A 72,089-nucleotide genomic window follows, 5' to 3' on the forward strand; every position below is an offset into this window, starting at 1 on the left:
CCAAGTCCAAAGTGCAGCCCTCCTCAGGCCAATGGTCATGCAGCTCTTAAAAGGGTGAGACCGGCGAGACAGGAAACCAACAGCAGGTGTCCTCGATGAACCCATCAGAGAACAATTAGCTGAGAGGCGGAGCAGTCACACAAGGATGACACGCATAACACATGGGTCGTCACACCCCACCCCTTAAGACAGGGGTCTATTAAGAATCCCTATAATAAAGAAAACAAAAATTAACGAAAATAGTTAACTGCACTTCAATTACCCAGAGGAGCACGCGACAGTGCATCAGCAACGATATTTTCAGATCCTCTAATATGTCGAATATCAAGGGAGTAAGCCTGTAAGAACAGAGACCAACGGATGAGCCTTTGATTTGGGCAATGAAAAGAATTCAAAAACGTCAACGGGTTGTGGTCCGTATAAACAACAACGGGTTGACCCAAACCAACATAAACATCAAAGTGTTGTAACGCCCAAATCAAAGCTAAAGCTTCCTTTTCCACCACAGAATAATTCAGTTGATACGAGTTAAACTTGCGAGAGAAAAAACTGACAGGGCGAACCACGCCTTCCTCATCGCCCTGCTGAAGGACAGCCCCTGCACCAACTTGGCTTGCATCCACCTGTAATGAAAAAAAAGACCTCTCAAAGCAAGGAACAGCAAGGACAGCTGAAGAACACAATAAAGATTTGACATTGTCAAACGCCAATGCACAATTCACAGACCAAACAAATTTTGCCTTGGCCTTTAAAAGATCAGTAAGTGGTGCGACAACTGAAGAGATATTACGGCAGAAGGAACGGTAATAACCGACCAACCCTAAGAAATGCATAAGCTCCTTTTTTGTTATAGGAACAGGATAATCACAAATTGCCTGAACTTTGGCGCTTAATGGCCGTACCTCTCCATTCCCCACCACTTTGCCAAGGTAAGTTATAGTAGCCTGAGCAAAACTACATTTTGCCAGGTTTACCGTCAATTTGGCCTCTGACAAACGCCTCAAGACCGAACGCAAACGTTTTAAATGTGAATCCCAACTATCACTGAACACTACAAGGTCTACAACTTAGTAACTTAGTAATATGCATTGCTAAGAACTTCATTTGAACAACTTTAAAGGAGATTTTCTCAATATTTAGATTTTTTTGCTCCCTCAGATTCCAGATTTTCAAATAGTTGTATCTCGGCCAAATATTGTCCTATCATAACAAACCATACATCAATGGAAAGATTATTTATTCAGCTTTGTTTGTATAAATGATGTGTAAATCTCAATTTAGAAAAACTGACACTTATGACTGGTTTTGTGGTCCAGGGTCACAAATTATTATAATCTTTTGTTTTGCATTAGTTATTTTGGGTCAGCTGTGTGGGTGGGCAACTGTTCTTATTGTAAGCCATCTGTGAAAGAGTGACTGTGACTGTTCAAGTGTATAACCTGATTTCTGCTTGTTACAGGAGCTGAGTGCCTAAGGCAGGGGTGGATTCCTGCTGTTGGTGTTTCTTTCACAGGTGCTGGCTGGAGTGGTCGGGTGAGTGTGTGTGTGTGTGTGTGTGTGTGTGTAAGTGTGTGTGTGTGTGTGTGTAAGTGTGTGTGTGTGTGTAAGTGTAGGGTGTTTTGCTGTGTAGACAGATTTTGCCCTTATGCCCTGCTGCCAACCTCGGTTCCTGTACCTTGATCCTTGGATTCCTTGATAAACCATGTCACCCATCGTTGTATTTTGTGAAGTGTTGAATTGAGTCAATTATATGTGAACTGTTGTGCTCTGCGATTACTCTTCTTCTTCCCTCTGTTTTTGTTACAAACCCGTTTTTTATTGTAATAAAAACTATCTTTTGTATATCTACATCTCCTGCCAATTTATCATGAGCTGACCTGTGTTGCCTCAAAATAAACTTTATTTATTATGGGTCTGGTGGCGTAATCGTGCTAAATCTCTAATCTCTCAACGTTCTGCCACACTTGTTTATATCTTAATAAAATATTTGAGCCTGTATTGATTCTCTTACAGTTTTTAAAGGTTCCTATAAATGTCCGTGACATCAGACATTAAAAATCAATTATTTATGGCTCCACACCCTCATTGTGTGTTCTAATCTGTGTACGGGATGAATTTAGATTCAGTTATTAACACTTGATCATTGTGGCCATATAGACCTGCATAACCATTGAATATTAAATCACTCAGAGCTATAAATCTGTGCAATAGGTAAGTGAGCACTTCTCTGTGATTAATATATTTTTATTTATTAAATACTATTATAACTACTAAAAATCTAGAATCAGTAGGCCTAATATAGTACAGTGATTCCTGGTTCTTTTTAAACAATTGAGCCACAAAACCAGTCATTTAATTTGTGCATATAGCCTATATATAAAAGTATAAATGAAAACGTCTCAGAGAAAATATATGAACATTTATTGCTTAAATACGCACAAAAGCACATTAATAATAATATTTGCTGTAGGTCGGATTTAATAACAGCTGTTTTAGTAAACAAAAACATTTAAAATAGGCCTATATGCAAAAAAAATATTGTTTTAGCAAGGTGAACTACAGTGAATTATCATCATATCCAAAGTTTATGCTTATCCATCGATCCTAAAATAAAGAATATAGGTTACATATAAATATACATAATACAAAACAGCATCATTTTTATCAACATCACCCAGCTAAAACACTGGGTCACAATCTAAGGTAAATAATAATAATAAATTAAAACAAACACTAGAGTACGGGTTGACATACTTGTCATGATCTGACTCAATACAACAATCCAGAATTATTAAACTGTATTGTCTAAATACTTTTTATAACAAAGACCAGATTCTCCTAGAGATTCATTATACAGTTTCTATATATAAAAAATTTAAAAAATTATCTAATTGAGCAAGTTGCTCAAAATGTGTTTGTTATAAATTATGACATTTCATTTAATAAATAAATGACATTCATTGAATTAACCTGAATGTCACTTGTATTAAATAGAATAATGTACTGGATTCCACAAACATAAAGAGACAGAGAATAGAAAAAAAGATTAAGTTAAACGTGCAGGAACAAGTGTAGAACTGTTATTGCAGTTGGAAAGAACCAGTTTAACCAGAGCTACGATGTGCATGTGAATCATGTCAGAACAGAAGTGTAATCACAGTAAATGTGTGGTTTCAAAGTCACTTTAAGGCGAGTCATGTCACTCGGCAGCAATCTTTGAAACGCCTCTCGGGCATCCAAGTGCAGCTCTTATCTCTTTGAATGGTGAAACATCAAATTCTCTTCTATTTGAAATCTGACAACAACTGTATCATAAATGCTCAAATTTTGCTCAAATCGTGTTTAAAAAAAGCTAATTTCTCAGGCTAGACCCACTAGTGCGCATGCACAGTGCTAGGCACACGTCTCAAAACGCCGACTGTTTCTATAGCAACCGGGATTTCTAATGGCAACTGCAGTGACGCGCTGACTTTACTGATTAGCGATTGGCTCTTTGGCTCAGAAGGAGGGGCTTCATTCGATAGAGCGGCCATATTGAGCGTTGCATTTTTTCCCATTGAAAACTATAAGAGTGCCATGTCTTGGGTATTCTATCAAGAATGAGAATGTGACGTAACGCCGCGTTGAGTCCTGGGAAACTGCTTTGTTTATCCGCCATACTTGCAGGATAGCGCTGCCTTTCCGCTATTGAGTTCAGGACAGTATTTGATTATTTTGTCATGATTGTGAAAAACATCACCATTGTATGTCATTCATGCTGCATCAAGAATTGCAATAGTAACTCAGATCATCGTTCTGAGAGAAAACTGGATAAAACAGTATGTTTTTTCACCTTATTTCTGTATAAAAACACCAAAGGAAGCAGGTCACGGAGAAGACGCCGAATAGTAAATCTCTTAGTCACTGATTAAACCCACTGCCTTTCACTCAATAAAAGAATCACATTTCTGTGTGTTTTTTGAAAGATTTGATTTTGTTGGTTTAATAATTAACGTTACCTTCTTTGCTAGTATGACTCTCACTAGACTTGTGAATTAGCATAACTTAAACAAGGGCCTTTCTAAAATGCTTAATATACCAAGACAGTGATAAAGACAAAATTGTAAAGCATACTATGTGCAGATACGCAGCTCAAAATGTGAACGCAACACGTTTATTTACGTTAAGCATTTTCCTCTCATAAGAACACACTTAATGCACCGAGACAGTGATAATAAAAGACCACATTCCGTACACACCTTTCTAATAAATCTGTCACGAATCCTGGCCATGCACTTCCACTCATTCACCACCAGAGGTCACCCGTTCACCACATGGACTTTTCACACTACACAACACATTGGACTCCATTTCCCACTATGCATTGCACAGATCAGCTGTCACCATTCACTCATCACACACACCTGATCACCATTTCACAATCACCATCACTCTATTTAAGCCTGGGATTGCTCTTGCTCAGGGCCGAGTATTGTTAGCTGTCTACCTTACGAAGCGTTTTCTAGTCCTAGTTTTCCGAGTCTTGCCTTGTTTATCTTGCCGTGTCTGACCCTGCCCGTGTTTATTGGATTATCTCTCTGCCTTGCCCTGTCTGGATATTGTACGCCGATCGTCGACCCTCGCTTGTTCCACGGATTGCTCTGTCTTGCCTCTGCCATACCTGTTTGCTGTCTCCTGACCCTGCCTGTCTTGACCATGTTTTATAATAAAGCCTTGCGAATGGATCCGCACGTCTCACGTCTCGTCAACCCCGTAACAGAATACTCGGCCACACAAGGATCCAGCGGCTTTTCAAGAGGACATTGGCCAGGTATGGACATGGCACGTATATTATTAACCCTCGAGCAGGGCTCGCGACTGCTCGAGGAGTATATACAAGAGTATTTAGACCTCGCCCATTTTTCTGATCTGCCGGACTATGTACTTATTGACTTTTTTTGTGAGGGCATTAATCAGCCGCTCCGGTCACAGTTAATCCGCGAGGGTCCCCGTTCATCTCTCAGTCAATTTATGGACTATGCCTTGCTGTGTGTGGGCTCTCCGTTCACTGTGGGTGTCGCGGAGGAATGCAACACCGCACTCACTCACAAAATGGCGGCAACAACAACACCCCTTCACGTCGTCGCTGCCAAGCCAGAGTCTGCTCACGTCATGCCTGCCAAGCCAGAGTCTGCTCACGTCATGCCTGCCAAGCCAGAGTCTGCTCACGTCATGCCTGCCAAGCCAGAGTCTGCTCACGTCATGCCTGCCAAGCCAGAGTCTGCTCACGTCATGCCTGCCAAGCCAGAGTCTGCTCACGTCATGCCTGCCAAGCCAGAGTCTGCTCACGTCATGCCTGCCAAGCCAGAGTCTGCTCACGTCATGCCTGCCAAGCCAGAGTCTGCTCACGTCATGCCTGCCAAGCCAGAGTCTGCTCACGTCATGCCTGCCAAGCCAGAGTCTGCTCACGTCGTCGCTGTCAAGCCAGAGTCTGCTCACGTCGTCGCTGTCAAGCCAGAGTCTGCTCACGTCATCGCTGTCAAGCCAGAGTCTGCTCACGTCGTCGCTGTCAAGCCAGAGTCTGCTCACGTCGTCGCTGTCAAGCCAGAGTCTGCTCACGTCGTCGCTGTCAAGCCAGAGTCTGCTCACGTCGTCGCTGTCAAGCCAGAGTCTGCTCACGTCGTCGCTGTCAAGCCAGAGTCTGTCACACCCAAGGATTTAAGGTCAGTCCTTCAAGTTCCCTGTCTGATATCCAGTGTGATGGACCCACCACTGATGTCAGTGCGAGTAGCTGGCATTCCCAGGGCCTCAACCCTGGCTGTTACAGAGACTGTTCCCCTGACCTCAGTGCTTCCCATTATGGCGGTTGCCATTTTGAGTGTATGGGCTGCACACTGTGCTCCTGAGGCCTCTCCTGTCCACGAGTCTGCTCCAGTGCCTCCAGAGGTGGCGGCTTCCGCTGCAGAACCTCCCGAAGTGGTGGCACCTGTTCCTGAACTCACGGTCTGCCCTGTCACGGCCACGGAGGCTGTTCCTGAATTCACTGTCTGCCCCGTCACGGCCACGGAGACCGTTCCTGAACTTACTGTCTGCCCTGTCACGGTCATGGAGACCGTTCCTGAACTCACTGTCTGCCCCGTCACGGCCACGGAGACCGTTCCTGAACTCCCTGTCTGCCCTGTCACGGTCATGGAGGCCATTCCCGAACTCCCTGTCTGCCCTGTCACGGCCACGGAGGCCGTTCCTGAACTCCCTGTCTGCCCTGTCACGGCCATGGAGGCCGTTCCTGAGCTCACGCCCTGTCCTGTCACGGCCAAAGAGGCCGTCTGTGAGCTCTCGCCCTGTTCTGTCACGGCTAAAGAGGCCGTCTGTGAGCTCTCGCCCTGTCCTGTCACGGCTAAAGAGGCCGTCTGTGAACCTTCGCCCTGTCCTGTCACGGCTAAAGAGGCCGTCTGTGAACCCTCGCCATGTCCTGCCATGCCCCCTGAGATCATGAATGCTCTCCCTGTATTGTCTGTCTCTGCTCTCCCTGTGTTGTCTTTCTCCGTTTACCCCAGATCTCAGACTCTGCCATGGTTTCCTGCCCAGTCTGCTTCCTGGCGAGGGTCTTCTGCTCAGGTCTGGTGGTCCTCTGCCCCGCCATGGTGGTCTTCTGCTCGGGTCTGGTGGTCGTCTGCTCCACCGTGGTGGTCTTCTACTCCGGTCTGGTGGGGTCCTGGTCCGTCTACTCCGCCCTGGTGGGCTCTAGCTCGGGTCTGGTGGTCGTCTGCTCCGCCATGGGGGTCTTCTGCCCGGGTCTGGTGGTCGTCTGCCCCACCGTGGTGGTCTTCTGCTCGGGTCTGGTGGTCATCTGCTCCGCCGTGGTGGTCCTCTGCTCTGGTCTGGTGGTCGTCTGCCCCGCCGTGGTGGTCTTCTGCTCGGGTCTGGTGGTCGTCTGCTCCGCCCTGGTGGGCTCCGGTCCTGTCTGCTCCGCCCTGGTGGGCCTCTGCGCTGCCGGTCCTGACCTGGCCTCTGGCTCCGCCCTGGTTTCCTGCTCTGCCGGTTCTTCCTCAGGGACCTGGCCCTCCGTCCCTCCCCCTGCTCCGCCTCCGCGCCACCGCCCTCATGGATTGTTTAGGAGCGTCTGGAAGCCGCTCCTTGGGGGGGGGCTATGTCACGAATCCTGGCCATGCACTTCCACTCATTCACCACCAGAGGTCACCCGTTCACCACATGGACTTTTCACACTACACAACACATTGGACTCCATTTCCCACTATGCATTGCACAGATCAGCTGTCACCATTCACTCATCACACACACCTGATCACCATTTCACAATCACCATCACTCTATTTAAGCCTGGGATTGCTCTTGCTCAGGGCCGAGTATTGTTAGCCCGTCTACCTTACGAAGCGTTTTCTAGTCCTAGTTTTCCGAGTCTTGCCTTGTTTATCTTGCCGTGTCTGACCCTGCCCGTGTTTATTGGATTATCTCTCTGCCTTGCCCTGTCTGGATATTGTACGCCGATCGTCGACCCTCGCTTGTTCCACGGATTGCTCTGTCTTGCCTCTGCCATACCTGTTTGCTGTCTCCTGACCCTGCCTGTCTTGACCATGTTTTATAATAAAGCCTTGCGAATGGATCCGCACGTCTCACGTCTCGTCAACCCCGTAACAAAATCATAATATGTGCAGAAAAACAGATGAGCCCAAAATATGAACATTAAATATCACTGTTTTAATCCATAAGCACTTTCTACTTTACTGTTTTGTAAATAGAGGAAAATGCTTTGTTTAAACGTGTCGCGGCTAACCTGCATGTCTTTTAGCATCACTGTCTTAGTACATTAAACCAGCTTTTAAGATACTCTACTGAATGTGTGTGAATATTCCATGCAGGCTGTATTATCAATATCTGATCAATACGCTTTATAAATTCAAATCAAATCACTCAGGCTTTATAAATCATGGACTTCTTCTTGCTAGATGCCGAGTATTATATTGCGTTTATCACTCTCATAGCAATAGCTACTCTATGGAGCCCAATTAATTAAGTAATACAGGTCCTTTTCAAAAAATTAGCATATTGTGATAAAGTTCATTATTTTCTGTAATGTACTGATAAACATTAGACTTTCATATATTTTAGATTCATTACAACACAACTGAAGTAGTTCAAGCCTTTTATTGTTTTAATATTGATGATTTTGGCATACAGCTCATGAAAACCCAAAATTCCTATCTCAAAAAATTTGCATATTTCATCCGACCAATAAAAGAAAAGTGTTTTTAATACAAAAAAAAAAGTCAACCTTCAAATAATTATGTTCATTTATGCACTCAATACTTGGTCGGGAATCCTTTTGCAGAAATGACTGCTTCAATGCGGCGTGGCATGGAGGCAATCAGCCTGTGGCACTGCTGAGGTGTTATGGAGGCCCAGGATGCTTCGATAGCGGCCTTAAGCTCATCCAGAGTGTTGGGTCTTGCGTCTCTCAACTTTCTCTTCACAATATCCCACAGATTCTCTATGGGGTTCAGGTCAGGAGAGTTGGCAGGCCAATTGAGCACAGTAATACCATGGTCAGTAAACCATTTACCAGTGGTTTTGGCACTGTGAGCAGGTGCCAGGTCGTGCTGAAAAATGAAATCTTCATCTCCATAAAGCTTTTCAGCAGATGGAAGCATGAAGTGCTCCAAAATCTCCTGATAGCTAGCTGCATTGACCCTGCCCTTGATAAAACACAGTGGTCCGACACCAGCAGCTGACATGGCACCCCAGACCATCACTGACTGTGGGTACTTGACACTGGACTTCAGGCATTTTGGCATTTCCCTCTCCCCAGTCTTCCTCCAGACTCTGGCACCTTGATTTCCGAATGACATGCAAAATTTGCTTTCATCTGAAAAAAGTACTTTGGACCACTGAGCAACAGTCCAGTGCTGCTTCTCTGTAGCCCAGGTCAGGCGCTTCTGCCGCTGTTTCTGGTTCAAAAGTGGCTTGACCTGGGGAATGCGGCACCTGTAGCCCATTTCCTGCACACGCCTGTACACGGTGGCTCTGGATGTTTCTACTCCAGATTCAGTCCACTGCTTCCGCAGGTCCCCCAAGGTCTGGAATCGGTCCTTCTCCACAATCTTCCTCAGGGTCCGGTCACCTCTTCTCGTTGTGCTGCGTTTTCTGCCACACTTTTTCCTTCCCACAGACTTCCCACTGAGGTGCCTTGATACAGCACTCTGGGAACAGCCTATTCGTTCAGAAATTTCTTTCTGTGTCTTACCCTCTTGCTTGAGGGTGTCAATGATGGCCTTCTGGACAGCAGTCAGGTCGGCAGTCTTACCCATGATTGCGGTTTTGAGTAATGAACCAGGCTGGGAGTTTTTAAAAGCCTCAGGAATCTTTTGCAGGTGTTTAGAGGTAATTAGTTGATTCAGATGATTAGGTTAATAGCTCGTTTAGAGAACCTTTTCATGATATGCTAATTTTTTGAGATAGGAATTTTGGGTTTTCATGAGCTGTATGCCAAAATCATCAATATTAAAACAATAAAAGGCTTGAACTACTTCAGTTGTGTTGTAATAAATCTAAAATATATGAAAGTCTAGTGTTTATCAGTACATTACAGAAAATAATGAACTTTATCACAATATGCTAATTTTTTGAAAAGGACCTGTATATATTTTTTTAAATGTTGCAGATTTATACAACTGATTATCACGTATAAAATACATTTTATTAAAAGCTAAAAGCAAAAATTTGTCCTTCAACAGCTTGCCACTGTGGGATTAGGTAGGTTGGCAGATGAGATACAGATCTTATAAAATATCTAAGAGCTTAAGAAACAGAAACCTAATTCATTGTTTGTGTTGGCTTTATGATTTCAGAGAAAAGGAAACTTATGGTTCTGTTGGAACAGGATGTTTCATGGTAGGTGCAGGAAATGCTAATGAACTGAACCAATTGTAATCCTTAAACTCATTGTAACAATACTGTGTGTGTGTGTGTGTGTGTATATACTGAACGTGTATATATATATATATATATATATATATACACGTACAGTATATACACATACACACATAAAATATACATATACATATACACAGTATATGTACAGTATATATACAGTGGAGTGAAAAAGTGTTGGTCCCCTTCCAGATTTTTTTTTTTTTTTTTTTTTTTGCATGTTTGTCACACAAAGTGAAGTAGACCAAAAGATCCTCAAAACCTACACATCATGTTGAGATCCAAAGAAATTCAGGAACAAATGAGAAAGAAAGTAATTGAGATCTATCAGTCTGGAAAAGGTTATAAAGCCATTTCTAAAGCTTTGGGACTCCAGCGAACCACAGTGAGAGCCATTATCCACAAATGAAGAAAACATGGAACAGTGGTGAACCTTCCCAGGAGTGGCTGGCCGACCAAAATTACTCCAAGAGCGCAGCGACGACTCGTCCAAGAGGTCACAAAAGACCCCACAACAACATCTAAAGAACTGCTGGCCTCACTTGCCTCAGTTAAGGTCAGTGTTCATGACTCCAAGACGAAAACTGCTGCTGAGCAAAAAGAACATAAAAGCTCGTCTCAGTTTGGTCAGAAAACATCTTGATGATCCCCAAGACTTTTTGGGGAAAATTCTGTGGACTGACGAGACAAAAGTTGAACTTTTTGGAAGGTGTGGGTCCCATTACATCTGGAGTAAAAGTAACACAGCATTTTAGAAAGAGAACATCATACCAGCAGTAAAATATGGTGGTGGTAGTGTGATGGTCTGGGGCTGTTTTGCTGCTTCAGGACCTGGAAGACTTGCTGTGATAAATGAACCATGAATTCAGCTGTCTACCAAAAAATCCTGAAGGACAATGTCCGGCCATCTGTTCGTGACCTCAAGCTGAAGCGAACTTGGGTTCTGCAGCAGGACAATGATCCAAAACACACCAGCAAATCCACCTCTGAATGGCTGAAGAAAAACAAAATGAAGACTTTGGAGTGGCCTAGTCAAAGTCCTGACCTGAATCCTATTGAGATGCTGTGACATGACCTTAAAAAGGCGGTTCAAAGTCTGGTTCAGCTCAGCTACCAAATCTGACCTCAGAAGACTACGGAGGGTAGTCCGGACTGCTGAGCGAATCATTGGTACAACCCTCCCCACTCTCCAAGAACTGTACTTATCCAGAGTGAGCAAAAGGGCTGGTAAAATCACTCTGGACCCCTCACATCCAGCACACTCCCTCTTTGAACTGTTACCGTCTGGTCGACGCTACAGAGCTCTGAGCACCAGAACGACCAGACACAGGAACAGTTTCTTCCCTCAGGCAATCATCTCATGAACACTCAACAATAAACGTGGAACACACAACTATAATACACTATCCATTCACCACACTCACTTATTTTATTTTTATTTTCTCATTTCTAATTTGCACATACTTGTACATACATAGTTGTCGATATTATATATTGTGGTTTTGCTGCTTTGTACATTGCCTATTTGGATATTTGTATATTATTCTTTTATTACCTGTGTCCTGTCCTGTTGCTGTCTTTCTGTTGCACTGTGGAGCTTCTGTCACTACAACAAATTCCTTGTATGTGTAAACATTGTTGGCCAATAAAGCTCATTCTGATTCTGATTCTAATTCATGTTCGAAAACCCTCCAATGTGGCTGAATTACAACAATTCTGCCAAGATGAGTGGCAAAATTCCTCCACAGCGCTGTAACAGACTCATTGCAAGTTATGGCAAACGCTTGATTGCAGTTGTTGCTGCTAAGGGTGGCCCAACCAGTTATTAGGTTTAGGGGGAAGTACTTTTTCACACAGGGCCATGCGGGTTTGGAGTTTGTTTTCTCTTCATAATAAAAAACTTAATTCAAAACCTGCATGTTGTGTTTACTTGTGTTATCTTTGATTAATATTTAAATTTGTTTGATGATCTGAAACATTAAAGTGTGACAAACATGCAAAAAAATAAAAAATCAGGAAGGGGGCCAACACTTTTTCACACCACTGTATATATATATATATATAGGTATATGTGTGTGTGTGTGAGAAAAGATCATAAAAACTAATATTGACCTACTCAAAGTATGTATGACTTACTTTCTACTGCAGAACATAAAAAGATGCTTTAAAGAATGTTGGTGCTCAAACAACATTGAACCCATATGGCTTTCACTTTATGGACAAAGGAAAAGCACACACACACAAAACACAGAGACACTAAATATCTTCCTTTGTGTTCCACAAAGGATAAGTCAAACAGGTTTGGAAATATCATGAGGATGCGCAATTAATAAGAGAATGTTCATTTTTAGGTTAACTGTCCCTTTAAGACGGTTGGACTTAAGTAGCCTTTTACAATCCTTGTAATTATTTAAGTTTAAACCTCCCTTTACTGGCAAGTAAATTATACAAGCTGAGGTTTCAATTTCTAGGCATGTCTTCTCTAACACTTTCGTTTCCTCATAAAGACCCTCCCCTTTGAAAAGCTACATATGGTGCTGAAAGAGGAACATTATTTCATTCACCTCCTGATCAAAGATGGATCTGCAAGTCACAGTTTTTCTTCTGTTCGTTCTGTTCACTGCAGGTACAAAGACAAATATTGATTGTAATGTTATTGAGTACAAATATGGATCATTAATGTCACTCTCTTAACTACTCTCTCTGTTTTATTACTAAAGGACACTCTCTCAGCTGTTATAAGTGTCTGGGTATGACCGGTTCTTGTGCAGATCAAACTGTAGAAACATGTCTCACTGGATCTTCCAAGTGCATGAGTATGACAACAATGACACAATCTGGTAAGTCCAATATGATGAATTGAATTTCACTGTTATATTTGACTGATGGGGGTGCTGGTGTTTTTTTCTTTACTGGTGCTGCTGTAAATGTAATTTCTCACAAAATTTATAATTGTAATCAAAGAATATTCTATTTAGATTTTGGCTATTTAATTTGTTTCTCTCAGATTGTTATGCTAACAGTATAATTTGTATTCAAATTTAATCAATATTTGAAATGAGAAAATGCCACATTTTGACATTTATAAATATATTTTCCATCAAAACAATGTGTTGAAGAGGTCTTTTCTTTATAATTCCTGTTCTTAGGTGGCATTACTGCTAAATCGAAGGTTAAAACCTGTGCTCCTGACTGTATAAATGGGTACATGAGCTTCAGCACTGGAAAGACATCTTTAGCGTGCTGCAACACAGACAAGTGTAACGCTGAGGATGCTCCAGGTATTGTGCTTAATTGACCAAATGCAAAAAAAAAAAAAGAAAAAATAATTAAGGTCAAGACACATTTTACTTCCAAAGGACATCAGGAAATACAATACAGTGTGTGGCTTTTCAGCTGTGAATTGATTGAATGGTGGAGATAACAAGTGTTATGTCATTAGATGTTATATTTTGAACAGGAGATAAATCAATACATGTTTTCGTCCTGTAGATCCCTCTCATGACCCCAATGGAAAGACATGTTACTCTTGTGATGGACAGAGCTGCTCAAACATAATGAGCTGTTCAGGGAGTGAAACCCACTGCATTAAAGCAACAGGTGAGAATCTGGAAAAGAAAGAAGTCATTATTTTTATCGTTCTTATGTTTGAGCATTTGATACAGATCACATTTGCCAATTTCCAGCTTAGATAAACCTGTGTTTTCTTTATTTTCATCAGTGAGTTCCGGAGGGCAGTCAGTAGTTGTAAAAGGCTGTGCCTCACAATCTATTTGTGATGCCACAACAGCATCGATTCCTGATGTTGGGACCTTCTCATGTTGTGAGGGGAATCTGTGTAACGGTGCTAAAAGTGTCACTCAGAGCTTCCTGTTCCTCGGCTGTTCTCTGCTCTCCTTCATGCTGTTGCACTGAATCCAGCAGCTCCATCAGACACACTGTACTGAACATAGAGCTTGTCATTTCTTTGTACAATGAATCTTTTGTGTCCTGATTTTTTTTTTTTTTTTTTGTGGTGACATTGTCATCTGACATTTTTAAAAATAAAATACTATGGAAAACGGGGCTTATGATTGTCTGATTGTCTTCTGGATCATTGCCAAGTCAGCTGTCTTCTTCATTATTGTGGTTTCAAAGAACAAGAGATACCAGGAATTTATACTGTAGGGATGGTCATTTAATGAAACTCAAATATAAATATTCTAATATTTTGAGATAATGGATTTTTGACTTTCATGAGCTATAAGCTCTAATCATAAAAATTGAAAAGTTTTGAAATGTTTTACTTTACATGTAATGATTCTAGAATATATGAAAGTTTCACTTTTTGAAATAAGTTACAAAAGAAAAATTAACTTTTTTACGAGATTCAAATTTTTCGAGATGCAAGCATGTATCTATGGCCAGCACTCTCACCCTTTTGTACAACAGCAGCTGCTCCGGGCACGTGATCTTACCTAAAATCTGATTGGACGGCCTGTTTCATCGCGGAGCAACGGGGAAAATATCGTCACACAGGACGAAAAAATAAGCTTTTTCACGCCGCGAATGATCGCGCTTAGTGTGAACCCTAAAAAACTAATTACACTTCCAATATGGTTTTGGTCATTTAAGGTAGTTGTTATCCCACTGATATACGTTCAATTGTTCAGTTTTGTGATAAGTTTTAGCTAGTAATTTGATGCTATAAAAACAGGTGTGTCGTTATGGTTGATTGGGTCTAAGGCATTTGCCCAACACTGTTCCTGGTCAAACCCTGATCAAACACACGTCTGTAATTATCAAGTGCTCCTTCAGATCCTAAATAATCGGTTCAGTTGTGTTTGATCAGGGCTGGAGCTGAACTCTGCAGGAAGGTAGATCTCCAGGAGCAGGGTCTATGGTGTGGACAGAGCCGCTGAGAAACAGAGTTAGACACTCCCATAGTCTTCCATAGGAGCTGAAGAATACAGAAGTAAAGCGTGTCATGGAGAAGCAGTTCCAAACAACCAATAGTTCCAGCATTGAAGCCCATTCATTTCAGTGTTTCTCAAGCACACTCACCAGACTGTTGAGGAAATTACAGCAGTTTTTTTTATTTTAACACATTAGTTTTCTTACCTTATAATAGGCAGTTATGCTATATTTGCAGTTAGATAATATGAGAAACACCTTAACTGCGATCATAAGATGCTAGTTGTCATATTTTTAAGTTTTTAGTCTTTCTGCAATCTTTCTCTCCCTGTTGAATGGGTTTCAGTGAAGACTGCCCATTAAAGGAATACAAGAAAGAGTTTCCCTGAATGCAGTTGGTTGCTTTGTGTTTTTTTAAAATGTTATTTTAAATTATTTTATTGGATTAAATTCCGTATTTGCTGGCTTTTTTAACATTCACTTATATTGTCTTCTTATATCCAAGTATTATAATGACATTTATATGAGTAATTAATCTTTTTTTTTTTTTTTTAAGCAAAACTTATAAACATTGAATAAATAAATAAATAAATAAACCATGGCATTACATAGGAATATGTAGTCTTAACTCATTTACTATTGGACCAGACAATTATTATCAGAAGACTACAAAGTACGCAAAAAGAGGTGGCAGTGGTGCCGAGTAATAGACAAGATTCAAGAGTTTTATTCGTCACATACACAATTATACAGAGTATAACCAGCAGTGAAATGTAGGTCAGGTCCGCTCCAAGGACAGTGCAATTATATAGAATACAAATATTAAGAAAAAGAAAAGTAGAAAAAAAATAAAATAATAAAATAAAATAAAATAAAATATAAATATAAATGTGCAGGTCAGTATGTTGTTGACTTAGATAGTAATAAAGAGGAATGTGCAAAAAGTTGTACAGGGTATTTAAATAGCTGCAATATGAGGTAGAAAAAATTATGAATAGCTTATTGATATAGTGATAATTATATCAATAAATTTACGACATATAGATGGGTATTAATATTCTAGTCAAGCAATCTTATGAACAATATGAACAATTATTTAACCAGGGTTTTGGCCACCAAACGCCTTTAATTTGCACTGGAATTTAAAAACATTTTCTCCATTTTAACCCTAAATACTATGCTAATTGTAATATAATAATAAGCATTAGTTTACAAGAAGAGGCTTGGTCGGCCAAAATGTTATATAGTTGCAGAAAAACAATTCCACAGGAAGTGGTGAAGTCATGCAGTCCGTAACAGACAGATCGTAAACAACTGGTCTGACTCAAATGGCTTTTCAGATCAGATCAGATCTTTATTATTGTCATTGCATATGCACATACAACAAAATTATGTTAGAGCAATCTAATTAGCAGCATTAAAATAAAAAAAGTAATATTTAACATTACACACATTACCATTATAATACATTCAACCCATAATATAAATACATACTCTAAAAATATAAAGAATATAAAAACACTAAAACACAAGCTATTGCACAGAAATCATTCATTTGTGCCCATAGTCCATTAGCCACACACTCAAAGGTTCGAAAGTCCATTATTGCAATTAGCCCATGTGTTACAGCTTGTTTGCATATGTGTGTGTATGTTGTGTATATTGTATGCATGTGTTAATGTGTCAGTGTACATGTTTATAGGGGAACTGAGTGTTAGTGGTGTTGGTGGAGGTTACTATGATTTCTGCAGCCTGTCCACAGCTCTGGGGAAGAAACTGTTCAGTAGCCTGATAGTGTGTGTTCTTGGAGTTCTCAGTCTACCTGAGGGGAGGGTGGTGAAAAAGTAGTTTCCGGGGTGTGAGGGGACCTGCTGGATGTTTGTGGCCTGTGTGTGGAGATGATTTGAGTGGATATCACACAGGTTTGGAAGTGAGGAGCCGACAATCCTTTCAGCTGTCTTCACAACCCACTGTAAGTCTTTTTTTCTCCGCAGCAGTGCAACTAGAATACCACACAGTACAGCAGGATGTTAGAACACTTTCTGTTGTGCAGCAGTAGAAGCTGGTCAGCAGCTTCCGGGGAAGCTTGTTGCATCTCAGGGTCCTCAGGAAGAACAGTCTCTGCTGGGCTCTCTTAATGATGCCGGTGGTGTTCAAGCTCCAGGTCAGGTCCTCAGTAATATACACTCCCAGAAGCTTGAGCAGAAGAGATGGGCCTTTACGTGGAAGCTTAATCTAATGTTAACCTAGAAAAATGTGTGCTATTGAAGTGTCTGTGTGGAGTGTAGAAGCACGCTCACTGCAGGACAGATGGAGGCGCCGGTGCACTCACTTGCTCTTAAAATACTTCCTCATTTTTGCTCATACAGATAAGAGTAATACATCTTTCAAATCTGTAAAGACTCTACGTTTATTTGTGTGCACTCACAATAACAACAAAATATTGCGCTTGTAAAATAAGGAAAGCAAACAGGATGCATTTTCTGCCTTGACCTCTGAAGTTGAATGTGAAACTCTGTGTATACTTACTTTACAGATATGATAAATATCTATAGAGCAGCGGCGGACTGGGACAACATTTCTCACACTCATCCAGGCCATCCCATACAACCACAACAAATTTTGAAACCACAGACAACAATATTTTTTGTATGGCCATCATCATTTATCACATTTAAAAAAAAAGAGTTTAAATCTCTAGGCTGGGGTCGAGGAAAATAATTAAAGGGGACATTAGATGCCCATTTTCCACAAGTTGGTATGATTCTTTAGGGTGTACATGAAAAGTCTACATACTTTGGTTAAAATTTCTCAATGGTAGTGTATAACAACACCCTTTTGTTTTGTACTCTATTCACAGAGACCCATTTCGGTGCATGTCTCTTTAAATGCTAATGAGCTCTGCTCGCCCCACCCATTTCTTCTGTGGGGTGACGAGCAGTTCTCGGACACTGTTAAAGGTTAAAGTGCCCCTATTTTGGGTAATGAAAGGTTCATATTTTGGTTTTGGGAGTCCCCAACAACAGGTTGACATGACTGCAAGGTCAAAAAACACTATCATTGTCTTATAATATGCATTTATTTTTACCATATTTGCTCAACGACTCCCAAGTGATTCGCTCAACGATTCATTTTTCCAAACCTTTCCTTTGCGTGACGCTAATCTGCGGTGACTGGTCTGATTGGTCTCATTTTGATTTCATCTCGCCTGTAATGCCTGATAAAGCAGCATTTGTGAGCACAGTGCTGCTTTCTGTACAGCATTACCAGGGAAACTGCTATTTTTAACGCTATCCAAAAGCAGCACCTAGTGGCAAAGAATGAATTTGCATTTTCATTCAGAGCAACGCAAAAAGACCAACAAGTGGAAGGGCAATATACTAATGTGTCATGTTGACGTAAATATGAAACGGCTTGGGATTCGTTTTAAAAATGACTCATTTCAATGATTCAGAGTCGACTCTGAATGACTTGAGAGACAATAACTTTATAAACGTGCACTTTCCGATTTAAAACTTTACAGGATGTTTTCATTCACTTAGAGCTGTGTTACACACTGCATGAAAGCTCATTTTCAAATATCCATAATAGGGTTACTTTAACTTTAGCCGCATTCATCATGAAACGTGCTAACTAGCACATAATTAGGAAAGGCAATTTGCAAAGATTCATAAAAAACCTTATACTCAAGTTCTTCTGTAGGTGAAGCTGGATCACGAATGATTCGGGCAAACAGACGCATTTAGATAGATCTTGGACGCATTCCCTTCAAAAACAAACATAATCCACTGCATCTTCAGCGGCTCAGATGTCAGGAGTAAATGTGTAACAGATCTAGTAAGCTGTTACCTTACTTCTGTGATTAAAGTAAGTGGTAATTTTACTCCCAGTCATGAGGAGGCACAAGGGAGTCATTATCAGTGAAGTTTCTCTAGATCAGAGAATAAGAGGAGTGGGTTTGAGTAAGGACACTTGTGAGCTGGGAGTGTTTTCACTCGCCATACTTTCTCAAACCCTTATTGAGGAACCTTTGTGTTCTACATCTCATTGCAAGTTGTTTTATTGTTTCTTTAATATTATCAGAGGTTTTATAATGGGAAATGTACTTTGCTTCCTGAACCTCATGTTTTATTGTTTGTTTTGTTTGCCTAGAGGGTTTTTGTATTCACCTGATTTTGAGGGCATCTCAACTGGTTAATGTTTCTGATTTACTATTCACTTCAACTTTGGAATTTCTTCTGAACTACTGCCGTGGATGATCTTGGACTTTATCCTTGTAATATAACATCTACAATGCTGTTATGAACTAAGGACATTTGACTCGAAGGACTTGAAATCTGATTGGACTTTTGAAAGGTTTTTGCCTCCAAACATGAACAGACTGATAGCACTGCTACACGAAATATGTTCTAGTCATTTGTGATGTTTATTGTTGAAGTTGTATGCTCTTCTAAGGGAAATATAGTATGCTATTAAATGGTGATTGATTCCCCTTCATTTTCTTTGAGACATTTGATATTGGTGACTGTTCATGTCGTCTGTTCGTCTCCAAATAGTGTCAGTTTACCGCTAACTCTTAAGGAAATCACCCCAGAATTCATCTATGATCGCCAAAGTCTTTTGGATATCAGCAACGCTTACGTACACCAACTCTCGCCGGCGGCTACTGAGAAGCTACGAGGCCTTTGTCTACTGCTGGAGCCGGACCTCGAGACCGCGGCCTCGCCTACTGACGCTACCCGCACAAGGCAGCGTCGCAAGCGGTGTGAGAGAGGACGGAAGCGCGGTAAGCGCGGAGGTATACGAGCTAGGCTAAGAGCTGGTGGTGATGGCGCAGTGGATAAGACACATGCCTTTGGTGTGAGAGACCCGGGTTCGAATCCACTGTGAGACACCAATGTGTCCCTGAGCAAGACACTTAACCCCTAGTTGCTCCAGAGGCGTGCGACCTCTGACATATATAGCAATTGTAAGTCGCTTTGGATAAAAGCGTCAGCTAAATGAATAAATGTAAATGTAAGAGCTAACCCCTCAAGACCGGCTCTTCCAACACTCATGCTCTCAAACGTCCGCTCTCTGGAAAACAAACTGGACTTAATTCAACTCAGTCGATCTACACAGCATGAGGCAAGGGACTGTTGCGTGTTTGTTTTCACCGAAACATGGCTAAACGACAACATCCCGGACTCCGCCATTCAGCAGCACGGGCTAACCAGCTTCCGAGCAGACAGAGATTCATCACTGTCTGGTAAGACACGTGGAGGTGGCTTGTGTGTTTATATCAACAAAGTCTGGTGTAACAATGCTGCGATATTATCAAAACACTGTTCATCGCTGGTGGAGTTTATGGTTGTGAAGTGTCGACCGTTCTATCTGCCGCGGGAGTTCACGGCCATTGTTATCGTTGCGGTTTACATCCCCCCGTGTGCAAACGCTAAAGTTCTTCGTGAACTGTATAGCGCCATCAGTGAACAACAAACAAAAAACCCCGACGGCTTTTTCATCATAGCCGGTGACTTCAACCACGCAAACTTAAAGACAGTTTTGCCAAAGTTCTACCAACATGTGAACTTTGCAACAAGGGGAAACAACACACTGGACTTTGTTTACACAACAGTTAAGAACGCTTACAAGGCTGAACCCCGCCCCCACCTCGGGTACTCAGACCACATCACTGTTATGCTAATCCCAGCATATAGACCACTTCTCAAACTCACCAAACCGGTTGAAAAGCAGATCACAGTATGGCCAGACAATGCCACCTCAGCACTGCAGGACTGCTTCCAGGACACAGACTGGAATATGTTTAAAGAGGCAGCCACCTACAACAACCACACAGACCTGAATGAGTACACTGAAACTGTGACTGCTTACATCAAAAAGTGCACTGATGATGTGACAGTCACCAAGACCATCACCACACGTGCAAACCAAAAGCCATGGATGACAGCAGAGGTTCGTGGGCTGCTAAAGACCAGAGATGAAGCATTCAGATCAGGAGATAAAGCAGCCCTCAAAACAGCAAGAGCCAATCTGTCCTGTGGCATCAAAAAAGCAAAACAGTCATATGCCCAAAAAATCAACAACCACTTCACAGACAGCAGAGACACACGGAGCCTGTGGCAAGCCATTCAGACCATCACTGACTACAAGCCCCCGCCACAGGCCTGTAATGAGGACACATCCCTCCCCGATGCACTCAACCACTTTTATTCACGGTTTGAAATGCAGAATGACACACCTGCACAAAAACTGCCCACACCTCCCAACGACCGGGCGCTCTGTCTGTCTCCAGCCGACGTAAGGAAGACCCTATCTAGGATTAACCCACGCAAGGCTGCGGGTCCTGACAACATACCTGGCCGTGTTCTGTGAGACTGTGCTGCACAGCTGACAAATGTCCTAACAGATATCTTCAACACCTCGCCGAGTCAGGCAGTCGTCCCCACGTGTTTCAAATCCACAACAATCATACCGGTACCAAAGAAATCACCTGTGTCCTGTCTCAATGACTACCGTCCCATAGCACTGACTGCAATCATGATGAAGTGCTTTGAGAGGCTAGTCATGCATAACATCAAAACCAGTCTCCCCAACACACTCGACCCGCTCCAGTTTGCATACCGTCCAAACCGCTCTACGGACGATGCAATTTCCTCCACCCTCCACCTGGCTCTTACCCACCTAGAAAATAAAGACTCCTATGTTAGAATGCTGTTCATTGACTTCAGCTCGGCATTCAACACAATAATCCCACAACAGCTCATAAATAAGCTAAACCTGCTGGGCCTTAACAATTCCCTTTGTAACTGGATCCTGGACTTTCTAACTGGAAGACCTCAGTCAGTCCGTGTCGGCAACAACACCTCGAGCACTACAACACTGAGCACAGGTGCCCCACAAGGCTGTGTGCTTAGCCCGCTGCTCTTCACACTGCTGACCCACGACTGCACTGCCAAGTTCAGCTCCAACCACATCATCAAGTTTGCTGATGACACAACAGTGGTAGGTCTCATCAGCAACAACGATGAAACGCACTACAGAGAGGAAGTGGCACAGCTGGCTGAATGGTGTGGCACAAACAATCTGTCTGACAAAGGAGGTTGTGATGGACTTCAGGAGAAACTCCGTTGACCACCCCCCACTGACCATCGACAGCTCGACTGTGGAGAGAGTCAGCAGCACTAAATTCCTGGGGGTGCACATCACAGAGGATCTCACCTGGACCACCAACACCATGTCACTCTCCAAAAAGGCACAACAGCGCCTACACTTTTTCCGCCGACTGAAAAGAGCAAGTCTCCCTCCACCCATCCTCACCACATTCTACAGAGGCACCATTGAGAGTGTGCTGACCAGCTGCATCACTGTCTGGTACGGGAACTGCAGTGCTGCTGACCGCAAGACCCTCCAGCGGACAGTGAACACAGCTGCAAAGATCATCGGTGCCCCTCTCCCCTCCATCCTGGACATCTTCCTTACACGATGCTCCAGCAAAACCAACAGCATCGTGAAGGACTCCACCCATCCCTCCCACAGTCTCTTCCAGCTCCTACCATCAGGAAGACGGTACCGGAGCATCAGAGCCCGCTCCGCCAGACTGCTCAACAGCTTTTTCCCCCAGGCTGTGAGAGCCCTGAACTCAAACCACCCCGCCCCCCTCTGAAACCCCATGCAAACCCCTACCTCCTGAACATGGACCACCCCCCACCCCAAACCTTACCATACCAAAGAAAAACTGTATGGAACTTTATTTTTTTTTTTTTTATTCTTATTTTTCTTTACACTATGGACACTCTCCTCTATGTGCACTATGGACACTTTACACTATGGACACTCACACTTTACACTATGTGCACTATGGACACTTACACTTTACACTATGTGCACTATGGACCCTTACACTTTACACTATGTGCACTATGGACACTTACACTTTACACTATGTGCACTATGGACACTTACACTTTACACTATGTGCACTATGGACACTTACACTTTACACTATGTGCACTATGGACCCTTACACTTTACACTATGTGCACTATGGACCCTTACACTTTACACTATGTGCACTATGGACACTTACACTTTACACTATGTGCACTATGGACACTTACACTTACACACACTGCTGCGTGTGCACAATCTCACAAAAGACTCAGCAATATATGTATGTTTACATGCTCATGCACTACAAATCATCCTGCACTGTTCCCCAACCAGCTGCTGACTCAAATGTCTCCCTTTGCACATGTACAGTATTTGTGAAGCATTCGTATAGTTTGTATTTTTTATCTTCTATTTTTTAGTTTGTATAGGGTAATATTTATGTGAAGCATTCGTATAATTGTATTTTTTATCCTTTATTCTTTTAGTTTGTATAGGGTAAATACTTATATATAGTATACTTATAGTTAAATCTGTTAGTTGTGTATAGGTTTATAGTGGTTTTTTTTGTTTTTTTTACTTCATTGTTGTATGTCTGTATTTATGTAGCACCGTGGTCCTGCGAGACACGACATTTCGTTCCACTGCATGTCCCCACATGTAGCGGAATGACAATAAAGCTCAACTTGAACTTGAACTTGAACTTGTTACAAATGACGACTGCTGTTATACATCCAACAACAAAACATCTCAATCACTTAGGAGTCATTCTTGTCTACATCTGCTCCTGCGATGAAACAATGGCGGACTAAAGACAGCTCAATCAGGCCGGGTCTAATGTAAGACACCAGTCCAGTGTGTTCTGAAACACTACTGTCAATCAAACAATCGTGGGCGGGGCTTGGGTCTGTGTGGCGCCACACAGACAGACATCTGAGATCGGCTTGATTTGAGAAAGAGGAAATGATTTAACGAGATTTTAAACACACACACACTGGGTGGATTTTATCATTATCGGGTGGTTGTGTACACGCACTGCCAACCAGAGGTGTAAAAAGTACTCAGTTTTACTCAAGGCAAAGTAAAGATAGTAGTGAAAATTTTACTCAATTAAATTAATTGTACTCAAGTATTAAAAAAGTAGAAGTCCTTTTTTTCTGACAGACATACAGAAGTTTGGTTAAAGGGAGAAAACGAAACCAAATGCATTGGCACAGGTCAAACACATATCTAGTGCAGCGATAACAATTCAGATGCAGCACAGTTATATGGCAGACTAATTATATGAATTAATGAGCAAATCATGTAATTATTAAGATTAAAAAAATATTAATTGAGAGTCCAAATTCCTACTCAATGCATCATATAATGACATATTATTAATACAACTTATCCACTACCTGGTAAGAACATCACTAAACATTAATTACTATTAAGTAAACAATGTTCATTTAAACACTTTTTTTTGGAGATTTGTAACATTTAATTAAAAAAAAACAATTCCCACAAAAATAATTATTATTTTAAAATTTTTATCACTGATTTTATTTGCACTCAGTCTTGTGCATTCAGCCAATATATTACACCGCTAATGGCTCTATCAAAACTGATAGAATAATGAATAAACAAACAAAACAAAACTTTGCTACCTCAACACGCTTCCTCTGATTTGATGGTGAACTTTTGAACTGAGACAAGTCATAACTGAAGTAGAACTGTGTGTGTGTGTGTGTGTTTGATGCATGAAAACAATGATCATTAGTTCTCACATCAAGCACGCACGTTTGAGCTTCCGTTTCCCATATTTAATGTGCATCAGATAAAATAAAAATTGTATGTACTGTTTGTTTAAATAAAATTATAAGGAGTAAAAAGTACTGTTTTTTTCTTCAGAAATGTAATCAAGTATAAGTACAAGTAGTCAGTTTACATTGTACTTGAATAAAGTAAAAATCCCCCAAAATAATACTTAAGCATCAGTAATCAAGTAAAATTACTCAAGTATTTTACACCTCTGCTGCCAACAAACATTCGTTCAAACAACTTGTAAAGGTGCATGTCGCATCCGATGATCCCTTTAAACCGAGAACAAAGAAAGCTCTAGTTTATCAATAAATTGTTAAAATGTTAATGCAGTCTCCTTGCTGTTTTTCTCTGACACATTCGTAATGATTATATCTGCCAGTGTGCTGTGGCAAGCTTTATGTGTGGCAAGCTGGCCCCCATCTTCACACAGATCTTCAATAGATCACTGGAGCTGTGCAAAGTCCCCTCATTATTCACTCCCCCACCTACAATCCCTGCCAGACCTGAGACTCGAACTCACGACCTTCGTGTTACAAGTCCAACTCTCTATCTCACCCAAATACAAACATGTATTTTAGATTTTTGTAAAAATATGACAACAATCACATATCGGTTGTCTGAACCAATGAGCATTAAGCTGTGTCATCAGTCAGTCGTTTCCCATCATGCTTTTGATCAGCACAGTCAGTGGACAGCAACCCACCCACCGACTCTACATCACTGCCTGCTTAGCTCCACCCACAAATTCCACATTACTGCCTGTTTTGCTCCTCCCACCAATTCCACATCATTGCCTGTTTAGCCCCGCCCACCGATTTGCACATGTAGAAGGTAAATGACAAGAGTGGTGTCTGAGTTTTTGATCGGTCTTCCCCCCATGTTAATTGATAATTAGTTAGAATAAAGAATGTTGTGTATTAAGGGATAGGCACTCTTTGTGGGATGGTTTCTCAGGAGTGGCTCTTGTTCAGTACGTAAGACCTTGCTGACTCATTCACATTTTGCTTCTTTTGCATTTCTCAGACATCTTCGTAAGATGAGAGGATGCCTACAAAAATGGCGAGTCTTGTACAATCAGGCCAGGAACACTGAATAAGGAGATTAGAGCGGCTAAGAGAATGTACGCTTAAAAGTTGGAAGATCAGTTCACTTCCAATGACCCAGCTTCAGTGTGGAAAGGTCTGAAAGCAATCACCAACAACAAGACACCCTCCCCAGCACTGAGGCGAATCAACAACTTTCTGAAGACCCAAATTAGTTTTATTGTAGATTTGAAACCCCCACACCTGGTCTGACCATCTCTCTACACAACCGTTAACACCTCCTGCAACCCCCCTCTCTCCCACACCTGCACTTCAGATCAGTGAAGATGGTGTGCGTTACGTCTTCAGAAAGAACTAGAGAAGAAAGGCACCAGGCCCAGACGGTGTGACAACAGCCTGACTGAAATCCTGTGCTGACCAACTGGCCCCCATCTTCACACAGATCTTCAACAGATCACTGGAGCTGTGTGAAGTCCCTTCCTGCTTCAAATGCTCCACCATTATCCCCGTCCCAAAGACACCCAAGATAACATCATTTAATGACTACAGGCCTGTGGCTCTAACGTCTGTCCTCATGAAGTCATTTGAAAAGGGAGGCTGGTGATACACCGTCTGGGTGCTTTCCTTCTTTTGTTCTTTCTGAAGACCTAGCACACGTCATCTTCACTGATTTGAATTGTAGGTGTGGGGGAGAGTAGAGGTTGCTGGAGGTGTGAATGGTTGTGTGGAGAGGTGTTCAGGGCAGGTGTGGGGTGATCTTTCAAACCTACAGTAAAAGACATTCAAATCATCTGCCAGGTGTTGATTCTCCAGAGTGCTGGGGGATGGTGTCTTGTAGCTGGTGATGTATTTCATACCTTTCCAAACTGAAGCAAGATCACTGGAAGAGAATTTGTACCTAAGCTTGTCAGAATAATTCCTCTTTGCGACTCTGATCTCCTTTTCCAGTGTGTATTTGGCCTGTTTATACAAGACTTTATCCCCCTTTCGGTAAGCATCTTCTTTGGCCTGACGGAGCTGTCTGAGTTTTGCAGTGAACCATGGTTTGTCATTGTTGTAGGTTAAATGAGTCCTGGTAGGAATGCACATATCCTCACTGAAACTGATATATGAAGTTAGTCTCTGTGAGCTCATCCAGATCGGTTGCAGCATTTTCAAAAACAGTCCAATCAGTCAGGTCGAAACAGGCTTGTAGATCCCGCTCTGTTTCATTAGTCCATCTTTTAACAGTTCTTAATACAGGTTTTGCAGACTTAAGTTTCTGCCTGTAGGACGGAATAAGATTAACCAAACAGTGATCAGAGAGTCCTAAAGCTGCTCGTAGAACCGAGTGATCTGTGTCCTTTATTGCTGTGTAACAGTGATCCAATATATTACTGTCTCTGGTGGAACATGTGATGTGCTGTCTGTATTTTGGCAGTTCGCGGGAGAGATTTGCTTTATTAAAGTCACAGAGAATGATTAAAACAGTTCTCCTGTTAAATAAAGGTGACTTGACTTGTCACTCAAAACAGTGGAGATGATCGTGGACTTCAGGAGAAACCCCCCTAATCTCCCCCCACTCATTATTATAGACAGCACTGTGGCAGCAGTGGAGTCTTTCAAATTCCTGGGAACAACCATCTCTCAGAATCTGAAGTGGGACACTCACATCAACTCCATTGTAAAAAAGGCTGCCGAGAGGATTATTGGTGCTGCCCACCCTTCAAGAACTGTATATATCCAGAGTGAGGAAAAGGGCTCAGAAAATCACTCTGGATCCCTCACATCCAAGCCAGCCCCTTTTTGAACTTTTGCTTCAGAGCCTCAAATACCAGGACAGCCAGGCACAAGAACAGTTTCTTCCCCCAGGTAATCGACTTTATGAACAGTTAAAAGCCCCCCCCCCCCCCCCCCCCCCATTGTGCAGTAAAGATGCAAATAACCTTTTATTTATTTGTTATCACCTACATCCTAGCACATCCCTGCGTCTCATTCTATTCTATTCATCATCTATAGCACAACTGTACATACAATTTATTTTAATTTTTAAATTTATTTTTTTCTGTTTTTGCCTTCTACCCACTTTGCTCTGAAAATTGTATTGAGGTTTATTTACAAGAATTGCTAGAGAATGTCTTATAGTCTTATACATTCGCAAAGATGCAATCAAATTTTTAGCAAATATTCAAAACGATACATGGAAAATAAATATACATTTGTTTAATATGAAATGTGTTATTTTTTTAAACGAGAGATTCTGCATACCGTAGTTTGAGAACCAGTGATGACAGAGCTTTGAATACTATATAAAAACATCCTGGTGCTTATCTACTTTGTTCATGTTTTTTTTGTTGTTTTTGTATTTCCACTTGTTCTTGTGCTGTAGAAGTGGCAATAAATAAATATTCAGTATGATGTCGCTCTCTACAGGTCATTGTTAGCATTACAGCAGATCAACAGCTGAGAGAAAATAATCTCATGAACACATTAACAGTAGCAGTAAAAATGAACAATATGACTTCCTATAAAGCTGCTTTGAAACCATCTGTATTGCACGAAGCATTAAATAAAACAGCTACATCATGTCACTTGCAAAAGTGAAAACTATACATGTAGTGATTTCAAAGGTTTACTGTGTTCTTCAAGCTTCTGTAGCCTATCCTTGCATATTTCTAGTACTTTTATTATATTTTTAATACATCTTTCTTTAACAACTTGTATTTGTGTCTAAATGTGCACATATGTATAATGTTACTAAGTTGCCACGCAAAGCCATAACCTATAAAGTAATTTGACTGTGAATCTGAATCATACAGTGACGTGTCGCTCTTTACAGGTGACTATCAGTATCACAGCACACATCTGAGAGCAGGTCTGCATCACATACATACAGCATTTGAACTTTACAAATACAGCCTCAAAACTTTAATGCATTTAAATATTTCTAAATATCTGTAGAAATGAATGATTCGTCACAATAATACACTCTGAGCAAAACTCATGCATGGTTTAATTATCATAGAAACTAATTTCACATAAGCATAAACATTAGTTTTCTCTGTGATCTAGTTAAATGGTTTCCCCTGAAGATCCCTGACATGAATGATGCTGAAGTGAGGTATGTTACCGCGGTAAAGGCAGTCAGCAGACTTCATGCTGGATAACTGCTGTGAATAGCTGAGTGTGAGAGCTGAACCCGTGACGGTCATGAGAACTTCTCAAGAGCTTTGAGTCTGAATCACACACACACCAGCAGCTCTCACAATCACTGCAGACGCTCTCCACAATCACATTACACAGATCAGGTAAGAGCTCAGGCACTTCCACTAACACACTAACAAGATACAGGCTTTAAATGAGGTTTCACTGCATCTGCTGCATGAACATTTCATCTAAGAATTTGATGTCATTTATTTTTTCAGACTGTTTTTCCACAGCGAGTCACTGAATGCTTAGTTAATGTTAATGCATATTAGATATTAGATGTGTATCAAATAGATTTGTTATGAAATTCAAGATATGTAATTCTGAAGCTGGAACAATGACTGTCCAGGTTAATTGACAAAAAAAAAAAAGATTAGTTAAAAAGGACATTTTTTAAATACATTTAGCAAAATAAATACATTTAGTATCTATTTTTTGGTTGTTTTTGTTTTTTTGCATTTTGCATTGTGGCATCATTTAACACCTAAAATTCTCATTTATTATTAATATTTAAATTGCATAATTTTTACATCATGGTACTATTAATTGCACTATTATTATTATTAGATTAATATTTTTTAAAAAAGCTTATCAAGTTGTTTATTGTTTATCTTAATTATCATATGAATAATGTTACAATTAAAAATACATACTATAAATTTATGGTACTAAAAGTATGCTTCATTTTCATGCAAAATATAATTTCATATTTCTCTTTTGAATTCAGGGTGAAAATAAACTTGATTCATCATGACAATAATGTGACAAAAACATTAATGGTACTGAAAGCATGCTCAAATTTCATGCAAAAAAAACGTGGGGTGAAATTTAAATTACATTATGATGACAATGTCACAAAACTATATATATTAAGGGTACTAAACATACTTAATTGTCATGCAAAATATAATATCTTATTTAAATTAAAAATATAATTATGACAATATTACAAAAATATATTACAATTACTGAAAGCAAGCGCACGTAAAACACAACTTCTTATTCATTCTTCTGAATTGTGTTAGAATTTAGACCTGGACATATGTTCAAGAGATTCACCTTTTAATTTATAAATCCATCTCATCCTACAGCTGAAATATACGGTTGTAAATCACTGTAGTTTGTCATATTCAGTGTTGTGTAGTTTCTAATGTGCTGTTATTGTTATTTTCAGGTGTTTTGTTAATCATGTCTTACGGTGGATCAGATTCAGGTTCTCGAGGTGAATTCAGCGTTCATTTCTCCAGCAGACGTGGAGCAGGACTCATCAGAGCTGAAGAGTGTGTGAAGATCCCCTCAAACAGCATCAAACACCTGCAGCAAACTATAGACACTTCATCTAAACTCTCTCTCTCTCTGTGTGTGTGTGTGTGTATGCGCAGGGCTGCAGGAATCGCTTTACTGGCCGTGATCCTCACAGCGCTGCTCATCCTGGGCTGCTGGTATTACCGCCGACGGGGCGGATACAAGATGATCCGGGTGAGTCATGTGATGTGACCCACGGGACGGTCAGGTGATCACAATGTTACCCCAAGAGCATCAGAGCAGAGCAAAGTGCCAAAAACTGCATTACTGTAGTACATCATGATGCTTGCAACACCAAGGTCATGGGTTCGATTCTCAAGTGAATGCATGATAATACACACCTTAAATGCAATGCAAACCACTTTGCATAAATGCATCTGCCAAATGCATGAATGTAAATGTAAATAAATGCAAAAGTAGCATGTTTTAAAAAGCTGCTGTACTTCTCAGTCAGGATTCACTGAGCTGCAGCTGTGATGATTGTGGGATTCACTCATGCGTTTGTCATGTGATTTCTTACCTCTCATCTGTGTGTGTGTGTGTGTGTGTGTGTTCAGAGTGTGGGAAACAGCGGTCATTCGTGGAGGGAGATGATGAGAGCGGGTCAGTACAGCGAGTCTGGATCCGGAGAGGAGAACAAAGTGGCCTTGAACGAATTCAGCAACCTGCAACCAGCGGTACACACACACACACACACACACACACTTACCTCAGTGTCCAAATATACTGACAGTCACAAAAGTTCAATGATTACTGATATTATAGTGAAACTCACCATCTGGGTTTTGTAAACAGTTGCTAGGGCGTTGATTTGCGGTTGCTAGGGTGTTCTGGATTATTGCTTAAAGAGACAAACACACACACATTAAGAAATAATTTTTGCAGAACGTGCAAAAAAAACTAATAGTATTAGATTAAATAGAGTAAATCTGGCTTAAATAGAAACTTAAGCAGTAATATTAATTTTTATTATATATATTTTATTTAAAATTGTATTTACTAGTAATAGTAATTTTATATACTGTATATGCACTTAAATTTATTTTATTAGTTTTTTTATCCTGTCCGCAATGAATTAACCTGAGTTTTTTCTCTCTCTACCACATTTGGTTTCAAAGAACGTTTAACCAAGCTCTTGTTACCCAGAATTCCACAGGAGATAAAGCAAGCATGTGACCTGCTGCAGGGCTGAAAGCTTTAGTTTGCGTCATCAGTCGTGATGTGAGGATTACAAACGACTGCAGTGTGTGTGTGTGTGTGTGTGTGTGCGCTCAGCTGCTGTTCTCATGATCAGACCAAAGGATCAGAAATATCAGTCTCATGATAATTCACTGAAATACTGTAAAACTATTAGTACGATCCCCCTGTAAAATTAAAAACTAAACCAAAATCATCAAATTAAGTGCGATCACACTTGTACATCTCTTCAGATAAAAGCATCTTCTAAATAAACAAAAGTAAATGTTATCTAGTTTTATGTAGTACACCTTTCACGTTTGTTCACTCACATCAGATGTGGTTTAAAGCGGTGTTTCTCCTCTCTTCCAGATTCCTAACGCTCCTCCGGCCTACGAGAAGATCGCCACCGGACCTTCACCTCCTCCTTACTCACCATGAGTCACAAAATAAGGACAATCTGTGGATTTCTGTAATGTTTGAGGGATGATCGGTCACACAGCAGAAGTAATGGTATACAGCAGGAGTGGTCAACATAGGTCCTGGAGACCCACAATCCTGCAGCGTTCAGCTCCAACCTTGATTAAATCTCATCTGCCTGTAGCTTTCTATTAATCCTTGGACCTTGATTAGCTTCTTTAGGTGTGTTTGATTTGGGTTGAGCTGGACTCTGAGGGACTGTGGCTCTCCAGGTCCGACGCTGGCCACTTCTGGTATACTGGAATCCTACCAAAGCATGTGGACTATAACATCTCTGACACTGCAGTGCCTTTAACACAATGTCATTCATCAGATATGAGGATAATAAAGTTTAATATCCATTTAATCCAAAAAAACGTTTGTATTAGTTCAAAATATTTCAATAGAAAACATCTTTGCACCTAAAACTGGTGAGACGTTCTCAGATACAGTTTTAAATGCTGTTAGATAGGAAGCATCAGTAGAGTAGAGATTTCTCATATATAGTTTATTTCTGTACACATTCGCAGTATTGTCTTCTAATGTCCTGTTACTGATGATTTACTTTTAATAATTTATCTTTATCAAACATATGTCTGTATTTCTCTTCCAAATGTATGACTGTAAAAGTGAACAATAAAACTTATATTTACATGTTCCTTGAGCTCCAGACACCTGACGTGGGAAATCTCAGGCTCACCTATACGAAGTAAACTACGTTTCTATGAAGAAATGCTGAGCTGCTTATGCAGTGAACACCATCACTGCACTGTCAGGAACTGTTTCATGAAAACTGTTCAATGCAACAGAATAAAACATTAGTGTAAAGCACAAAATACTGCATTTGCTTTCATTATCCATTTCAAGTGGGAAAAAAATCTATTTATAATAACTTGTCATCTAACACAGGGATTCCCAAACTGGGGTTCATTAAGGAACTGCAGGGGCTAATAATTAAATTGCAAAAAAAAAAACAAATCTGACAATAAAAGTCAAAATAAAGCACTTACTAAAATATGTGTGTGTGTGTATATATACACACACCATGCTGTTAAATTATATCATAAAATCTCAGAAAATTAGGCCAAACGGATTCAGCCAACAAAAATGCTTGGGAATCTCTGATCTAATGTTTAAACAAGCTCAAAAGACAGGCACAGTACACCAATGTTTTACTTCAGTCATAAATATGCCAAGTTTATTTTCATGGATATAGATGAAACACAAAACCAAACTGTTATCAGATGATGTCTGATAATACTCAACCTATGCCTGAATGCACTAACACAGGCTTCAGATCAGCCATACATACTCTTAAATAGATTGAAGACTGTTCTACAGAATAATATTAATCATTTTAATGGAAAATGCTACAAAACATTCAAACCTTTGCATACAAATGGAGTAGAAAAGAGTCAGCCAAACAAATACTGTTATGTACATTACTGGCCATTTGAAATCTCCAAATTTCTATTTGTGAAACCAATTTTATTTACAACTCTACGGATAACATATTTCCCTTCAATTTGCATTGTAAAGTGCGCAAAATATTAATTTAGGTATTTAGTATTCAGCCTCTCAAAATGGGGCGATATGGAACCAAAGGAAGCCTACTTGTTTTCAACAAAGCCCAAAACATTGAATATACCTATGTGATCCTTTGTGATCACAACAGGAAAACAAGATGACCTCCAGAACCATTTCAGTGATTGGGTCTCCCCAAGATATCTGGTTTTCTCAGTGGATCACTTGTGTTTAAAATAGGTACAGTAACGCTACTTGAGGAGGAACTGACCACTTGAGCGGCCATTGGCTTTGCCAATACTTGTACGCTTGAGCCTGAGGCTTGAATGATATTTAAGACGGCACCATCTGGGCTCAACAAGAGTTTAGCAGGAGTGGAAACTTGTATAGGAACCGTGCTTTGACCTCGCAATTGCTGGGGTAAAATAACAGGCTTTCCGATTGTCCCAGGTTGCACGGCTCTGATAGGTGGACAAGGTGTCATTATGACTGTGCTCATAGACGGAGGAACGGTTGCAATGGGAGTGGCTGGACTGGCATTGTTTGCACCACCGATTGGTGGAACCATTGCAACCGGAAGTTTCTGCATTCGTGATATCGTGCTGCTCATGGGCGGTACGGTTGCCATCGGTGAATGCCTTGGAATTGCAGCTTTCGCTGGTGGTACGACTGGCGCCATTTGGGTTTGGGATGGTCTTCCTTGCAAGAGCACTGGAGAAGTTGTGCTTAGTAAACCTCCTTGGGAAAGAGAGGTTTCTTTGGGACACCCGGTCGTACCTTGTGATGCTGTAACTGAGACGTTGGAGGTTTGAAAGATAGGAAGTCTCACAATGTCTGAAGATACACCAGGATGCAGAGCTTGTGCTACTTGTGAAAGAGCAGTAGGACCAGCCACATTCAATGGAGTTCTGATGCTCAGTTGCTGACGGAGTTGATCAGAAGGTCCAACTTTTGCTAAGGGTTGCCTGAACGGTGTTACCAATCTCACACCTTGTACAACTGAAGGAACAGTGTGAGTAGCTGAAGTGTTTGGACCTCTAGAAACAGTGGAAGCAGGACTTAGGACTTGCAATCCTCCAGGACTGGCAAGACTTGGCCCTTGCAATCTTCGAGGACCAGCAAGACTTGGCCCTTGCAATCCTCCAGGACCAGAAGGATTAGGCCCTTGCAATCTTTGAGGATTAGCAGGATTTGGCCCTTGCAGACTTTGAGGATCAGCTGGACTTGGCCCTTGCAATCCTCCAGGACTAGCAGAACTTGGACCTTGCAATCTTTTAGAACCAACAGGATTTGATCCTTGCAATCTTTGAGAACTAACAGGACATGACGACCCTTGCATTCCTCCAGGACAAGAGTTGGAGATAAGCAGAACATGGCTGCCAGATGCAAGGCCTTGAGAAGGTACAACAAATCTTGTGCTATTGATCAGGAGCTGGGTTCCAGGGGCAAGTGGGGCAGTGGTGTTGATCACAATTTTCTCCTGAACACTCTTGGTGGTAGAGGTCAGAGGTCGGACCCCAGAGGCCATGACCACCGGAGGAGTTAAATCGGAGCTGAAACTCAATGCAAAAGTACTAGATACTGCAGAAGCAGAAGTATTGGCTGTTGTTTTAATCAGTGAGTGTGAAGTGCAAAGGGATGTGATCACTGGCTTGTTAGCAGTCACATTAATTGGTAACGTAGTGTGTTTGGTAATTAGGCTTCCTGAATAAGAGGAAGACGTATTTGAAGTAGAGCTGCCATCTGATAACCCTGGTTTACAATGAAGAGTATTTAACGCTGAAACTGATGGAGGTACATCTGGTTTCACAACTGATAAAAGTGCAGAGGAAGCCATGTGGCCGGTGCCTAGAGTTGAAAACGTGAGCATTTTACCATTAACAGTCCGAGATACTTTTGAAGCACTTTCGGTATTCCCTGACAGACTTCTGCTTGCAACCAAACAGCTTTTTGGACCAATTTGGAGTCCACTTGTGGTTGAGGTCGCAGGTACTCTGGAGACGATCACAGGTGTATTTTTCGTTGAGGCTTCAGGTTTTTTGTTTGTGCCAAGTATTCTTGATGTTAACCCTGGGACACCGATGCTCTGGATGCTTGAACCAGAAGAAGTGCAGGATAAGGTCGCTCCCAAGTTGGGAATGACCTTCAATGCTGGTGTACTAGTAGAGGATATGTTAACCTCGGAAGTTGAAGTCTCTTTTGGAATGGTAAGTGCTGAGTTGCTTACGAACATGACCCGAGATCCTGGCACAGTACAGGTTGCTGTAGTAGTGGTGACCTTTGAAGGGATATTTGGTGAAGGTGTCACCAGGAAAACCTTTTGGAGAGTAGATTGATCTGGAGCTGTGCTTCCAGGTTGAGCCCTTTTTTGTGGCGGCTTCATTCCACATTTAGAGACCGTATTCTGCTGAGTGCCATCTTTCACATTTATAAGGACACTATCACTGCCTTTGCTTGTAGCCAGGAGTGCGGATTTACCAGGGATTGTTGTTTTGCCTGTAGTGCCGTTATTGGAAATCTGATTCAAGGTTAAAGGAGTGACAGTCCCTGCCACAAAAGTAGACCGAGGAGTGACTCCGGGTAGAGATTTAGCAGCAATGGTGGCCGAAACAGCTTGTGTATAAGACGTGGAAGACTTTGACACCAGAAAGGCATGAAGTTGGGGCGATACGTTAAAAAATGGGCTGGGTGGCAAAGCCCCTGTTCCACTTTCCGACGTCTGAACCTTCACCACTCCTGTGTTGCCTCCTCTCGTGGTGACAAGAATAGACTGAGAGTCTCTAATACATACTGTCCTGAGCTCCTGTTTAGCATCAGATTTGGTCAGACCACTGCTTGCTGATTTGTTCAGGGCCACCTTTGGTTCAGTAGTCTTTTTAGGTACACCAACAGTCGTTAAGTTCCTTAAACTGGGAGCAACAATAGCAGACGGTGTTCTTACAGTGCTGGTATCTTTCAAAGGTGCCACTGGCTGGACAGGAACTTTGTTTTCCGGTATAGTGAACCCTGAAACATTGGACACGTATGTTGTAGTCTTAGGGACAGATACAGAGGTCTGGGCTGCCTTATTCTCAGTGCTTTGAATCAGTAGATTTGAAGGCAGGATAACAACTTGTTGCATCGCCTTCGCCCCTGATTTTTGATCCGATACCGTTTGCACTGAAAAGTTTACAGAAGCACTTCCTTGCCTGAGAAGCCCCACGCCTCCTGCCGTCTTATACACCACCTGTCCAGTGCTTTCGGTTGCAGATGTCGTAGTTCTTGTTTCTGTAGAGACAGGCTCAGAGTGTTGCGTAGATGCACAGGTAGATGATAATTGGACAGGTGGCGATGCTGTTTTGTTATGATCCCGTACACCCTGAGCCATCACTGCAGCCTTCGGATGACTAATTAAAGTCACTTTGTTTCCAACACTCTTAGCCAGCAAAGCCTGGATCGGTTTGCAAGTCCCCTGAAAGCTACTCATAGTCTCTGGAAACACTGAAGCTTGTGGGTTCACTGTTGCTTGTTCTCTGGATGCAACTTCCACATTAAAATCAGATGTTAAGCAGTTCTCTGGATCAGTTTTGACTCTTTTGCATGGACTCAGTTCCTCACTGATTGCACCAGTTTGGCGCCGCTTTGAACTGCGTGTGAAGGGTCCAGACTCTGACGAATGCATGACAACATCAGGTCTGTCCACTAGGTATCTTGATTCGTTATTTACATTATCTGCAAAAGAGGGCAGCATGCATCAGTCAAAACAAACATCACACTCAATGTATTGAATGCATAAATGCCTTGAAAACAGAAATTGACGAACTGAAACAAAGTGCTGCTCAAACAACAAAAGCAAGGATTTTTGAAACACTTCCTTGTAATAAATTCATCAGGCACTTTCTATCACAACTACATTCATATTGTTTGGTTAGTTATGCATTAGAAATTCAACAATCCTTTAGGGCCTGTATTGTTTTTCTTCTCTTTGCATTGGCAAGAACTTACATAAAGGCCATGAAATTGGTAAAATTAGACATTTCAAATGTTAATCAGACTCACCTGTTGTCTCAGAGTCTTCCTTCATAGTTTTGTCCATTTTGAATTCATTCTCTTCCAGTTTGTTTGTTGCCTCTGCAGACAACAATCCATCTTTGCACGCAACTTCCCCAGTATCTTCTGTATCCATCTGCTCCCTGATAAAGTTCTCATATTCGGGGTGTTTTTTGAATTCGTCACACTCCTTTTTCAAGCGAGCTCTGTTGAGGACAAGGACAGGGATGAATTCACAAAGCCCTGTTGCCAGGAAAACATCGCCTCAAGGTAGAAAATAAAAAAAAGAGAAAACATCTAGGTGCCTGTTGAATGCAGTGAGGTGTATCAGTCACTGCGCATTACAATGGAAAGCTCTTTCTTGGATATAATTCAAATTCACCTCCCAGATCACTTGAGAAAACCTTTCTTTGATCAAAAACAAGGCTGAAATGCAGAAGTCTGAAAAACCACAATGTCAAGATTCACAAAGGGGAAAAATATGGTTGCACAGATTAAAAATTTCCCCATCTATATTCAGCATGTGGGTCCACATTGTGGTTTCAGTGCAACAAGGTAAAATGATTTCGCTTTCATACATTCACTTTTGAAATTAAAGTAAAGCACAGAAAAGGACTCGAACTACAAGGAGGTTCATGTTTACTCCTTTACCTGTTCCTCTGGAAGGCCTTGACGAGTTTGGGTTCCCATGGTAACAGCTCATTAAGCAGCCTAATAAGTGTGATGTGCAACTCTTTCACGGCGGCTCTTTTGTGTGGCCATCGTCCCTGAAATACGGCACAAAGACACACATCACATACACATCCATGCATCACACTAACTCATACTCGTCAAATTCAGATCATGCTTGCATGCAAATAAGCATATTAAGCCACACTGAATTCGTCTATTTCACATTAAAATGCCAATCTTGCTTTAATAAAGTGATAATATCCACACAGTTCAGGATATACATTAAATGCATTGAAATTATTTATGCAACCAAAAATAAATAGTTGTTATTTAGTTGCATCAATTGCATGTGCACAACATAAGTCAAAGATAAAATACTGTCATATAAATTAGCTTGTGCAATAGTACATGCATGTATGTTTGTGTTCCCTCTCTTACTAACAGGTCTCTTTTTGCCGTCCAGCTCATCTAGTTGATCTTCTATTTTACTGATCAGGACTCTGAGATCATCCAGACTGGAGCAAACCAACTACAAAAGCAAGAAAGAAAGGAAGAGAGATGGGAGAAAGAAATAAGGTTTAAAAAATATGTTTAATTATATATGTTTGTTTTTAATTGCATGCATTGTAAAACACTTTGGTTCAACTTAAATGTGTTCAGTAACTAAAGGCTGTTGATTATATGTTTAAATGAGTGTGGTTTTAATTATTCAGACATTATAATAAATTCTACCAAATGCTGTCCTCTAGTGAAGGTTGGAGAGAATACACAGCAAAACAAATCTCAGGTGACATGTTTTCAGATGCATTATGGGATTCTGGGATCTCTACTGATGTCTGAAACATTTACATTTACTGATTTACTTATAAAACCATCTTCTAAATGAGTAAATGCAAATCATCTGCTAATCTTTTGAAAATAAAACAGATCAATAAAGAGGCAGAGAATTTTGAAAGCAAAACTAACCAAACTAATATTGAAAGTGGTGAGAGAAAGTGTCTGATAAGTTTATTACACGGAATTAATTATTGCAATTAACTCGTGTTTTGAGGTTAAGAAGAAAATGTTGTAGGTTTATTATAGTAAGGCAAGAATGCGGCTCTGAAAACAGTTTTTTAATGTACTAGTATCAACAATAAAGCGCAAATTAAAATTAAACAACAGCAAATTAAGTATAAAATATAATAAATACCGTGTAAATATAAGTTACAAATAAAAATGTGTAAATAAAAAAATCAATCAATCAATAATAATAATAAGTGAAGTATAAATAAAATAATTACAAATACACAACATAATAATGAATGAAGTGTAAAAAAAATGTAATCAATAATTATAAGTGAAATATAAATATCATTGATATTAAGAAGAAAGCCTATAGTAGGTTTATCATGAAGGCAAGATTTTTTTATTAGAACTTGATATTGAACATAAAATCTTGCATTAGTGTAGTTTTAAGTTATCATTTGCTTTTTGTTGATCTCATTCTTTTAAATGCCTTATAATGTTTTGCATTTACTTTTATTGCTTTAGCAGATGCTTGTATCCTAAGTGACTCTCAAATGAAGAACATTGTGAGCTTTTTTAACTGTAAGGCTCAGATTATGTACAGAGTGTTTTTGTAGGTAATGAAGGCTTCATCTGACCTGAAAGCTGGGTTCAGCTGGGAGTGGAGCAGATCCTGACGGTCTCCTCGCTAACATCGCCTTCCCATCAAACCTCTTTCCTGCAGACGGAGAAACACCACAGCGCATGATCTTGAGCAAAAGCACATGACATCTAATGATGAAGTATATGCAAGTAATAAATGTGTGAGGACTGGACACAAACATATCATTTTCATAAAGTCAGCATGGATTCAAGGTTATTTTACTAATAGAAGTACTGTGAATTATTTATCTGTATTCTAAAAACAGCATTTTTAAAACTAATTTCCATCTTTGATTATTGATTATAGTTTAACATTTTGTATTTTTTTCATTTTAACATGTTAAATTTAAATGGAAAAAGCTAAATATTTGAGATGCTACAAAACAAACACTCAAGACTTACAATGCATTTCAACTGATAATATTAATGCATTCAGCTTAAAGGCATTGTAAAAAATGTGTAAATAAAATGCATAATTAAAAATTAAGTGTAAATAAAATATATGAAGTATAAATACAATGAATAACTAAATGCAAAAAAGAGACCAAATATAAATATAAGAGACAAAATATAAACCTCATATATTTGTGTATATATATATGTGTGTGTGTGTGTGTGTGTGAGAGAGAGAGAGAGAGAGAGGGAGAGAGTATGAGAGTTTGTTGTTCCTGTCATCAATTTTATTTATGTTATATATGGAAATCAAGTCATGTCAAAATAAATAAAAACTGAAGTGTAAATAAAATAAATAGTTAAAATAATTTAAAAATAAATAAAATCATTCAAATAATCAATAATAAATAGTAATTCAAATAATTAGAAATAATAAATAAAAGGTAAATAATATAAAATAGAATTAATAATAAATGAAATATAAAAAAAATCTTAAAAATAAAATCAACAATAAACGAACTGTAAATAAAAAATAAAATCAACAGATGAAATGTAAATAAAGTAAATAATAATAACAAATGATAGGTAAATAAAAAAAATTAAAAAATGTCAAGTTCCAAAATTACTATAAGCAGATAAACATATAAATAACATAAAATAAAAATAATTAATTATACTTGGTTAAATGGTTTCAGAATGTGTGCCATTTAATCAGAATATGGAGCAATTTTATGCTACTTTTGCATCATTTGTTTGATGACATGAGGGTGAGTAAATGACAGAATGATAATTTTTGAGTGATGAAGTTTTAGACACTCAGCAGCGCTGTCAGAAGTGTTTATTCCTCACCCAGTTTGTGTCTCTTCCTCTTGTCTTTCTTCTTGATGTTTTTGGCGGCTCTCTGCAGGCTGCTTCTGGCCGTTCGGTTCTTCAAGCTCAGTTTGCTCCTCTTCGTTTTCTTCACGCCGAACTTCCTCTCTTTCTTCTTCTTCTTCCTCTTCTTCTGGGCTCGTGTCGGTCCGGATTCGTCCAGTCGCAGCCGTGTGTTTTCGGTCCAGAAACTCTGCGACTCCTGCGTCGCTCCGGAACAGTTCGCACAAGGGCTTCGTTCCTCGGCGCTCAAGTGATTCACATCGTCTCTAGGACTTCTGTGAGTGTTCAGAGCCGGCGAGACGCCTTTATAGCAGCTGTCTCCGACTCTGAAACACGGCTCACAGTCCGACTCCTCGTCTTTGAGCCGCCTGTCCTCCGTCAACTTTCCTCGGACGCTTACAGAGTCCAGAGAATCTTCTCTGCACCACGAGGGAACGCCGGAGGAGCATTTCTGATCCAGATCCTCCTCGTCAGCGAGAGAATCTTCTTTCACGTCCCATGTGTTCGGCTCCATCCTGCTGGAGCTTTCCTCCTCCACCTTTACTTCATCTGCAGACACACACAGATCCTTCTTGGATTCAACGGCAAACTCGATCAGATTCACTGACATGAGCAGCATAATGTAGCCAAAGGATTAAGCAATAAACATCTTATATGCATGCATACATGTGTAAATAAAACTAAGTTTAAAATAATTAAAAAATAAAATGATAGTAAAGTGTAAATAAAATAAATAATTAAAAAATAATTAATAATGAAGAATAAATAAACAATATAGCGTAAATGAAATAATGGGGGAAAAAGCTAATTAAATGTAAATGAAAAAATAAAATAAGTGAAATATAAAACAAAAAAAATTATTAATAAATTATATAAACAAATTAATAAATTATGGTAAATAATATAAATTGTTAAAGTAAAATAAAAAAATATAAATAAGATGATTCAAATTAATAATAGTGTAAATTAAATCATTAAAATAAATAATACATGATATACATAAAATAGTAAATAATACAAATGGTTAGGAATAAAATACAAATAAAAAACAAATAAAATTTATTAAAATCAATTATAAAAGTGTACATTAAAATAAAAAAATGAAGCATAAATAAAATAAGTAAAAAGTGAAGAGTAAATAAATTAAAAGATAAAAATAACTAATAAATAAAGTATAAAAAGTGAAGAGTAAATAACTAAAAAACAATACAGTGTAAATACAAATTAAAAAATTATATAAATAGCAAATGACGTATAAAATAAACAAAAATAAACTTTATAAAAAATTAAGTGTAAATAAAATAAGTAGTTAAAATCAATTAAAATAATAATAAAGTGTAATTAAAATAAAAAAATAATAAACAAAAGGTAAATAAAATTAATAATAAGTGAAGTATAAATAACATTCTTAAAAATATAATCAATAAATGAAATGTAAATAAAGTAAATAATCAATAACAAATGATAGCTAAATAATTTTTTTTTTTAAATAAAATAAACTGTAAATAAAATAAAAAAATACTTGTAATAACAAAAACAGCTCACATGCGTCGTCCTTGACCTCTGACCCCTCCGGTTCGTGGGATCTGGTGACCTGGATCAGCGGCAGCGGCAGCTCGACGGCTCCGCAGGGGCTCTGGCTGTAGATCCGCAGGTCAGCACCACAGAAGTGTGGGAAGTGAATATAAGCGTTGTCCTGAGCGTCGTAGCCCAGGATGGACTCGCGGCACTCGTGGATGGGCTGCGCGAGCACAGCGTCCTGCACCTCCTTCTGTGTCTCGTAGACGTGATCGCAGAGGCCCTTCAGGAGCCAGACGCGCTGCTGGAGGGGCAGCAGGTGGAAGGCCGTCTCCTCCAGAGGACTGACCGCTCCTAGCGTCCAGAAGAACTGCCGGCAGAGCCCGAGGCGCTCCGCACGCGCCGCCTGATAACAACATCAGCATAATAATAAAAAAACACTCACATGATTCCTCCTTGACCTCTGACCCCTCTGGCTCCTCCTCGGAGTCGGGGCACATAAGTTACAGCGATATCATCAACTTGATCGCACAGATATTAGGGGTGTATCGGCACACAAACATGACGCTTTTGACGTCACGGTTCGGGGAAAAACTAAACATAAAAAAGGGGTGGTGATGGCGCAGTGGATAAGACACATGCCTTTGGTGTGAGAGACCCGGGTTCAAATCCACTGTGAGACACCAATGCGTCCCTGAGCAAGACACTTAACCCCTAGTTGCTCCAGAGGCGTGCGACCTCTGACATATATAGCAATTGTAAGTCGCTTTGGATAAAAGCGTCAGCTAAATGAATAAATGTAAATGTAATGTAAATGTAAATTGCTTTTTTTTTTTATTAAACAATGGTTTACTAAACAAATTGTTTTTTCTTTAAATAAATTCAATTATATTTTTCTTAGGGATAAAAATCTACCTCAGCTTCTACAGGGAGCCCTTTTACATTAATATAAGGTTACACTTAAAGCCCAAACTTAAATTCAATTACTATTTATGTTTAACTATAATTATCAACACTTCAATTAAATAAAAAAATTGCATGAAAACTTGTAAATTGTTATTAAAATTAACTTCTAAATTATACAATTTGTATTCGTTGTTGAAATACTTGTTTCATGAAAGATTTATTTAAACATATATTAAATAATTAAGACTAACAGGTAAAGTAAAATATAATGAGTATATAGTCTAATTTGTCTCAAAATGCTCTTCTCTAGACTTAAAGCTGCTTTGACACAATCTTTATTGTTAAAAGCACTATATATATATATATATATATATATGTGACCCTGGAGCACAGAAGCAGTCATGAGTAACACAGGTATATTAGTAGCAATAGACAACAATACATTGTATGGATCAAAATTATACATTTCTCTTTTATGACAAAAATCATTAGGATATTAAGATCATGTTCCATGAAGATATTTAGTAAATTTCCTACTGTAAATATATCAAAACTTAATTTTTGATTAGTAATATGCATTGCTAAGAACTTCATTTGAACAACTTTAAAGGAGATTTTCTCAATATTTAGATTTTTTTGCTCCCTCAGATTCCAGATTTTCAAATAGTTGCATCTCAGACAAATATTGTCCTATCCTAACAAACCATACATCAATGGAAAGATTATTTATTCAGATGATGATGATGCTTAAATCTCAATTTAAGAAAATGGACCCTTATGACTACAGGGTCACATTTGAAAAGCGCTGTATGAATGAGGGTGACCTGACCTGGCGTGGCTCCTCGGCGCGGCCGACCGCTCTGTACCAGCTCTGGACGCGGCGGCGCAGCTGGCTCTCCCACTCTCTGTAGGGCATCGGCGGCCGGCGCTGGACACCGGATCTCTTCTGCGGGTGACAGAGCAGCGCCGTCATGATCTTAGCCAGGAGCGAGCTGCAGCGCGGCATCAGCAGACAGCGCTCCAGCTCGTAGAAGATGATCTCGGGGAGGTGGAGCGCCGTCTGAGCCAGGCACAGGAAGTGACCGATGGCAGGAAGTTCCCACAGACTCCAGAGCGGACACGGCTCGGCCAGAGACAGCAAGGAGCTCTCCCACTCCTCCAGCTCCTTCACCGAAGCCTCCTCGGCCTCCTTACGCTCCTGCTCTCGCTGCCTGCGTCACACAGAACAGTTTGCTTTATTTGACAAAATTTAAAACATAACACAAAAAATGTATTCACGCTAATGACGCTCACACGAGTACATAACATTCATAACATAACACGTTATAGATTTAGGTGTGATAAAGAAAACACAGAATACACAGAAACTCAAAGCTTTTCACTACAAACTGCCAAAACAAAAGTAGAAATTATGAGAAAAAAATATATCACTAAAATATATTACAGTTTAGTCAATTTTATGGAATATATTAATATACTATTGTCTATGATATTATATTACATTCATGCAAATGTTAGAGATTCAGGAGTCGCTACAATTTCTGTGACGCAGAAAACACAAAACACACAGAAACTCAAAGCTCTTCACTACAAACTGGCAAAAAAAGAAAAGAAATTATGACAAAGATTATTATTACAACAATTGCATACATTTATGACAAAAATATTATTAATATTGTATCTGTTGAAGACTTTTAAGGAATATATAAATATACTATTGTATAATCAAAGTAATAATAATTTATTTATAATATTTATTTTACATTCTTTTAAGGAATATAACACAATTAAGAGACTATTTATCAATTTTATACAGTAATTTTATAAAAAATTTATACAGTGTACCTCTTATAAATAAATACAAATGCAATGTTTTGTTATAAAGGAATTGTTATTTTTTATTACATTTTAAAAATATAGACTGATAAAGTTTATGAATTACTTTCATTACCACAATGATACATTTCTTTTTAAATACAGAACATCAAATCCAGAAATATTGAATTATATTGAATTTTGGAGAAAAAATAGGGTCCTGCTGTTGCTAATTTTATTAATTCAGTTAATAAAACATTCTTATTGATTATTAAAAAACTAATTAAACCATTAAAATGGAATCCAGGAAAAATTAAATGGAAAACAGAATTTGGGGAAAAATAAAGTGGCATTTAAGAAAAAAAAAATTAATGAATAAAATTTAAGGAAAAAATGTAACGTATATCATTGGGTTTGTTACTGTTAAAATTGCAATAAAATATTGAATTGATGAAGATGAATGAATTCAGTTGGTTAATATGCTTTCTGATTAGAAAAATGTAAAGTATTAAAACAGAATCCAGAAAAAAAAATAATTTTATTAAAATTTTGGAAATTAAATGGAAATTTTGGGAAGCTTATTATTGTTAAAATGTTAATAAAAGATATTATTATTAAAGTTGTATTTATTCTGTTGATTGAAACATGCTATTTGAGCATTACAATGTAATTAAACTATTAAAACAGATTCCAGAAAAATTATTTTAAAAAATTTAAAATTCGGAAAATTTCAACGGAATTTGGGAAAAAATAGAATGGATGAATTCAGTTGATTAGACATACCTTTTGAGAATTAGGTTTCACAGACAGGGCTTAGACTAAACCAGGATTAGGTCATAGTTCAATTAGGACATTTAAGTCATTTTTATAAACATGCCTTAGAAAAGAACAAAACAAAGGCACTGATATATTTTAAAGGGGTCATATGATGCTATTTTAAAGATCATTATTTTGTGTATTTGCTGGAACAGAATATATTGTCATGCTTTAATGTTCAAAAAACACTTCATTTTTCAAATACTATACATTATTGTAGTTCTTCTATGCCCCGCCTCTCTCAAACGCTTCGTTTTCTACAAAGCCCCTCCTTCCAACAAGCACAGTCTGCTCTGATTGGCCAACTGACCCAGTGCATTGTGATTGGCCGAACACCGCAAGCACGAGTCGGAAATGTAACGCACCTTTCCATAATCACGACCTTCAGCTTTCAAGTTAGTTTTACCATCAGTTCAAGCCCGAGAGGAACAGAGATGATGCTCGTATGTATTTACACACAAGCTGCGGTTAAGACGATTTCTGACGGGCTGTACACTCCGCTGTGATTGAACGAGCCGTTTTAGGAGGGCGTGGCAGAGTCTTAACTTTGATAAAGAACATCTCTTTGGTTTTGAGACTTTAGTCTTTGCAACTTCAGGGATCTTATCTACGCACAAACAGCTTGTAACACTCCAAAGAGGAAGAAAAACTTGAAATCGCATCATATGACCCCTTTAAGATCAGTCAGTGCAAGTTTCTTTTACTTGAAACAGCTCAGACTTACAGTTTAGTCTAGGACTAGGCTTAAGCCTTGTCTGTGAAACTGGAGGTAAATCCAGAAAAATAAAACAGAAAACAGAAACTGTGAAAAAGTAAGATGTCATATAAGTGTAACAGGTTGCTGATGATGTGAGTTGTTTTGACCTCTTCTCTTCTTTGGTTCTCTGCAGCTCCTCCAGTCTCAGCGCCTGCACCACGATGGACTCGCTGCTGGCCAAACTCCGCGGCACTGACCGCCGTCTGGACGACGAGCCGACCGCCGCTTTCTCATCCTCCGTCCCAAACCGGCCTCTGGAGGTCACGGCCAGCGTGGTTTTCTCCCGCAGCGTCCTGACCATCAGCAGAGAAATCAACACAATCACTGAGAGTCTGTCTGAACAGATAATCAGAGTCACCAGGAACAATGGAGTCGCTACAAATACTGGAAACATAGATGCAATATTTCTAGTTAATTTGACTGAATATTGTAGGATTTGGTCAGATGCGATGCACAGATCGTTTTTGTTCGTCTGAGTAAAGGTCATTGCACATTGAGTCCAACATTTATCTGTGTTTTCGGATTCATCATCTTTCCTATCAAATCATGAAATGCTTTTAAAAATTAGACTAATAAATATCACCAAACTTTTATGAAAGCCCGTTTTTTTCCACGTAACAAAAAAAATAAAGAAGATAATTATGAGTTTATTTCTCACAATTCTGACTTTTCTGAAAATAGTCAGGATTGTGAGATAAAAAGCCATTTCCTTTTCTATTTCTATTTTTATTCCACATACTTGCCCAGTTGATTGATAACATTACGAATTGCAATAATTTACTGTACTAAAAGTTTTTCAATGCCATGTTTGAATATGCAAAAATGAGGCATTATCTTACTAAAAGTGTGCTAATATGCATATATTTACATATGAACATTGGATAAAGCCAGGTTCAAAACTCTTGTTTGATTTTGTTGTCACATTAGAGTTAAAGAGGACATCATCGGATGCAAAATTCACTTTTACATGGTGTTTGAACATAAATGTGTTGGCAGTGTTTGTACACATCTACCCTAGAGAGGGGCGGGGTCAGCAGAGCTCATTAGCATTTAAAGAGACATGCACCGAAACGGCTCGCTGTGAATAGAGCTGATTTTGACAGGGTAAAAAGGGTTCTTACACTACCATTGAGAAATTTTAACTAAAGTATGTTATAGACTTTTCATGAAGACCCTAAAGAATCATATCAACTTATGGAAAATGGGCATCCGATGACCCCTTTAAAGTTTTTTTCCAGAGGTGATTCTGGATTTCTCTTTTTATCACCTCATAAATCAGAAAATACTGTCAACAGACAGAAAACAAACACATTTTCACCATGTTTTGAGGAGTAAAATGTTGTCTAAATCAGTGTGAATGAAATATGAACAAACCTTCAGAATATAGAGAGGAATAAAACTGCAAAGTTAGCTTTTTGTAAGAGGAAACAATTCTTTAAAGATATGGATTGGAATTGAAAACGATGCATATATATAAAGTGCAATAAAATAATTTTGATAAAATAACATAATGGCTAATGGTATTTTTTTTAAATTTTGAATTATTTTATTTATTTATGGGTCAAAGACACAAAAAGGGTTTAAGCATAAAAACAAAAGTGCAATACTGCTTTAAATTATTGTTGCCCCCCCCAAAAAAAAAAATATTTTTTAAAAGTTTTCTGATTAATTTAATTGCAATTTTGTTTTTGTTTTTCGGGTGAGCAAAAAATAAATATCATACATTTTTCCCTTATTTACAGAAAACACCCACTAAAATATCATTCAGTGTAACAATTTTGTCAGGCATATTTACAACAAAAATCTATTTATGACATATTAAAAGACTAATTACTTTCACCCCAAATATTAATTAGTTGCAATTTTACATTTTAAAATTTGCCACTATCCTAAGTTTTGCCCATTTGTCAGTAAGAATTTTTCACTCATTTAAAACACAATAAAATTTAATATGCTCCCTTATTCTTTTATATATTTTAATATGTACAAGTCAGAATACACATGTTTGAATTTTTGACACTGAATGACAATGTAACATTTCAACCAAATATGACATTTTATTCTCCAAAAACTTATTTGAAACCTTAAAAGTAGACACTTTACTTACATTTAATGTTTCTATGGACATAATTTCCTTTGATGCGGACATCTTAACGTCTTTGACCCTTTTATATTTTTATTTTAGTTAAAGTTTGGGTCATTTTTATTAGTTTTTCTTAAATTTTTAAATTTGTATTTCAGTTTAGTTATTTTAGTGCAAGTTAAACCAAATGAAAACGATTATATTTTATTATATATATTATATTTTATTTCAGATGAAGCTTATTTTATTTTAAGTATCAAAAATGTCAATTCATTGTTTTAGTTAAAAATAATAACCCTGCTCATAACAGCTCTGATGTAAAGTGCAACCTATTCAATTCAAAATGAACAAATTAATTTAAAAACCATTAACTTTTGATTAAAACTAACATCAGTCTCATTTACATATCTAACCCTATAAAAACTACTGTAGCATATTTGATACACAAAGCCTCTAAATGATGAACAAGATCAGTCTTTGCTGTTAAACCTGTTTTAGATAAAGTGCAATAAAATCAACACTTAAATGTGTATTTTGGATGCTTTCTTTTTACTAGTCTGAAACAAAACAAAAAAACACTTAATGTAACGACAAATTAGGAAGCAAAATCTCAAAATTGACCACTGCATGAAGACCAATGGTTTTGCATGCAATGTCTCATCTCAAACTTCTCGCCACTGATTTTTCTTTTTACCTGGACAGCAAGGTCAGCTTTTGCTCTAGAATGACCTCCAGTTTCTGGGCTTGTTTGGAGATCCAGTGATCGATGCCGTGAAAGCGGTAACAGTTCTCTAGCATCAGTCTAAAATCTGCCACGAACGCCGTGATGGACTCATACTCGCGATTCACGAACTTATCATCCATCTTTCTGAAGCACATCTCGGCGTGGTCCCTGGGGCCCATGGGACGCCAGAACGGGGCCGTGATGGACTTATGCTTCTCTGAGAGGAAGCTCTGAAATATTCTGTGGGCCTCCTGGATCTCGGGCGTGAGATCGTCCTCGTCGTCCTCTGGGGTTTCATCACAGTGTGCCGTGAGATTCTCCAGCCCTGATTGGTCAGTCGAAGCGTTGCAGGAGGCCAAGGTCAAACGGAGGTTCGGGTTCATGTCCGGGGAGGCGTGTGACGTGGATTCACACGCGTGTGCGTTCTCGCACGAGTCCGAATGAGGCTTCATTCTCCTGCCGTGATGCTGAGGGCCTCGCTCACCTGCACAGGTAACGTTACCACCAGCATCATCTGTCAATCAACGTCAATCTGTCATCACAAGAAGCCATTGCTGTTCCAGATGGAGACTGTTTGAAGACAAACAAAACACTTTAATTACACTACTAAAAGAACTTCCTAGGATCCTTATAGCATGCTAATTAACACCTGATGAATAATGCATTTCTATAAACAATCTGCTTAAACTTTAAAGTGCATTAACCCCCTCGAAATTACGTTCATCTCTCATTCTCGTCATCGTGGTAATGTTTCGTGAGTTTTTAAGACATTACCGGAGCGCTGTTCTGTGTTGTCGAGGGAAACATTAAACCACCCGCACTAGGCCGCACCGACAGCGGCCTCGATTTGACTCTCACACCCGGGAGGGCTCGCCTGAGCCGGGCAGCCGCCGCTCTCTCTCCCGCCGACCGCTGAAGCTCATAGTTCCAGTGCGGCTCGATTTGTCAGTAAACACAGATGAAACCCGAAGCACGGCTGTTCTGCAGCGTCACGAAGGAAAATCTGACAGATTGTGCGAAAAATGAGCGGCGGAGAAACGCGTGCTGATGTAGAATGACTTGAAAGAAACACGGCGACATTCACACAACGCTCTGTGTGTGTGTGTGTGTGTGTGTTTGTGTGCGTGTGTGTCTCTCTCTCTGTGTGTGTGTGTGTGTGTGTGTGTCTCTCTCTCTGTGTGTGTGTGTGTGTGTGTGTGTGTGTGTCTCTCTCTCTCTGTGTGTGTCTCTCTCTCTGTGTGTGTGTGTGTGTGTGTGTGTGTGTGTATGTGTGTCTCTCTCTCTCTGTGTGTGTCTCTCTCTCTGTGTGTGTGTGTGTGTGTGTGTGTGTGTGTGTGTCTCTCTCTCTGCGTGTGTGTCTCTCTCTGTGTGTGTGTGTGTGTGTGTGTGTGTGTGTGTGTGTGTGTGTGTGTGTGTGTGTCTCTGTGTGTGTCTCTCTCTCTGTGTGTGTGTGTGTGTGTGTGTGTGTGTGTGTCTCTTTGTGTGTCTCTCTCTCTGTGTGTGTGTGTGTGTGTGTGTGTGTGTGTGTCTGTGTGTGTGTCTCTCTCTCTCTGCGTGTGTGTCTCTGTGTGTGTGTGTGTGTGTGTGTGTGTGTGTGTGTCTGTGTCTCTCTCTCTCTCTGTGTGTGTGTGTCTCTCTGTGTGTGTCTCTCTCTGCGTGTGTGTGTCTCTCTCTCTGTGTGTGTGTGTGTGTGTGTGTGTGTGTGTGTGTGTGTGTGTGTGTCTCTTTGTGTGTCTCTCTCTCTGTGTGTGTGTGTGTGTGTGTGTGTGTGTGTGTGTGTGTGTGTGTGTGTGTGTGTGTCTGTGTGTGTCTCTCTCTCTCTGCGTGTGTGTCTCTGTGTGTGTGTGTGTCTGTGTGTGTGTGTCTGTGTCTCTCTCTCTCTCTGTGTGTGTGTGTGTGTGTGTGTCTCTGTGTGTGTGTGTGTGTGTGTGTGTGTGTGTGTGTCTCTGTGTGTGTGTGTGTGTGTGTGTGTGTGTCTCTCTCTCTCTGTGTGTGTGTGTGTGTGTGTGTGTGTGTCTCTCTCTCTCTGTGTGTGTGTGTGTGTGTGTGTGTCTCTCTCTCTCTCTCTCTGTGTGTGTGTGTCACTCTCTGTGTGTGCGCGCGCGCGCCTGTGAGTGTGTGTGTGTGTGTGAGAGAGAGTGTGTGTGTGTGTGTGTGTGTGTGTGTGTCTCTCTCTCTGTGTGTGAGTGTGTGTGTGCGCGCGCCCGCGAGTGTGTGTCTGTGTTCGCAGAAAATTTAATTTTTTAAAACTTTACATACTCTTCATATTTAGTAAAGCAGCGCTAAAACCTGTTTTATTACAACGCAAGGAAAAGCACTGAAATCTGACTCTTTGCTCCAGAAACATGTCAGTATTCTAGAATAATCTCTTTATTTGACATAAACTCACACATTCTGTTCATCTGCTGTTCTCAAGTCAAAATAATCCTTTTTGAGAAAATCAACAATATTGTTCTCAGTAAAGATTTCAGAGTAAATCTTGAGTTTATTTCTGAATTATGATTTGAATTAAACTTGAGCAGAAAGTCTGAAATCTTTAAGTCTTATAAAAAATGTCCAGAAAATGTCCAGATCATATTTCATCCTCAAAATCAAGGAAAATAAAGAAGAACATGAAGAAAATGAAAAGGAAGAATAAAGAAGAATCCTCAATCAGTTAGAAATATAAGATCTAGAAGTATACGTTCTTTAGCTTATTCTTACTTTACTTACTTTAGTCATTTAGCAGACGCTTTTGTCCAAAGCGACTTACAAATAAGAAAAAGTAACTAAAACTAAGTTACAACTCTATAAATACTATATACCACATATTTAAGAAAATAAAGAAATTAAATAAAATTGACACATGCATATAACAACATTTCAATATTCTTATTTATGATTTTAAGAGATCTGACAGTATAAGAAATCTCAGCAAAGTGTTTAGAAATTTGTTCTTGCGAATAAAAATCTTGCAATGTGAAAAACATGGTTGCAACCAGAAAAAAAAAAATATATATATATATATATATATATATATATAGCTATCCTCTGTGACGTCATCGATCAGCCACGTGATGCTCTCAGTGACCACTAGATGTCTCCAGCGTTCATCAGAAAACACTGAAGACTGTTCACAATAGTGCACTACATACTGCGCAGTATGCACTCAATATGATTATGAATACAGCTGCTGTGACGCAGTATATGTATGAGAACCGATTCAAATACTAGACTCCAGGTATCATTTCAGGAATATACTTTTGAATTCGTAATCTACTTTTGTGTAAAAAATGTCTGAACTTTGAGTCAAGCAAGAGATGAAATCGTGGTTGATGTAATTTCTGGTCCATTCATTAATCATACTGGAAATGGAAGGAGAAACTAGTACAGTTAGGGTTAGTGAACAACTGATCATATTAACCACTTACTGTAGTACAGTAACTTCCTATATTCATCAGTGATGTTACAGTAACCATGGTAGTTAGGGTGGAAACTGCGGTTACCATGGCAACACAGTAAGTGTCTGTAGACCTTGATCAGCTGAACTGAGAACAGATGCTTCGTTTACCTCTTCCCAGCTGCTGGAGTCACCATAGTAACCAGACCATAACACACACACACACACACACACACACACACACACGCGTATGGTATATATTTGATTCAATTATTCTGAAAAAAACAACAACAACAAAAAAACAGTTCTTCAAATTCACAAAATCCACTGCTGCAAACACAACGTATCAGTTTCAGGAAAATGATGTTTAAACCATTACATGAATTTACCACTGAAACAATTCCTAAAATCATGAATCGTTACTGTAAGTGTGATAATGAAATGAATGTTCAGACTAAATGAGCTTTAGAGGCAAAAGCAGCTGTAGGAGTTACAGATGAGATCAGTGACTCCCTCAAAAACAATGAGATTAAATGGAAAGTGGTGCGTCTCGGTTTCAGATCTCAACAACGGGTCATTCATCCCAGCTCTAGACTCTGACTGGACCGAAACTAGGCACTCACTTCAATCTGTTTTCATATCTTTTAGGAGAAATAGCTCAGATAAAGTTGATATTTCAAAGAAATACAGTTAAGAACACCATTATGTTTACTGACCAAAAAAAAAAAAGAAAAGAAAAAACAATCATAATAAAATCATAAATATTAGATCCGATCTCTATGGAAGCTTGTTTCTGGCACAGAATAAAAAGTCAAGTATTTTCTATTTTTTAATCTCGCAATTCTGACTTTTTAACTTTTGACTTTTTTAGCATGTGTCAGAAACAAGCTTCCACAGATCTGTCTCTTCTCTGCATTAAACAACTTTCCATCAAATGTTGAACTGAAGTCAAGATGACAGACAACCGAAGAACAATCACACGATGATTATGGAATCAAAATATTTAATAAGTACATAACAATTATTATACCATGTATAAAATTCGGAATCACAATTCGAAGCGATATTTCTGCTGGGACTGCAGGTCAGGTTTGCCACACTGAAAGAGCGAATGGTGAAAGTCGAACAGGTAGGAAAATAAACCGACGGCTCCGTCACAATCTCATTTCTCATCGTAAGTAAGTGCAATAAAACATAAAACACCACAGGAAAGCACAACAGAAGAGCAAGAGCGTTAGAGAAAACAGCCAAGATCACAGACGAGAGGAAAGCTAGCACTGGAAATCAAAGACGGGATATCGCTGTGGGAATGAAACACGTCACAGACGAGCGGATACACATCGTACATCTGCAGTTCCTGAAAAACAACAGCAGAAATCTTTGAGAAAAACGACATCACCACGAAAAAAGACGAACAGGCCGAGCAACAAACAACCGAAGGGAACAAACAGAGAACAGATGAACGCCCCGGATCACGTTCACGATGATTGAGCAGCGGATTCACTCCATCTGTCACGAACATCCAGCTAAAGATGGAGAAACATCAGCAGATCTGGAGAGATTCGGACTGATTCTCCATTTAACCGCTTCATTAGAGCAGCGAATCAAAGATTCAGTCATTCAACTCCCATCAAGAACACGTTTGACTCATAGTTCACGCCGAAATTAATCAAATGTACAAAAAAATTATATTTTGCATTAACAAAATGAAGCCTATTTTAAAGACCATTCAGATATTCTAAATAGTGACATTATTTTTTATTAAATGTAAACACATTTTATGCCATTAGTATGATGCAAAAAAAATTATATATTATATTTTGTAAAATTTTATTTATATATTTTAAATATTAAAAGTAAATATAAAAACGATACATATTAAAAGCATTCACACATTGTATTTGTTACACTGCCTCTAATTTTATGCTTGTTTTAATATCAAAAATCTTTTTTTTTCTTTTTTTAACAGTAATTAGACTTGAAAATCATTGAGACTAAAGAGAAATAAAAATAACTCAAAACTAACACATATGGACACATTCAACAGAATTCTGATCAAATGCGTTTGTGTCACGATGCAAATTATCATAAAAATAGGCTGCTTTTGTGCAAAATATAATTATTTTATATTTACTTATGTATTTCATATTTAATTATTTTATATATATTTAATTACATAATTACAATTATATAATAATTCATATAATTATGTCGATTTTAAATGTGATTATATAGAATAATTATTTGAATTATTAATTATACTGTATATATGTATAGATATAGATATACATATATGTATATATAAATTTCTATAATGAATAATTGTTATATTTAATTTACTTTTGGGTGAAATGAGTTGGAAGTGTTTTTGACAGGGTTTGATTCTTACGTAACATTAATTTGACTGATTTAGGAGAAGTCTGTGGTCACTGCTGATCCAGATGCTGATGATGATCATGATGTGTGTCGAAGGGTTCGAGTCCCAGCATCCGTTGGGTTTACGGTCGTGAACACAGATGTCAGGCTGGTGTGTGTGTGTGTGTGTGTGTGTGTGTGCGCGTGATGCTTGTGCGGAGAGCAGATCTTTGTCCGTTTTTTGTGGATCAGATTCATCGTCCTTTGCTGTATCCGGGGAAGAACTGATCCAGGAGCAGCTGCAAGGTTTTGTTGAGGCTCATGACGTAGTCTTTGCCCAGATCGTGACGGCAGGCGGGACAAGAGAAGACCTCGGCGCGGAACGAGCGCTGCAGACACGTCTGGAGGAGAGGAGAACACACACACACACTGTTACTGACACACACACACACAGATAAACACACACACACATATATGCACACAGACACACACACACACACACACACACACAGTTACTGACACACACACACACACATATGCACACAGACACACTCACACGCACACACACACACAGTTACTGACACACGCGCGCGCGCACACACACACACACACACAGTTACTAACACACACACACACACACACAGTTACTAACACACACACACACACACACACACGGCTGTAGTGATGGTTTAACCCAAACCTTGCAGACGTTGTGTGAGCACTCGGTGGTGACGGGCTGGAAGGACAGTTCCTGACAACAAACACACATGAAGAGCTGCTCCACCTTCCGCAGGAAGTTCTGCAGGACAACAGGAAGTCATGCATCAGCACAGTGCTATCTTAACATCAGTGCTATCTTTTCATTTTAATTAGTTTTACTTTACTAACTTTAAGCTTGTGTGTTTTATTTTTCTTTTGAATATGAAATTACAGAGGGCCAAGCAATAGTAAATCAATGGGAGAGTAATTGTGACAGAAAAATCAACCAATCATATCTTTCCTCTAAATGGGCGGGCCTTGTTATCACTAACTTTATTAAACGAAGTTCCGCCTGCTGTGGGGATCTCTCAGGAAAAAAAAAATATATATACACATTGATAAAGTAACTAGCTGTTATTCACAGCCGCAATTAACGTAAGTAAGGACATTTACCAGGCAGCTGTGCCAATAATAATTGAATTTATGAAGTGTCTTATTTAAGACAGTGTTGGAGATATAGAGTGACCACTTTTTTTTTTTTTTTAGATCATTTCAATATCAGCATCTGCAACAAATTGCATACTTTTGCTCAGTTTGATCTGTCATTTCCTCTATATTCTCACTATATTACACTGTATGAGCCATAAAAGCCTGATGCATAAAACGTGATACTCAACAAGCTCTTAAAATATTGTGTCTATAGGTTAGGTGTGTACCGGTCCCTCCGACAGGAAGCTCAGCGCTTCGTCCCACAGCTTCCTGTTGGGTTCGTCTTCCTGAATCAGATTCCGCTGCTGTTCTGACAGAACGAACGACTCCACTTCCTTCAGACGCTTGACCTGCGGCTCCTCCTGCGGCTCACACACACCTGACACACACACACACACACACGTGTTCACATACAGCTGTATAATCAGAGATGCCAACAGGTAAGGGGGGGGGGGGGGGGGGGGGGGGGTTTGCGTGGATCGGGGGCATATGCTCCACACGGAATTTCTTTTAAAGATATTTGCTTTACATGCTCATTTGTAGTTAATTTAAGGTTGTTTTTTTATATTTGTGACCCTGGACCACAAAACCAGTCATCATCTGAGAGCTGAATAAATCATCTTTCCATTGATGTATGGTTTGTTATGATAGGACAATATTTGTCTGAGATACAACTATTAGAAAATCTGGAATCTGAGGGAGCAAAAAAATCTAAATATTGAGAAAATCTCCTTTAAAGTTGTTCAAATGAAGTTCTTAGCAATGCATATTACTAATCAGAAATGAAGTTTTGATATATTTATAGTAGGCAATTTACACAATATCTTCATGGAACATGATCTTAATATCCTAATGATTTTTGTCATAAAAGAGAAATGTATAATTTTGATCCATACAATGTATTGTTGGCTATTTCTACAAATATACCTGTGTTACTCATGACTGCTTCTGTGCTGCAGGGACATTTTATTACCTTACATATGTCCAAAACTGTAATTGTATCACAAGCAAAAAAAAAAAAACTAAAATGTTTCGTCTAACCAGTTTATGCAACCGACCCCAGTTCTTTATTTACCTACTGTAAGACCCCCCCCCCCTCATAAAAACACTTTCTCACTGGATCTAAGCAAATCTCACAGGTGACCTGTTCTGATCTCAAAAAAGTGAGTTGTCTGAAAGGTGAGGAGTTTGCATGCAAGCGCACAGATGTGTGAGATGTACCCGTGTTCTCCTCTTCTTCTTGGTGAGCGTCTGCGCTGCCGTTGCTCTGAAGCTCTTCCTCCATGTTCTCCGCAGGTTTCTCCTCCTCTTCCTCCTGGACTCTCTTGGACGGTCGTGTGGTTCGGGGTCGTCCTCTCTTTCTGCCGCGTGTTGAGCCGCCCACTGATCGCACCGTCGCCTCGCGCTTCGTCTTATTAGCCATGGCCTCCAGATACCCCGGAGGATACTGAGACACACAAACACATATATCAATTATCATATCTGTCCCTGCAGCACAAAAGCAGTCATGAGTAGCACCGGTATATCTGTAGCAATAGCCAACAATACATTGTATGGATCAAAATTATACATTTCTCTTTTATGACAAAAATCATTAGGATATTAAGATCATGTTCCATGAAGATATTTAGTAAATTTTAATTAAAACTATTAAAATATTTTTTGTAAACCTAAATTTTTTTATTATAAACTAAATTAAATCAAATATGTTTAAGTGCTAAAATAACTAAAACTGAAATAATAATTAAACTTGAATAGAAATATTAAAAAAACGAATAAAATGACAAAAGCACAGAACAAAATGACCAAAACTGAAATAAAGATAAAGCTAAACAGATATATAAAAACTAATAAATATGATGAAAGCACATAAAATTACTAAAACTAAAACCGAACTAAGAATAAATTAAAGCTAAATAAAAATGTTTTAAACCACATAAGAAAATGACTAAAACTGAAATAAAAATAAAAGGCTATTTAAAGTTAATTAGAAACATAAAAAACTAATAAAAATGGCAAAAGCATTTAAATTAGAATTTACACTACAATGAAAACTGAAAATAAATGTAAAAAATAATTTAAATTAATAATAAATACTATAATAGTATGCAAATAATGTCAAGTAAAGTATAAATGCAAGTAAAGTCATTAAAAACTGTGTTGAATTGTTCATTCTGAGCAGTTTGGTTCACTGAACATGTTTTGTGTGTTTTTGAATCACACACACACACACACACACTCACTCACACACTCACTCACACACGCTGACACACACACTCACTCGCACACACACACACTCGCTCACACACACACACACACACACTCACTGACTCACTCACACACACACACACACTCACACACTCGCTCACACACACTTGCTCACACACACTCGCTCACACACACTCGCTCACACACACACACACGCACACACATGTTGGGTTTCCATGTTTTATGGGGACTCTCCATAGGCGTAATGGTTTTTATACTGTACAATCTGTATGTGCTATTGCCCTACACCAACCCTACACCTAAACTTAGCCCTCACAGGAAACATGCTGCATTTTTAGATTTTCAAAAAACTTTATGCTGTATGATTTATAAGCTTGTTTCCTCATGGGGACCAAAAAATGTCCCCACAAGATTAAGATTTACTGGTATTACTATCCTTGTGGGGACATTTGGTCCCCAGGACGTGATGAATACCAGGTGCACACTCACTGACTCACTCACACACACACACACTCACACACTCGCTCACACACACTCGCTCACACACACACACACGCACACACACACGCACACACACACTCGCTCACACACTCGCTCACACACACACCTGGACTTTGAGGCCGAGTTTCTTGCTGCGCTCGATCCCCTCAGGAGTCCAGGGCGCTGGCTCCAGGTCGTCTCGTCGCAGCAGGTATCTCCAGACCAGGAACCCACACTTCCCGATCTCCGGCCAGTACTTCACCACCTGACAACAACACCAACTAAACGTCAGGTTTTTCCAGGTTACTATCATGAAATATCACAATTCTGAACAGTTTTGTTCACTTTCAACATTAAAGTGACACTGCCTATGTCCCCGTAATTCAAAAGGCTTAAAAAACATACTAAATGTTTTTTTGAAAATCTAAAAATGCACAAAGTCTCCTGTGAGGGCTAAGTTTAGGTGTAGGGTTGGTGTAGGGCAATAGCACACACAGTTTGTTCAGTATAAAAACCATTACGCCTATGGAGAGTCCCCATAAACCACAAAAACCAACATGTGTGTGTGTGTGTGTGTGTGCATGTGTGTGAGTGTGTGTGTGTCAGTAACAGTGTGTGTGTGTGTGTGTGTACCTTATAAATGCCGTCGTAGCGGTTTCCCTCCTCCGGTGCGTATTTGCTGATCCGTCGGCCCTTGGAGCTGCGAATCACTCTCACCGGTTTTCCCGCTCTCCAGTTGCGAGACTCCGCGCCGTCTTTGTCGTTCAGAGGGGCGTCACAGTTCAGCGCCAGAGCCCTGAGAGGTCAGAGGTCAAGAAGGAGCATGTACAGTCACAGTTTACATGCACTGAGACGTGTAAAGATCACCTGTTCATGTGTGTGAGCGTCTGATCAAACGAGTGCTCGCCGATGCGCTTGTTTCCGGAGAGGTCGCGACCTCCGCTGCCGGTGTAGGTGAACTCATCCCCCCGGTCCTGGAACACACGTGAAATAACAGACCAAAACATGTTTTATTGAGCCTTTTATGGAAGCTTGTTTCTGTCACAAAGGAAAAAAATACATTTGACTCTGACTATTTTTTATTGCAATTATGATTTTATATCTCAAAATTCTTGACTTTGCTTCTCAGAATTGAGTTTATATGAGTTTACATCTATTGCCATTTTGACTTTTTTCTTTGCAATTCTCTTTTCTTGTTTCCACCACAGAATAAAAAGGTTTTTTCCACTTTTTATCTTACAATTGACTTTATATCTTGCAGTTCAATTCAATGAATCTATTAATTCTCACAAAACTTTATCTATTGTGAGATAAAGTTGCAACTACCTTTTCAATATATATTTTTATTTTAAAAAATTCAAAAGTTTGTGTATGTTTTTTGTTGTTGTTAAATATATTTGATAATAAGGCTTTTATGGCTCATATACAGTGAGAATATGGAGCTCAATTTTATTCAGAGACTCAAACTGAGCAAAAATATGAATTTGCTGCAGATGCTGATATTTATTATGAAATTCTGCTGCTTGTGATGTAAATCACTGAGATATTTCCAACAGCAGAGCAGATACTGACATCAAATAATCTAAATATCAGTCGTCGCTCTATATCTCCAGTAGTATGTCTTAGTAAGATGAGATTGCTTAGAAATATGATCCAGCAGGTTTTATAGGGTAAATGCTGATATGAAATGAAGAAACACTCACAACTTCGTCCTCGAATCCTCCAGCGAGCACCAGTGAGTACGAGCCGTCGTTACTGCGTCCGTGAATCCCACCGACGTGAGGCCTGTGTACGCCCGCCTCACTCACCTGACCACACACACACACACACACACACGCACGCACGCACACACACACACACACACACACACACACTTAACCCTCTGAAATCCTCATGTTGGACTAAAACTTACTGGCTTTGCTCATAACATCTTCCCAAATGTGACCCTGAAGCACAAAAGCAGTCATGAGTAACACAGGTATATTTGTAGCAATAGCCAACAATACATTGTATGGATCAAAATTATACATTTCTCTTTTATGACAAAAATCATTAGGATATTAAGTAAAGATCATGTTCCATGAAGATATTTAGTCAATTTCCTACCGTAAATATATCAAAACTTCATTTTTGATTAGTAATATGCATTGCTAAGAACTTCATTTGAACAACTTTAAAGGAGATTTTCTCAATATTTAGATTTTTTTGCTCCCTCAGATTCCAGATTTTCAAATATCATCCTATCCTAACAAACCATACATCAATGGAAAGTGCATTTATGAAGCATAAATCTCAATTTCAGAAAATTTACCCTTATGACTGGTTTTGTGCTCCAGGGTCACAAATGTTTCATGATAACTTTTGTACTTTTTTAAAGCTGTTTTTTCCCCTCCTTCTTATACTCGAGGTGTTCAAAAATGAACCAAATTGCTTGTAAATCTCTCATTATGCTATATTATTATCAAATACTGAATTCAATCTTGTTTTCTGTCGATTAGCACAGGTTTTGTGTTTCTTTCTGGAACTGGTTGATCGGGGCCGGTTGCACCAGCTGGACGTACACCCGGTTGTAAGACTAGACTGGACGTAAGTCCCCATCTCGGCGTAGTGCTACGTCTGACACTAAATCTCACGCTAGTCAGGTAGGGGGTAGGTGTAAAGTGAAAAGTCATGATTTGCTCATGCATTTCAGTTTTTGAGTGAAAGTTGTCAAAAATTATCCAAAATAATGTTTTTTCACTCAAAAACAGATGTGCATGAGATCAGATCAATGAAGCAATGAGAGATTTACAAGCGATTCTTAAAATGCTGGTCATTTCTGGGTCAACCCCGCTCTGGGCCGGATCTCCTCACCTGAACGCGGAACTTCCACGTGGTTCCAACGGGAACGCCGGGAACGGGGCCGTAGTGATTGGAGGGGACGATTGTGCACTCTTTAGTGCGGCCCACACACGCCATACCCTAAAATACACACAACACACACACTTAACCAGAGCTGACCAATAATAATGAACAAAGTGTCTATCTGACTACCTATACTACACAAACCTATGTTTTTCATCAGTACCTGTCTGACGGTTATCACTTTGTTTATTTAAATGGGGAATCATCTCAATTAATGCCAGTAAAGTTTGGAGTGCCACAAGGATCTGTCTTAGGCCCGCTGCTATTTTCAATATACATGTTGCCCCATGGTAATATTATTAGAAATAATAATAATAGTGTCTCAATATTCTTCCTGTCTTTACATTAGCGAAGTCGTGTGGTGATTCATACAGTAGTTCAGAGCGTCGTGTGTGTCCGCTCACACTCGTACCTGCTTTCCCACAATGCCTCAGCGCTCGTAAACACTGCTCAGCGGGACTCTGGCCTTCAGCTGCGTTCGCTTTCAGTAAAAGAGTGTCTAGAGCGCTTTTAAACAGGCCTTTGATCTGCAGATGATCTTTCAGTTTTACAGCTGTTATTAATGAACGCGCATCAAACAAAACCATCACCCTGCATTCAACAGGTAAATATGTGCAAGAACGAGTAAATGTGTGCATTTAATTTTGAGATAAATTGATCCTGCAAAAAAGAGCTAAATGTGATGATGCATTGAAAACAATTGGCAAGGGAATTCAAGAAGTCTCTATTATATGCTTCATGAAAAGCTAATAATTAATACAAATCTGAATAAAGAAAAATAAAGTTAAAGTTAAAACAAAAACACTAAAAATGTATTCAATTATAAAAATGTCAAATTACAAAAAGAAAAGTAAAGCAATAAAAGACTAAACAAAAATGATTAAATCCCAAAAGCATCAAATTAAAATAAAAAATCAAAATCAAACACTTCCTAAAAATGTATTACATTATAAGATCAAATCAAAACACAAAGAATCACAAAAATGTCACATTAAGATAAAAAAACAAATGAAAACTAAAAATCAAAAAAATAAAATTACAACAATATTAAATCTCAGAAATGTCAAATTAAAATAACTAAACAAAATCATCAAAATAAATATAAAAATAAAACTTACTAAAATGTACTATTAAATTATAAAAATGCCAAATTATAATAAAACACAGTGTAATAAAATGTATTCAATCGTATTATCAAATAAAATTATATTAAAATAATTTTAAATAAAACACTTACTAAAAATTATGATGATGATGATTCAAAAAGCTGAAAACAATATGAAAAGTGTTTCATGAAGTAAATCAAGTTTTCTGTTAGGGTTTGATTTAGTCTACAGTCTGTGTGTGTGTGTGTGTGTGAGAGAGAGTGTGTGTGTGAGTGAGTGAGTGTGTGTGAGAGAGAGAGTGTGTGTGTGTGTGTGTGTGTGTGTGTGTGCATGTTTATGTGGTTTATGAGGACTCAAATTTGTATAATGGCATGGGTATGACAGAGGTATTACAATATGAAGGTGGTTTATGAGGACACTGTCTATGTCCCCGTAATTCAAAAGGCTTAAAAAACATACTAAATGGTGTTTTTTTGAAAATCTAAAAATGCACAAAGTCTCCTGTGAGGGCTAAGTTTAGGTGTAGGGTTGGTGTAGGGCAATAGCACACACAGTTTGTTCAGTATAAAAACCATTACGCCTATGGAGAGTCCCCATAAACCACAAAAACCAACATGTGTGTGTGTGTGTGTGTGTGTGTGCACACCTTGCCCCAGTCTCTCTGACTCTCTGTAGTCGCTGATGGCATCTTGGATTTCTTCTTGCTGGTTCTGAGTTTCTCTCCGGCTTTGACAACCTCGCTGCTGTCGTTCTTACAGGTGGGACAGTACCTGCACACACACAGCGTCACGCCTCAGTCACGTGATCATACACACACGCTACAGTTTTTTTCAGCTACATACACATTTTCAAAACTTTGCCTCTTTTTTTTCAAAACTTTACACACAAATCAAAGAATTGCACATAAAATACAAAATGCCTCACATCACATCACATCAAAACATCACAAACATTTGCAAGCACCTTTGCCAGAATATTAATTCCTGTTAGATTTGTGTGTGTTACAGAGAGAACTGTGTGTTTTGTTTTGCAAAAAGTGTTTTATGAAATTGAAAACTGAGACAAAAGCTGATCGTTAGTGTCTGGTTTTGTAGATTTGGTGAGTGCTTCTGCTGTTTGAGTGACAGCTTTCAGAAACTGTGTGACAAGGACAGATTAAAGCTGTATAAGCAGCTGAAAAAAACTAGGGATGCACCGAAATGAAAATTCTTGGCCGAAGCTGAAAAAAATGAAACACTGGGTCGAAGGCCGAATACAGTTTTTCGTGTTTTCCCTCCATGCATTATGCCTTTTTTTCACCATTGTATAAATTAAATAGCTAAAATGTGCTTTTTACTGTTTTGTCTTGCTTTTCAAATAAAAGCTCAATTACATAACAATTGAAAAAAGATTTACTAAACACTGAACATTTTTTTAAATTCTAGCAGACATTATACCAACGAAGCACAATTTAACTTAAAATGAATAAGTTAGTAAAATAATATTTTTGGCCATTTTTGAGACCCCCTTTTTGAATCAGTTATGTATTTTTTATTGTACAAATAAATGCAGCCTTGCTGAGCAGAAGAGACTTCTTTTAAAACATTAGAATATATTACAGATTTGAACACTATGTGTGAATGTTATAATAAATGTATTATTAGAGCTGTTGTAATTATTATTATTATTATCATTGTCTTACTTTTTTATTTTATTTCCCAGAACAACAGTAAAATTACAATACTAACATTTATGAATGTTGATGGAGTTCTTGCTTTTTCTCAGCTTTTATCTTGGCAGAAACCCACAGGAAGACCTGTGCTTTTTGTTGACAACAGCAGAATTGTAAAAGATTCTCATCATGAATTTAGGAAGATATTTGTTGCACGTATTGCATTGTCACACGCCAAAATGTGATTAAGCATCTGACGAGAAACACTGTTTCAGTGCAGATTTTCCTCACACTTTGGACTCTGAACCCTGGCTAACGAGCTTGTGCATCGCTCAGAATACATGCAGTTCATGTGTGTGTGTTAGAAAACAACATCCTGCAGTTTATTTACTAATTGTTTAAAGCCATTTCGCAATTTGTTTGCTGCATTAGTGCACGCTTCTATCTAGTCACGTCATTGTTCGGTACAATTTATTCAGTCTTTTCGCAGATTTTTTTGCTATTTTCAGCCAAATGATTTAGTTTGCCGGAGATTCGGTGCATTCCTGAGTGCAGGGTGGAGCGCGGCTCACCAGTCCTCGTCCTCGGGGATGGCGGTCAGCGGAGGGGTCAGGCAGTAGATGTGGAAGGCCATGTTACACTCGTCACACAGCAGCTGCATGTGAGCGTCCTGCTTCCCTCCACACACACAACACGAGCAGAAACGACACTCAGCCTCTGGATCCGCCTTACAGTGCTTACACTCCGGACCCGTCTTACCTGCACACACACACACACACACACACACACACACACACACACACACACACACACACGTTCAGTGGCAGGAGAGTTCAGATCATGTGTAACGTGTGTGTGTGTGTGTGTGTGTGCGCGAGAGTGTGTGTGTGTGTGAGTGAGTGAGTGTGTGTGTGTGTGTGTGTGTGTCTGTGTTTGTTTGTGTGTCTGTGTGTGTGTCCGCATTTGTTTGTTTGTGTGTGTGTGTGTGTGTCTGTGTTTGTTTGTGTGTGAGTGTGTGTGTGTGTGTGTTTGTCTGTGTTTTCGTCTGTGTGTGTGTCCGTGTTTGTTTGTTTGTGTGTGTGTGTGTGTGTGTGTGTGTGTGTGTGTGTGTGTGTGTGTGTGTGTGTGTGTGTGTGTTTGTTTGTGTGTGTGTGTGTGTGTGTTTGTTTGTGTGTGTGCTCACGTTTGAAGGGGCCGTCTGCCACGGACAGCGCCGGTGCTCCTGGTTTCTCTATCCTGTAAATCTCATCCAGAAACTGCAGCTTACAGTCACCAATCACATCACCCGGACCTCTGAAACAACCAATCACAGCACCAGCTTACAACGTCACATATTTCCTCAAGTTGGGTGAACTTATATTCTGGCGGTTGGTGTTTACCCCAGCAGAATCTTGACGCGGATCTCTTTGTTGGTGCGTGAGACGGCGTTGAGGGTCGAGATCTCGGCGTCGTACCAGAAGCCTCGCTCCTCGGGGTTCTCCAGGTTATAGTTGACCATCACCACGTCTCCCACCTGCAGCTGGTCGAAACGCAGCAGAGTCCTGGCCCTCGGACGAATATCATCCGCGCTTATCTCCACCACGCCATTCTCCGGATAACTGCGGGACACAGACGCAAACGCCAGCATCAGACACAAGAATAAACCCCACCAACAACAACAACCGCAATAATGACTGTTTCCTCAACACTCCCTCTGTCTGCCATTGGTCAGTCAGACAGATAGTCCCGCCCCCAAACTCACTCCATTGGTGGAGTCAGAAGTCAACCTTTTTTAAGCCGATCAAACACACTTTGCTCAAACTGGGGTTCATGAGTTGATAAAAAAAAAAGCTAATAATCATAAGCATGCCAAATTAAATTTAAAATATGTAAATAAAAATTAAAATAAAACACTTACTGAAAATGTGCTAAATGATAAAAATTTCAAAATTAAAATAAAAAGTAAAAAGTTAAAGTTAAATATAATTTAAACAAATAAATTTTGCTAAAATAAAAACTGAAAATGTATTACATTTATAAATTGTCAAAATAATTTAAAAACCAAAAACAAACTAAAACATTTACTAAAAATGTATAAAGTCAAATAAAAACATCAAAGCAAAACAGAGTAAAACACTTAGTCAAAGGTAATTAAATTATAAAATGTCAAATTAAAATAAATGTAAAACAAAAACAAATCAAAATAAAAACAAATTATTTCATCCTAAAATGCGAATAAAAAATTAAAAACAAATCAAAACAAAAAATTTATTCAATTATAAAGATATATAAAATTTAAATTTAAAATTATAAATTGTAAAAATTATTATAAAAAGTCAAATTAAAATAATTGTAAAATTGTCACAAATCACAACAAAACACTTACTAAAAATGTAATGAATAAATAAAAAAACATCAAATTAAAATCATCTTAAAATAAAAACAATCAAACTGAACATTAAATAAAGATGAACTGTTGACCTGTGTGTTATATGACCAGTAACTGATATCAGAGAACTGTGAATGTGTTGTTAAATTATTGAAATATTAACTTATCAGACACCTCGATATCGACCGAGAAACAACAAATGTATTATTCTGAGCGTTTTGATCTAAGGGAAGAAAACAACAGGCACACACATGAGTGCATTATCTGGAAGAGATCCACAGATGTCTGATCACTCTCACATCTGCTGGAGAAACATGCTTCTGAGCGACCGTACGCTCCACAACGTCTGCTGAAAACACACACACACGAAGATCAGGAACAGTGTGTGTGTGTGTGTGTGTGTCCATCAGTCGTAGGTTGATCTGTCTCTCATCTGGACTGTGTCTCACTCTTCTGCTGCTCCACACGCTCATGTTCTGAATATCAATATGACTCTCACTCTCTCTCTCACACACACACACTCACGCAGCAGCAGCAGGACTGTGTGTGTGTGTGTGTGCATGCGTGTGTGTCTGTGTGTCTGAGAGTTTTTGGGTGTTTCTTCAGCTCCGGTTCTTCTGACCCTTTAGAAAATAAACACGTTTCACATTCTCAGCAGTTCATTTCTCATAACGTCCGGCTCTCAGACGACGACACACACACACACACACGTGCACACACACACACACACACACACACACACATGTGCACACACGCACTCGCACACACACGCACACACACACACACACACTCGCACACACATACACATAATAAAGTGTAATGTAATGAACCTCACAAGTCAGACAGGAAGTGATGGTCTGACTGACTTGTCAAGCGGCCAATCACAGTCTGCGTTTATGACTGTTGATTAACAGATGCACAATCACGAGCCAAATAACAGGGGGGTAAATATAATTTGTTACATTTTTATGACAAATATGACTCCAGAAAAATGGCAGCATTGTAATATTATTTTTACACAGAGATTAGTAGATCTATTAGTAAAATCTGTTGACTTTAGAAATCTTTGTTGCATTATGTGCCAATGGTGACCGTTCAAAAATAGGGAAACAGCACTTTTCAAGCTTTTTCTCCAAAGTTTGCAGACCTGTAACTCAAGAAGTATTGAAGATATCTTAATGCCCTTTTAGATATTGGGTCTTGACAAACTTTCCTTTTGGCATGTTAATTTTTAAGGCTCTATATGGTTCGGTTCCAGAAATATTGGGATCTCAATATGGCTCCAGGAGTAAATTGTTAAAATGTACACATTTCAATGGTCAAAAACCAAACGTGGGTCACTTTGCAAAAATATAATACTTATTTTCTCTTAAAGAGGAAAGTGTGAAAAACAAATAATGTTGAAACTAGAAATGTATCTTGTTTCCTTCTGTCCAAACAACTCCAATGAACATACCAGTCTGAGTGCCATAAATAATATTTTTCCAAAGTTTGTGTGCTTCATTTTCAAGGCCCTACATCGTTCAGTACCAGAGAAATGGGGTAAGTGCTGTTTGGCCATTTTTGAATGGTCTCCATCGGCACATAATGCAACAAAGATTGCTAAAGTCAACAGATTTTACTAATGAAGCAACCAATCTCTGTGAAGAAATAATATTACGATGCTGCCATCTTTCTGAAGTCATTTTTCCCCTCCTGTAATTTGGCTCTGAATCTCAGGTGAAAATTGCCATTTTGACCCCCCTCTACAAAATAGTGTTTTACTCAGTAAATATTCATCCACGACATTTAATATTTTGGCTTTCATCACTATACATGCTTATCTTTCTTCAGAAAAAAATATGAGCAAAAACAAAAAATATACAAAATAAAAATATATATCTAAATGCTACAAACCTAATACAAACAATTATAAAACATATTTTAAAGGTTTAAAATAATTTTTAGATATTTATTTATTTTAAAAATGTAATATTTTAATTACTGCTGTAAAACGATTAATCGTGATTAATATTATTAAATTAAATATATATGTGTGTACTGTGTATATTTATTATGTATATATAAATACAACACATGCATGTATATATTTAAGAATATAAATATATAAATGTATATACATGTAAATTTTTCCCAAATATATACAGTATGTGTGTGTATTTATATATATAATAATAAATATACACAATATACTTACATAAATTATGTAAATAAAAACTTATTTTGGATGCGATTAATCATTTGACAGTACTAATTTTAATATTTTACATATTACGTCAATTTACATGATTTAATTTTTTTAGCATTTGTACAAACAAACAAATAATACTGTTTAAATGGGTTTTATTTGACTGAAATGCTAAAAAAAACAAAAACAAATAATTGTAAACATTTTAATATTACTATAAATATAAAAAACAACAGTAAGCCGATTCTCAAATAACTGCTATGATGACTTTTGTTCTGCCCACTTAAAAGATAGAAGTACTTGCGTTGTCCAATCTATACAGACTGTGTCTGTCCCCCGAATAGCGAGGTCAAAATATAAATTTAATGAAGGCTCTAGAAAAAATCTGATCGTGATTAAACCAGAAAAACACAAAATAAATGAACAAAAACTATTTTTAAAGCTTGGGCTCCTAAACATTAGATCACTCGCACCCAAAGCAGTTATTGTAAATGAAATGATCACAGATAATAATGTTGATGTACTCTGCCTGACTGAAACCTGGCTGAAACCAAATGAATATTTTGGTCTAAATGAGTCTACTCCACCGAGCTACTGTTATAAACATGAGCCCCGTCAGACTGGTCGTGGTGGCGGTGTGGCAACAATATATAGTGATATTCTCAATGTTACTCAGAAAACAGGATACAGGAGGTTTAACTCATTCGAAATACTTCTGCTTAATGTTACACTGTTAGATATGCACAGTCCAAACAATCCAAGGTTCTTATTTAGCACAGTGGCTAGATTAACAAATAAACAGACACCACCTGATCTAAATATTCCCTCACAGTTTAATAGTAATGACTTTATGAATTTCTTTTCTGATAAAATAGATAACATCAGAAATACAATAATAAATGTAGATTCTACTGCGTCTAGTATTTCAGCTTCATTCATCGCACCCAAAGAAAAACTGCAGTGCTTTACAACTATAGGACAGGAAGAGCTAAATAAACTTATCAGTGCATCTAAACCAACAACGTGTTTATTAGATCCTGTACCCACTAAACTACTGAAAGAGTTGTTACCCGTAGCAGAAGAACCGCTTCTCAATATTATTAACTCATCGTTATCTTTAGGTCACGTCCCAAAACCATTCAAGCTGGCGGTTATTAAGCCTCTTATTAAGAAACCACAACTAGATTCTAATGAACTGGCAAATTACAGACCCATTTCAAATCTTCCGTTTATGTCTAAAATTTTAGAAAAAGTTGTGTCTGCTCAGTTGTGTTCCTTCTTGCAGAAAAATGATCTCTATGAAGAATTTGAGTCAGGTTTCAGGCCTCACCATAGCACAGAAAATGCACTTGTTAAAATTACAAATGACTTGCTTCTTGCTTCAGACCAAGGCTGCATCTCATTGCTAGTATTACTTGATCTTACTGCTGCGTTTGACACTATAGACCATGATATACTCACAGATCGATTACAAAACTATACTTGTATTCAAGGACAGGCTTTAAGATGGTTTAGATCCTACCTGTCCGATCCCTACCACTTTGTTCATTTAAATGGAGAGTCATCTCAATTATCACCAGTAAAGTATGGAGTACCACAAGGATCTGTCCTAGGTCCTCTGCTATTTTCAATATACATGTTGCCTCTTGGTAATATTATTAGAAAATACGGGATTAGTTTACACTGCTATGCTGATGATACTCAACTATATATCTCAACAAGACCAGATGAAACTTCTCAACTATCTAAGCTAATAGATTGTGTAAAAAATATAAAAGATTGGATGACCAATAATTTCCTCCTACTAAATTCAGATAAGACAGAGATATAACTTATTGGACCAAAAAACAGGACACAGAATCTCTTGGATTACAATGTGACGGATGCACTGTTACGTCCTCTAAAGTCACAAATCTGGGTGTTATATTAGACAGCAACTTGTCCTTTGAAAATCATATTTCCCATGTTACAAAAACAGCATTCTTCCATCTTAGAAACATTGCCAAGCTTCGAAGCATGCTACCTGTTTCTGATGCAGAAAAGCTAGTTCATGCATTCATGACCTCTAGACTGGACTATTGTAATGCACTGCTAGCTGCTTGTCCTGCATCTTCAATAAACAAGCTACAGATAGTCCAAAATACAGCGGCTAGAGTTCTTACCAGGTCAAGAAAATATGATCATATTACCCCAATTGTACAGTCTCTGCACTGGCTACCTATTCAGTTCCGTATCATTTACTAAATATTATTACTTGCCTATAAGGCCCTAAATGGTTTAGCTCCTGCGTACCTAACTTGTCTTCTACCACGCTACAATCCAACCCGCTCCCTAAGGTCACAAAACTCTGGACTTTTGGTAGTACCTAGGATAGCAAAGTCCACTAAAGGAGGTAGAGCTTTTTCACATTTGGCTCCCAAACTCTGGAATAGCCTTCCTGATAACGTTCGGGGTTCAGACACACTCTCTCTGTTTAAATCTAGATTAAAGACACATCTCTTTAGCCAAGCATTCACATAATGCATCTTATAATCTTGTACTGCAGTTATATCTGATCAAATGTACATTATTATTATTCTTTAGCTTGGGTTGAACACATCATTTTTGCTTAGATGGAACAGCAGCTACGCTAATTATGTCTCTATTTGTTTCTCTGTTGATTAACATCCCGTGGTAACTAGGAATGACAGAAGCTTCAGTCTGGATCCAACCCTTAAATGATCTGAGATGACCGAACACCTGAGAAAAGATGATGCCAACCCCTCAGAGGACCTCAGAGGATGCCAACGCTCAGAC

General features: G+C 39.0%; 4 protein-coding genes across 4 annotated transcripts in view; 2 read left to right on the forward strand and 2 right to left on the reverse strand.

The window, feature by feature from the left end:
- The first annotated feature begins 12,216 nt into the window (after window positions 1-12,216).
- On the forward strand, window positions 12,217-13,992 carry LOC306862475 (urokinase plasminogen activator surface receptor-like). The gene is made up of 5 exons (XM_079405290.1): window positions 12,217-12,553; window positions 12,648-12,767; window positions 13,077-13,208; window positions 13,420-13,527; window positions 13,649-13,992. Exons 1-5 carry the CDS (start codon window positions 12,505-12,507, stop codon window positions 13,840-13,842), a joined length of 603 nt encoding a protein of 200 aa, XP_079261416.1. The 5' UTR covers window positions 12,217-12,504; the 3' UTR covers window positions 13,843-13,992.
- A 14,801-nt stretch (window positions 13,993-28,793) lies between these two features.
- On the forward strand, window positions 28,794-32,517 carry LOC306862826 (melanoma antigen recognized by T-cells 1-like). The gene is made up of 6 exons (XM_079405840.1): window positions 28,794-28,846; window positions 29,920-30,025; window positions 30,128-30,224; window positions 30,608-30,727; window positions 31,599-31,752; window positions 31,919-32,517. Exons 2-5 carry the CDS (start codon window positions 29,934-29,936, stop codon window positions 31,665-31,667), a joined length of 378 nt encoding a protein of 125 aa, XP_079261966.1. The 5' UTR covers window positions 28,794-28,846; window positions 29,920-29,933; the 3' UTR covers window positions 31,668-31,752; window positions 31,919-32,517.
- A 342-nt stretch (window positions 32,518-32,859) lies between these two features.
- Window positions 32,860-50,903, reverse strand: LOC306862231 (putative bromodomain-containing protein 10). The gene is made up of 11 exons (XM_079404974.1): window positions 50,220-50,903; window positions 49,416-50,015; window positions 46,746-46,931; window positions 44,080-44,461; window positions 42,372-42,750; window positions 40,803-41,375; window positions 39,557-39,636; window positions 38,353-38,439; window positions 37,890-38,005; window positions 37,248-37,444; window positions 32,860-36,920 (listed from the first exon to the last, which is right to left on the reverse strand). The coding sequence occupies exons 2-11, from the start codon at window positions 49,895-49,897 to the stop codon at window positions 33,388-33,390; spliced, it is 6,015 nt and encodes a 2,004-aa protein (XP_079261100.1). The 5' UTR covers window positions 49,898-50,015; window positions 50,220-50,903; the 3' UTR covers window positions 32,860-33,387.
- A 4,270-nt stretch (window positions 50,904-55,173) lies between these two features.
- The window catches only part of uhrf2 (ubiquitin like with PHD and ring finger domains 2), a 33,793-nt gene continuing 16,877 nt past the window's right edge, over window positions 55,174-72,089 (reverse strand). The window contains exons 4-16 of the mRNA XM_079404444.1: window positions 66,117-66,335; window positions 65,921-66,030; window positions 65,310-65,496; window positions 63,733-63,856; window positions 61,930-62,037; window positions 60,780-60,884; window positions 59,944-60,050; window positions 59,710-59,872; window positions 59,204-59,341; window positions 57,589-57,814; window positions 56,595-56,746; window positions 55,880-55,978; window positions 55,174-55,580 (exon numbers count right to left, since the gene is read on the reverse strand). Of these exons, the coding sequence (XP_079260570.1) occupies window positions 55,434-55,580; window positions 55,880-55,978; window positions 56,595-56,746; window positions 57,589-57,814; window positions 59,204-59,341; window positions 59,710-59,872; window positions 59,944-60,050; window positions 60,780-60,884; window positions 61,930-62,037; window positions 63,733-63,856; window positions 65,310-65,496; window positions 65,921-66,030; window positions 66,117-66,335 (1,885 nt within the window). The 3' untranslated portion in view covers window positions 55,174-55,433. The remainder of the gene's footprint in view (window positions 55,581-55,879; window positions 55,979-56,594; window positions 56,747-57,588; window positions 57,815-59,203; window positions 59,342-59,709; window positions 59,873-59,943; window positions 60,051-60,779; window positions 60,885-61,929; window positions 62,038-63,732; window positions 63,857-65,309; window positions 65,497-65,920; window positions 66,031-66,116; window positions 66,336-72,089) is intronic.

The sequence above is a fragment of the Barbus barbus genome (assembly GCF_936440315.1).
Source record: "Barbus barbus genome assembly, chromosome: 43".
In the NCBI taxonomy this organism is placed as follows: domain Eukaryota; kingdom Metazoa; phylum Chordata; class Actinopteri; order Cypriniformes; family Cyprinidae; genus Barbus; species Barbus barbus.

Excerpts from the sequence above, each read along its gene's own strand:
- LOC306862475 (XM_079405290.1), top strand. The coding sequence starts at position 12,505 with ATGGATCTGCAAGTCACAGTTTTTCTTCTGTTCGTTCTGTTCACTGCA. Across the intron at positions 12,768-13,076 it reads GACAACAATGACACAATCTG|GTGGCATTACTGCTAAATCG; the intron begins GTAAGTCCAATA and ends TCCTGTTCTTAG. Across the intron at positions 13,528-13,648 it reads CCACTGCATTAAAGCAACAG|TGAGTTCCGGAGGGCAGTCA; the intron begins GTGAGAATCTGG and ends TATTTTCATCAG.
- LOC306862826 (XM_079405840.1), top strand. The coding sequence starts at position 29,934 with ATGTCTTACGGTGGATCAGATTCAGGTTCTCGAGGTGAATTCAGCGTT. Across the intron at positions 30,026-30,127 it reads GGACTCATCAGAGCTGAAGA|GGCTGCAGGAATCGCTTTAC; the intron begins GTGTGTGAAGAT and ends GTGTATGCGCAG. Across the intron at positions 30,728-31,598 it reads TCAGCAACCTGCAACCAGCG|ATTCCTAACGCTCCTCCGGC; the intron begins GTACACACACAC and ends CCTCTCTTCCAG.
- LOC306862231 (XM_079404974.1), bottom strand. The coding sequence starts at position 49,897 with ATGAAGCCTCATTCGGACTCGTGCGAGAACGCACACGCGTGTGAATCC. Across the intron at positions 46,932-49,415 it reads AAGCTGACCTTGCTGTCCAG|GACGCTGCGGGAGAAAACCA; the intron begins GTAAAAAGAAAA and ends GCTGATGGTCAG. Across the intron at positions 39,637-40,802 it reads GAGGAAGAGACACAAACTGG|GAAAGAGGTTTGATGGGAAG; the intron begins GTGAGGAATAAA and ends CTCCGTCTGCAG.